This window comes from Bufo gargarizans, chromosome 6, assembly GCF_014858855.1.
Source record: "Bufo gargarizans isolate SCDJY-AF-19 chromosome 6, ASM1485885v1, whole genome shotgun sequence".
Classification (NCBI taxonomy): domain Eukaryota; kingdom Metazoa; phylum Chordata; class Amphibia; order Anura; family Bufonidae; genus Bufo; species Bufo gargarizans.
This window is the reverse complement of record NC_058085.1, coordinates 321,658,327-321,710,253: the sequence shown is the minus strand read 5'-3', so window position 1 is coordinate 321,710,253 and position 51,927 is coordinate 321,658,327. Positions and strand designations below refer to the sequence as shown.

The window sequence follows — 51,927 nt, the reverse complement described above, 5'->3', positions numbered from 1 at the left end:
TAGATTGCTATTCTCATAGACTCCAATGCACTAGCATTAGAGTCTATGAGAAAATTGCTTGTTTTCTATTGAGCCCTATTACAGGCAAGGGCTCCATAGGAAATACTATGCAGCAGCCTCCTGCCATTCACAAAGACAGGGGCTACTGCACACAAGCTCCTGCTCCTCCGCTCGCCGCTCAGGGGAGCCGGAGCACCACCGGAAGCATGCGCTTTCGGTTTTCAGCGCGCTCAGATGCCGTGGTCAGGATTGACCACGGCACCTGAGGGGTTAAATGTCCGCGATCGGCATTACTGCCGGTTGCGGACATGAGCCGCAGGTGTTTGCTATAAGAAGCAGGTGGCCACCTGCGGCTATGGCGCAGTTAAATACCGGGGTTAAATACAGTAAGTGTTTATGACCTTTTAGTAATTTACAGATAAGGGATATTTGATAGATGAGGGGCACAAAGTGAAAGTGAAAGTACCATTCACACAGCTAGAAAAACAGCCCTTTGTGACAAAACGGCTCAATATTTTTAATAAAGACCAATTGAAAAAAGGAGATTTTTGTATAACTTACCAGTTAAATCTCTTTCTCGCTCTTCCTTGGGGGACACAGACCTTGGGTATAGCTCAGCTCCCTAGGAGGCGTGACACTAAGTAAAACTGTTAAGCCCCTCCTCCATCAGCTATACCCTCAGCCTGGAGATAGAGGCTACCAGTTGCGTGTCCAAGTAGTGAAAGGATAACAACCAATAACGGAAACAACCAGCCAGCAACCCAACGGGGCGCCAGACCATAACCCTGTAACCAAACACAGAAGGGTGGGTGCTGTGTCCCCCAAGGAAGAGCGAGAAAGAGATTTAACTGGTAAGTTATACAAAAATCTCCTTTTCTCGCCCATTTTCCTTGGGGGACACAGACCTTGGGACGTTCAAGAGCAGTCCAAGAAGGGAGGGACCACAAACCCAAGGCGGAACACCACCAGAGCATCAGGAAACCGCTGCCTGCAAAACCAGGCGGCCCAAAGCAGCATCCGCATGCACCCTATAGAACTTTGTGAAAGTGTGCAGAGAGGACCAAGTGGCTGCTTTGCACAACTGTTCAGCCGAGGCCCGATGCCTCTGCGCCCAGGAAGCTCCGACTGCTCTGGTGGAATGAGCAGTGACGCCGAAAGGCGGAGGTCTGCCCTTGGCTCGATAAGCCTCAGACACCGCCAGTTTAATGAAACGGGCAATAGCCACCTTGGAGACCGCCAACCCTCTGCGCGAACCCTCCGGAACCACAAACAGGGAGTCCGTGCGCCGAAAGGACCCGGTGACCTCCAAGTAAATCCTCAACGCCCTGACCACATCCAGACGGTGCAGTTCCCGTTCTCTGGGGTGGGAAGGAGAGGGACAGAGCGACGGAAGGACGATGTCCTCATTGATGTGAAAGGCGGAGACCACCTTTGGCAGGAAAGTCGGGACAGGCCGAAGCACAACCTTATCCTGGTGGAAGATCAGGAAAGGTTCGGAGCAAGAAAGAGCCGCTAACTCCGACACCCGTCGGAGAGACGTGACGGCCACAAGAAAGATGACCTTGCAGGACAGAAGGCGAAGGGAGACCTCCCGTAAAGGCTCGAAGGGGGCTGATTGGAGCGCCGAGAGCACCACATTCAGGTCCCAGGAAGGAACTGGAGGGCGGTACGGCGGAACAGAGTGAGCCACCCCTTGTAAGAAGGTCTTAATTGGCCCTAGAGGGGCCAGGGGACGCTGGAGAAGAATAGACAGCGCCGAAATCTGACCCTTCAGAGAACTGAGGCACAGCCCCAGGTCCAGACCCGACTGGAGGAAGGACAGGATTGTGGGAAGAGAAAACCGGAGAGGTGGGATGCTCCGGGACTCACAGAACCCCAGATAGGACCTCCAAACCCGATAGTAGATCCTAGAGGATACGGGCTTACGAGCCCGGATCATGGTGCGGACTACGTCCGCGGAGAAACCCCGTCGCGTTAAGACGGCGGTCTCAATAGCCACGCCGTCAAACGTAGCGAGCCTAAATGCTCGTGGAAGATCGGTCCCTGAGAGAGAAGGTCTTCCCTGGAGGGCAGTGGCCACGGTGCGTCTGCCAACAGCAACATTAGGTCGGCGTACCAAGACCGGCGGGGCCAATCCGGGGCGATTAGAATCGCGGGGACGCCCTCTACCGCGATCCTCCGAAGAACCCGTGGCAGGAGGGGAAAAGGAGGAAAGACGTACAGAAGGGAGAATTCGCGCCACGGAAGGACAAGCGCGTCGGCGCCGTATGCCTTCGGGTCCCGTGCCCTGGCCAGGTATAGGGGGACCTTGTGGTTGAATTTGGAGGCCATGAGGTCCACGTCGGGGCGACCCCAGCGAAGACAAAGGGCTTCGAACACCTCTGGGTGCAGGGACCATTCTCCCGGGTCGATGGTGGACCGGCTGAGGAAATCCGCCGCCCAGTTGTCCACCCCCGGGATGTAAATCGCAGATAAGGCCGGCACGTGCGTCTCCGCCCAGAGGAGAATGAGGGTCACCTCTTGCATCGCTGCAGCGCTGCGAGTGCCTCCCTGATGGTTTATGTATGCCACAGCCGTGGCATTGTCCGATTGGATCCGAACAGGGTGGCCCCTCAGCAGATGGGTCCAGTGTCTGAGGGACAGAAGAATCGCCCTCAGTTCCAGAATATTGATTGGAAGTCTGGACTCCGATAGAGACCAAACGCCCTGGACGGACCGGGGAGGGAAAAACCCCCCCCACCCCCGTAAGCTGGCATCTGTGGTAATCACCAGCCAGTTCAGTGGAAGGAAGGACTTCCCCCTTAGAGGGATATGCAACCACCAGCCGAGGGAAGCCCGAGCCAGGGGAGGCAGAAGAAAGGTCCTGTCCAGACTCCTCGGTGATTTGTCCCAGGCCGACAGAATTGCCCTCTGAAAGGTGCGGGATCGGAATTGTGCGAACGGCACCGCTTCGAAACAGGCAACCATCTTTCCCAACAACCGCATGCTGGATCTGAGGGAAGGGCGGTGATGACGGAGGAGACTGCGAACCGACCCGCGAAGGGCCAGACGCTTGTCCGACGGAAGGCGGACCTCCGCCAACTCTGTATCCAGGAGCATCCCCAGGAAGATCAGCCGTCTGGAGGGGGTAAGGGAAGATTTGGGGTGGTTGATAATCCAACCGAACCGCGTCAGGGTCTCCAGAGTGAGTTCCACACTGCGGGATGTCTGAGAGAAGGAGGGTGCCTTGACCAGGATGTCGTCCAAGTATGGGAGAAGAAAAACACTTCTTGAACGTAGAAGGGCCAAGACAGGGGCCAGGACCTTGGTGAACACTCGAGGAGCCGTCGCCAGACCAAAGGGAAGGGCGACGAATTGGAAGTGATCGTCCCCCACCGCGAAGCGCAGGAAGCGGTGATGACATGGAGCAACCGGAACGTGGAGGTATGCATCCTGAATGTCGATTGAGGCCATGAAATCCCCTCTTTCCAGGGAGGCCACTGCGGACCTGAGAGACTCCATCCGGAATCTCTGCAGTCGGAGAAAACGGTTCAGGCGTTTTAGGTCCAAGATCGGACGCACTGAGCCTTCCTTCTTGGGAACCACAAAGAGGTTTGAGTAGAACCCCCTGAACCTTTCCGTCGGAGGCACGGGGGCGACGACACCCTTGTCCATTAGAGAGTGAATGGCCGCGAAGAAGGCGGCCACTCGTACGGGATCTCGCGGAGGACGGGATCGGAAGAAACGGTCTGGCGGAATGGACGCAAATTCGATTTTGTATCCGCAAGATACAATCTCGAGCGCCCATGCGTCTGAGATGTGGGCCCGCCATACGTTCCTGAATAGGAGAAGTGGGTGGGTGGGGGCGCACCTTCAGGCAGAGGGCTGCTGGCCTGTGGGAGCCCGTGCAGGCTGGGACTTGCGCCAGGTAGGTTGCGTCCGAAAAAACGGCTTCTTGCGTCTATCCTGGGCTGGGCCAGAGGAAGAAGAACTGGCCGCGGGTCTAGACCCGGTGGGCTTGCGAAAGGACCGAAAACGGGACGAACCAGCGCGACCACGGGGGGCGCCCATTGGCCTGGACTGGGGGAGGTGAGTACTCTTCCCACCCGTGGCCTCTGATATAAGCTCGTCCAGACGGGTTCCGAACAGGCGGGAACCCGTGAATGGTAGGCCGGCCAAAGAGCGTTTGGAAGCGGCGTCCGCCGCCCAAACCTTCAGCCAGAGTTCCCTCCTGACAGAAACTGCCAGGGCAGAGGAACGGGCAATGAGGGCACCCGCATCAAGGGAGGCCTCACAGACGAATTTTCCGGCCTGAACAATTAGTTGGGCTAAGGAACGGAGGTCCTGAACAGGGACGTCCGACCCCAACTCCCGTTCCAGTTGCAAACCCCATTCAGAGACCGCTTTGCCAACCCAGGCGGAGGCAAAGACCGGTCTAAGGGCCGAACCAGAGGCAGTAAATATGGCCTTGGAGAGGGATTCCGTACGACGGTCCTCAACAGACTGGAGGGAAGATCCGTCCTGTACAGGAATAGTAGTGCTTTTGGACAGGCGAGCCACGGGAGGATCAACCTTAGGCGGGGATGTCCACGTGGTCACAGAATCCGCTGGAAAGGGATAACAAATGTCCAGCTTTTTGGGTGTAATAAAGCGGACGTTAGGCCGAGTCCAAGCCTTGGATACCACAGAAGAAAAATCAGCGTGTATGGGAAAAACCTTGGAGGCCTGTTTGGGGCGGAGAAAGGACACGCCGGCCTGTTCAGAGCTGGGGGGGTCATCGTGTAGCTGAAAGGTATCACGGATGCTAGTGACAAGATGCCCCACCGCGGACGCCAATTTGGACGGAAACTCTGAGTCCATGTCCACGTCCGAATCCGCCAGTTCTCCCTCAGAAAGCGTATCCCTTTGAGAGGATAGACTTGACTGAGCTCGCACGCATGGCGGAGAGAGCGAAGCATCTGGAGAAGATGTGCGCTCAACCCTTGAACGTTTCTGAGTATGCCGGGCCCTGGAAGATTCGCTGGGAGGCAGGGAACCAGTGGGGGCGGCAGAAACGGTAGTCCCAGCGGGTGCGACAGGGATTGTGGCAGCCTGCGGGAGAGGCGGTCTATCCACGAGACGGCCCACTACGTGTGTAAGGCTTTCCACCGCCTGAGACAGAGACCTAGCCCAGTCAGGGGGTTCAGAGGCACCGGGGGGCGCAGCGGGAAGCGGGCCCTGCACCGGGGCCTGACATGCAAGGCAATGCGGCTCAGATTGCCCACGCGGAAAAAGTTCCTTACAGGCGGTACAGGCATGGTACCAGGGTTTGGGGGCACCTGTGGGATCTGACATGCTGAAGTGTGGTTGTACTCTAATATAGAGACCACAAAGGGTTATAGCAGCTATGACCAGGAGGGTTAGGAGAGGGTTAACTGTCCTACCAGTGCCTCAGAAGAACGTCAGGAGATGGCCCAGATCAGCAGCAGCAGAGAAGCAGTGAACAGCAGTGAGCAGCAGAGAGCGCCCACAGAAGCCGAGCGATGTACACAGGAGGTTAGAGTCCCCCACCGTGTCCCAGCTTCCTGTCAGGAGTGAGGAAGCGCGGGAAACCTCAGCAGAAAGCGCGGGGAACAAGCTCCGCCCCCTCCAGCGCTTGAAATGTCTCCTGTGAAGGAGAACGTAGCTCCGCCCCCAAAATGACGCGCGCGTAAGCCCCGCCCCCTGCCGGGACCGCTAAGCCCCGCCCCCCGTTCTCGGCGGGAAGGGGGAGAGAGAGAAGAGAAAAATGGAGTCAGCCCCGAATGAGGGGGAGGGGGGGGGGGGGAGAAAGATAGCAGCGTGGGGGGGAACGGCGTGGGGGTGCTGAGGATGCTGCTGTGCTGCATTGTCCTGCAGATGAGCGCTCAGAATGAGCGACCACGGGTGCCCCCCTTACCCAGAGGGGTAGATGCTGCAGATAGGGACGGGGTATGGGCTGGAATAGCCATCTCACCGTCCGACGTCTTCACCCTCAGTCCTTTCCAGCAGGGTCGCCCCTTCAGCCACTGGCACCGCAGTGGCAGGAAGCTGGAAGAGGGGCTTGGCGTGCGGGCGACCCCCTAGCTGGCGGGATGTAGGGGAGCCATTGCTGCCCAGATCCTCCTATTGCTTCTGTGGGGGAGGCAGCAGTGCAGATAAGTTGGCACTGGCGCAGCTCAACCCCGGGAGAGCAGAGAGGTCTAATGCGTCTCTGGTATCCCTAGGAAAAAATAAAATAACAAAATTAGAAGAAAAAGTAAAAATAACAAGGAGAAAACAGCCCTGCAGTAGCAGGGAGTGTCTTGCCTCCTTGGACACTAAGCTAAAACTGGTAGCCTCTATCTCCAGGCTGAGGGTATAGCTGATGGAGGAGGGGCTTAACAGTTTTACTTAGTGTCACGCCTCCTAGGGAGCTGAGCTATACCCAAGGTCTGTGTCCCCCAAGGAAAATGGGCGAGAAATTATTTTTAGCCCAAAATTAGTAAAATGAAATTTAAAAAAATTGGCCACGAAGGTGTACATAGCCTTTAAAGGAGCAGCTGCTAAAATCTTGTTGCCAGATACCACAGGATCCCTTAAGAGGTTTTGTGGAGTTCATGCTATGATGGGTCAGGGCTGTTTTTGAGGCAAGAAGAAGACCTACACAATATATGTATAGATACACATGTATGTGTGTACGCATCTGAACTTCCAGTAGTTGAATTTCTGATAATCCCGATGCTGGATTTATAAAATGTATCTGAATGCAAGAAAAATTCCAAAATAATAAAAAAACAACTTTGACTTTTTTTTGCATTTTGCTGTGTTGCAGCCTTTTGCTAAAATTTAAAAACAACACATTTCCTCCCCCATCAACGTGCACTCAATACCCCATAATGACAAAGTGAAAACAGAATTTTAGAAATTTTTGCTAAATTATTAGAAAGGAAAAAAATTAATTTCACATGGACATTTAGTATGACTCTTGAAATGTATCTGCCCCCCATTTCTCTTGTTCCCTTCTGAGATGTTTCTACACTTTGACCGGAGTCCACCTGCTGTGAATTCAGTTGGTTGGACATGATTTGGAAAGACACACTGTTGTCTATATAAGGTCTCGAAGCTGATAATGCATATCAGAGGAAAAACCAAGCCATGAGGAGGAAAGAACTGCCTGTAGAACTCAGAGGCAGGATTGTGGGGGGAACAGATCTAGAGAAGGGTAAAAAATATCTCTGCTGCACTGAAAATTCCCAAGAGCACAGTGGCTTCCATAACTCTTAAATGGAAGAAGAGCTGGCCGCCCCACCAAACTAAGTAATCAGGGGAAAAGGTCCTTGGTAAGAGAGATGACCAAGAACTCAATGGTCATGCTGGCTGAGCTCCAAAGATCCTGTGTGCAGATGGTAGAAACCATCACTGTAGCACTACCAATCTAGGCTTTATGGCAGAGTGGCCAGAAAGAAGCCTCTCCTCAGTAAAAGATCTGAAAATGGTTGTCCACTGATGGTCCCCAACTAACCTGACAGAGATTGAGAGGACCTGAAGAGAAGAATCGCACAAAGTTCCCCAATACAGGTGTGCAAACCATGTGGCATCATACCCAAGAAGACTAGAGCTGTAATCGCTGCCAAAGGTGCTTCAACTAAGTCCAGAGTAAATGGTCTGAATACTTAGGTCAATGAAAGATTTCATTTTTTCCTCTTTGATAAATTAGCAAAGATTTTGGACATTCTGATTTTGGACATTCAAATTTATACAGTGTTTTTTAGTGTTCTTGCGTCTGACAGCTTTACATTAGTAGGTATAGCTTACATTTTCCCATAGGCAATGCCTGGCCAGACCAGGGATGGATCAAAGTGGCTGGTACCAGTTTATGTTATAAACATGATTTCTTAAGGAACCTTTTAGAAAATGCTAAACTGTAACATCCAAAGACATACTAAAAGGGACCTTAGATTGTTAGCCCCATTGGGGACAGAGTGATGTCTGTAAAGTGCTGCGGAATATAGTAGTGCTATATAAGTGCATAAAATAAATAAAAAAACTTTTTATAGTCTTTTTGACTTGCCATGAATTTCATTTTTACTGTCTTTTTTATTTAAACATTCCCAGCTAACACAGGGCCATTCAGATCAATGACAATGTGCATAGAATTTTTGTATTATTTTTCAAAAAACCTATTTACCATCATGTAGAAATTTGCAGTTTATCATTTACTACAGCTGTTTCTTTAAGTATGGTTAGGCTACTTTCACACTGGCGTTTTGGCTTTCCGTTTGTGAGATCCGTTCAGGGCTCTCACAAGCGGTCCAAAACGGATCAGTTTTGCCCTAATGCATTCTGAATGGAAAAGGATCTGCTCAGAATGCCTCCGATCAGTCTCCATTCCGCTCTGGAAGCGGACATCAAAACGCTGCCTGCAGCGTTTTGCTGTCCGCTTGACGATACTGAGCCAAACGGATCAATGGGAGATGGATCCATTTTCGATTGTGTCAGTGTTTTCTCTGACACAATCGAAAACAGATCCGTCTCCCACTGATTTTCAATGGAGTTAATGACAGATCCGTCTTGGCTATGTTACAGATAATACAAACGGATCTATTCATGACGGATGCATGCGGTTGTATTATTGTAACGGATCCGTTTTTGCAGATCCGTGACAGATCCGCCCAAAACGTGAGTGTGAAAGTAGCCTAACCTGCACAAGATCTACATTGCAGCAGTGATGCAGAGTAATTAGTTTTTCGTCCCATTCACTTGAATGGGAGAGGAAGCTGTAATTACCCTGCATCACTGCTGCAATGTAGATGGATGTTCAGGTAAACAATAAGGCCTCTTAAACACGACCATTATTTTTTTTCCCGTTTACGGGCCGTTTTTTGCGTTCCATATACGGTCCGTATACGGAACCATTCATTTCAATGGTTCCACAAATGAAACGGAATGTACTACGTATGCATTCCGTTCCCGTATTTCCGTTCCGTTGAAAGATAGAACATGTCCTATTATTGCCTGCAAATCACATTCCGTGGCTCCATTCAAGTCAATGGATCCGCAAAAAAAACTGAACACATACAGAAATGCATCCGTATGTCTTCCGTATACGTTCTTGCGGAACCATGTATTGAAAATGTTATGCCCAGCCCAATTTTTTCTATGTAATTACTGTATACTGTATATGGCATACGGAAAAACGGAACAGAAACGGAAACACAACGGGAAAAAAATTGCAACAACGGATCCGTGAAAAACTGACTGCAAAACACTAAAAAAGCCATGCGGTCGTGTAAAAGAGGCCTAAAGAGAACACAGCACTCTCACCCCCTTCAATCCATTGATTAGGAAGGTGGATGTCAGACCCTCACCAATCTGATACTGGTGACCTATCCTAAGGATACAGTACGTTATCAACATCATGAAACTGGACAAAACCTCTAAAGGACTTCTTTCATGAATCCCTGCCCCACAGGCATCATTTGGGATAGAGTGCAACCTTCTAACCCACCCCAATCACGCTGGCCTGCAGAGGTCAGTGGTGAGGATGCAAGGAATATTTAACCATGAGAACAGTTGTAGCAGCATTTAGTGCATTCACAAAATTTTCTTCCCAAAAGAACACGGTAAGTATAAGCCCTGGAATTCTTCCAAATTAAAATGGTTCTTCTTTATATCCGTCTTTAGCAAAGCTGGGTGATAATATGGCCATTAGTACAGCTTCCACATGGGTTATCTTTCAGCTTTCTATGAGTCCTGACTCCTGAGTGATAAATCTGCCAAATGGTAAAGTTGAATTGTTGCTGCATTCTAATATAAAAACCAGGGGCGTACACCGATCTCATAGTGCCCCATAGCAAAAATTACAACGAGCTCCCCTATTTTCCCAATACGTGTGCATTAATCACTCCCATGGCAACGCAAAATGCAATACCCAGATTTCTGCCAAATGTACTTTTTTGTTGTTAAATCTGCTAATGATTTCACAGTGATAATTTTTCTAAATATTATCTAATGTTATTACCCAATTCCCACCCTTTTTTTTAGAAAACAAGTCCCCTCTTACCTGATGTTGTCTTTGGTCTCCCCTGGTTACGGCCACCTCTCCTGTCGAATCCCGCCGGGCCGCGCTTGCGCAGAAGACTGAAGATTCTCTCCCGGCCGGACCGCGCAAAGTCCTGAACGCGCATGCCGCCGCGCATGCACCATGATGACTTCTTCCTGGCCAGGCCGCGAACGCGCATGCCGGCTCTAGACTATACAGGCCAGGAATGTCACCATGGCGCATGCGCAGCGGCGTTCAGGACATTACAGTCTTCAGCGCAAGCGCGGCCCGGCCGGGAGAAGAATCCAGGAAGTGAACGTCGCGCTTAAGTAAGGTAAGTATGAAAAGGGAAGATGAGAATACCCCTTTAAGTGGAAGAAATTTTATTTACAAAAAATTTTAATAAAAAATCCTCCCTCCGGAAAAAATGGAACAGGTGCTTCATAAATATGATTCATTCTGACCATCATATTTTTCAATGTATTCATACCAGTCAACCGACAAAAATACCTAGATAAATCTGCTTCCCTTTTACGGTATTACAAAGCTGTCTACCTTCAGCCACCACTAGGGGGAGCTCAGTGCACAGGAATTTATACAACTACCATTTACTGGAAGCTGAAATAATCTCTTTACATTGTAAATAATCTCTTTACATGAAAATGCAGTGCTTTTAAATTGTGAAGAGGAAGTAGTTCAGCGCAGGGCCCTGCCTCCCCTCGGGCCCCATAGCAGTTGCGTGGTCAGCTGCTATTGAAGGTATGCTACGGACAATAACTTGGGAATGATCTTATTTTGTTTGATGCACCTAGAGACATGAGCTTCTACCCTCACATCCACATCATGGATTCTTTAGCAACTTAACATAATTACGGAGACAAAGTCCTTGTTCTGCCATCATGTTCCATGGTTTGTTCAGCATAACAGTGCGGTCTAAGAAGTACTTGTGCATGAAGGTTGTAATGAGTATTCAGACTGCGGCATGCACTAGATATACATTGGCTGGTTCAGGGGAATATCCAGGACTACATCTTCATCAGCTGGACAACTGAGGGAAGAGAGAGGAACTGTCAGTGTATGATTAATGCATATCCATTGCTCTAACATTATAATCATAAAGTGCTCATGTATATTGAAGGGGGATAGATTATCTTCAAACCCAAAAATATGGAAAACTGGTCTACTTGGTCTCAGTCTGCTTTGTTAGACCAAATGGAAAGGTAAGCTTTTGAGATCTGTTCACATGGGGCAGTGCCGCATGGTGGCTGTTGTTGCTGTGGTGCTGTACCTGTGGGTTGGTCTGGCCCGGTGCCAAGTAGGGTTGTCACGATACCAAAATTCTGCGCACATTCTGCATTTTATGGAACGTCCAACCCATAATAGAACAGTCCTATCCTATTTTTTTTTGGGGGGGGGGGGGGGGGGGGGGCGCAAGGTGACAAAAAAAAATGGCGAATCACAAATTATTTTTTTATATTTTAATAGTTCAGACTTTTTCGGACGTGGCGATACCTACGGTAATATATATATTTTTTTATTGTGTTTAGATTTTTATATGTAAAATTGGGAAAGAGGGTGATTTAAAGGGAACCTGTCACCTGGATTTTGTGTATAGAGCTGAGGACATGGGTTGCTAGATGGCCACTAGCACATCCGCAATACCCAGTCCCCATAGCTCTGTGTGCTTTTATTGTGTAAAAAAAAAAAAAGTTTTGATACATATGCAAATTAACCTGATAGATGTCCTGCCCCTGAGATGAGTCCAGCGTGAAGGAGCCCAGCACCGCCCCGCATCCTCAGAATCTCCTCCTTGCTCCCCGACGTCAGAAAGCTAGAGCGCCGTAATATTGCGATGCGCGAGCTTCGCATGCGCAGTGTCATCATAGTGTTCCTTCCCTGTGCTGGCATCAGCCTCAGGGAACGAACTGCGCATGCACTAGTTTGTGCATCGCGAGATTACGGCGCTCTAGCTTTCTGACGTCGGGGAGCAAGGAGGAGGCTCCTTCACGCTGGACTCATCTCAGGGACAGGACTCATCTCAGGTTCATTTGCATATGTATCAAATCGTTTTTTTACACAATAAAAGCACACAGAGCTATGGGGACTGGGTATTGCGGATGGGCTAGCAGCCATCTAGCAACCCATGTCCTCAGCTCTATACATCAAATCCTGGTGACAGGTTCCCTTTAAATTTTTTATATTTTGGTGTTTTTTTTTTACTTTTCATTTATTAACTATTAGCCCCCTTAGGGGCTAGGATCCTTGTCCTATTCACCCTAATAGGGTGAATATGACTTTACACAGTCCCTGCTGCCCTGTGCTTTGGCTTCAGTAGCATCCTGGCTGCCATGGTAACCGATCGGAGCCCCGCAATTTCACTGCTGGGGCTCCGATCAGAAGCTGCCACTGCCACGAATAAACATACTGAGGAGGGAACCCTGTGGCCACCAATGAATATAATACTGAGGACGAGGGGGGAGCACTGCACACCAATGACTATAATACTGGGGGGTGGATGGCGCACTGCGACACCAATGATTATAATACTGAGGGGGGGGGGGGCGCACTGAGCCACCAATGATTATAATCTTGAGGACGAGGGGGCGCACTGCGCCACCAATGACTATAATACTGGGGGGCAAATGGCGCACTGCGACACCAATTATTATAATACTGGGGTGGGGGGTGCACTCTGCCACCAATGAATGTAATTTACCCATAAATAAAAAAGTAGGTGGCAGGTGCTTGCCGTATCACATACGGACCTGAGGGATTAATTGCCGCGGTTCGTCGCATTGCTGTGCCCTGTCATTGAGGCCGGGTGCTGGGTATGTAAAATGGCCGGCACCCGTCGCCTACATTTGTATTTAGGGGTAAATTATATTCATGCATATATATATACGGTGCAACCGTAGTGCCAATGGGCTTAGCATGACAGCAGGGGTGCTGTTGGGCTGCTGGGTCTTGCCTCCTGCAAGTTTCCGTGTCATGGTGGCAGTAGTCACCATGTGGTGCTGTGCCAAATTAGAGCAGGAAACCATTCAACAGAGGTTATCTTGACTTGGTGAGTTGGCTTATGCATTTTGATCAAAACGTATACAAAGTGCCTTGTAATCACGTTATACATGCTTAGCAGCAATGGCATGTGTATGTGCAACAATTTCTTCTTTCCCACAGTCTGTTATAGAAAATAACTGTGCAGTAACTGTGTGTAGTCACGTTCTCTTGGAAGCTCAGCTAGTTGTGCATCACAGTTCTCCTGCGTTCAGTGCCAGGGACAGGAAAAAGGCTTCTCCCTCCTACAAGTCTTCCTTGCAGTACATCTCAGAGAATAAAGGCCTGAGCTACACAGCGACTTTTTGTAGCGCTACAAATTGTTTTTAACCACTTAGCTACAGCTGCAGTCCAAAGGATTACATTAGTTGGTATGTAATCTTATGGACTGCAGCTGTCACCCAATAGTTAAACTCGATCAGTAACGCTACAAAAAGTTGCTATCCTCTGGATAGATCATCAGCATTTGATCGGCGGGGGTTTGACACCCGGGACCCCCGCCTATAAGCTGTTTGAAAAGGTAGAGGCGCTCCAGCAGCGCCGCGGCCTTCTCACTGTTTACCGCAGGCCCACTGACGTCACGACTTGTATCAACTGGCCTGGGCGGGGCTAAGCTCCATTCAAGTGAACAGAGCTTAGCCCCGCCCAGGCCAGTGATACTAGTTGTGACGTCACTGGGCCTGCGGTAAACAGTGAGAAGGCCGCGGCACTCCTGGAGCACAGCTGCCTTCTCAAACAGCTGATCGTCGGGGGTCCCGGGTGTCGGACTCCGCTGATCAGATGCTGATGATCTATCCAGAGGATAGATCATTAGTTTAAACAAACTGCAGAACCCCTTTAAGGTGTCAAACATGATCGGGATGGCCAAAATCACCTGAAAGGTTTATTCTCACAGTCATGTCTCTGTATGACTGGGTTTACACAGAGGGGCAGAATTACCAATCCTACAGATGGCTTAACTTAGACAGGCTGTCTAGACTTGCACTAGATGCATCATAGTTACACGATGATAAATGTGGTGCAGGGATAGACATTTTTGTTGAGCTCTATACCAACTATTGAATGGCTTATTTTGAGTCAGAATTTCAGTACAATTTTGGTGCAAAACAACCCATATTAGGCCTCACCCTTTCCATTAAGCATCAACCACATTCTGAACAAGTTGGAAAAAATTACGCAAGCTCTAGTTGCGCCATATTGTGCTAACTTGGCCCACCTTTTAGACAGATTTAGTTAGAGTTTTTGGTTTTTGGATTCACTCTATTGATTCAACAGCAAAAAAAAAAAGCACAAAATTGTGCACCAAATATTGGATGTTTGAATCCAACCTTGTACATACAGGTGAAACTCGAACAATTAGAATATCGTGCAAAAGTCCATTTATTTCAGTAATACAACTTAAAAGGAATTGCATTAATGCAGCTTAAAATTAGAATATTGTGAAAAAGTTCAATATTCTAGGCTCAAACTGTCGCACTCTAGTCAGCTAATTAATCCATACCCCCTGAGCGAAGGGGACCTGAGATTGTGACTTTGGGGTTTCATAAACTGTAAACCGTAATCATCTATAGTATAACAAATAAAGGCCTGAAATATCTCGCTTTGCATGTAATGAGTCTATCTCATATATTAGTTTCACCTTTTCAGTTGCATTACTGAAATAAATGAACTTTGCACAATATTCTAATTTTTCGAGTTTCACCTGTACACAAACAGGACACTGACCTGGGCACGCTAAGCAGGAGCTCTCTGCAGAGTCTGTCTGTCTCCTCTTTCCATGACTTACGAAGACAATCTCCAGTTTCCAGCAGCTTCTTAATGTCATCCTGAAGTCCTGTAATCATCTGTGGGAAGAGACTGATGGAGGTCACCATTGTAAAGCTATAGAAATAGCAGCAGGTCTTATTTTCAGAACAAAAAAAAAAGACTCTGGCTCTTTTCTTAGTTTTGAACATTGAGATAATAAATAAGACTAAATAAATGGAGGCTGTGTATCATCAGGGGCATGTCGAGCATCAGGACACAACATTTTCCTATCCTGATGTTTGCACCATGAGTCATCTTGTAAATCATTTCTTGTCAAATGGATCTTCAAACTGCAGGATAATAATCAGACATTACCGATAACCATTAGCCATGACCGTCACCTGCTGATATGCTTTCATTTCACTCCTCATCTCCTGATTCTGAAGACACATCCTTTTCACAGACAAAGGCAGAGAATCCAGATGTTTCTGGGGACAAAAAAGAAAAAGGTTGGAGAATATTTCCCAGTGAAAAACTAAAAATATGCCGAACAAGCAGGAAATGCTAGGAGATTTAAGGTGTAACTGTTGTTTCACTTTTTTTTATTTTAATGTGTAGGGACAGTCATGTTAAGTGTTTCTGAAATACTATTTATTAGAGAAATATGTACAGTTTAACACTAGCATTCGATCGGATCCGTTCTGAACGGATCCAATCATAATAATGCAGACGGAGGCTCCGTTCAGAACGGATCCGTCTGCATTATATTAGCAAAAAAAAGCTAAGTGTGAAAATAGCCTCGGACGGATCCGTCCAGACTTTCAATGTAAAGTCAATGGGGGACGGATCCGCTTGAAGATTGAGCCATATTGTGGCATCTTCAAACGGATCCGTCCCCATTGACTTACATTGTAAGTCTGGACGGATCCGCACGCCTTCGCACGGCCAGGCGGACACCCAAACGCTGCAAGCAGCGTTCAGCTGTCCGCCTGTCCGTGCGGAGGCGAGCGGAGCGGAGGCAACTGATGCAGTCTGAGCGGATCCGCATCCATTCAGACTGAATCAGGGCTGGACGGAAGCGTTCGGGTCCGCTTGTGAGCCCCTTCAAGCGGAGCTCACGAGCGGACAGCCGAACGCTAGTGTGAAAGTAGCCTTATTAGAAAACTGCCACGTGTAAAGTGTGCAACTGTCTGTGGATTGCTAAGCAGAATGCATCTATTGAAAACTGAAAATGCTGCTCAACTGTATGGGCAGTCAGGCTTCTCAGCCTGCCTCTGCTGTCTCTGCCCGAACCCCTGGCTTCCTGCCCCAGCCCTGCCTCAGTCTCTACATGTATATAAGATATTTTATGAAAAAACTGTTACCTAGTTCCCTGCCTATCAGTCTTGCTGTTAGTGCTGATCACCTATATCTGCCGGATGCATCCCTTCTTCGGGCTCATTCACACTCATTGTTCGGCCGTGCCCGTATTGCGGCGGGTCTGCAATATGCGGGCACCGGCCGTGTGCACCCCGCATCACAGATGCGGACCAATGGGTCCACAATACGAAAGGTTGGTGCGGAACGGAGGCACGGAATCCCACGGAAGCACTATGGAGTGCTTCCGTGGGGTTTCTCTCCGTGCCTCCGCACTGCAAAAAAATAGAACATGTTCTATTTTTTGGCGGTGCGGACGGATCACGGACCCATTCAAGCTGACTGGGTCTGGATCCGTCGCGGGCCGCCGCACGGATGTTGCCCATGCATTGGGACCGCAAACTGCGACCTCCAGTGCACTGAACGGCCGAACAACTGCTATGTGAATGAGCCCTGACTTTGTGAGTGCTGAGTTTTATAAAAGAACCCATCCCACTGCCAGGAAATAAACACAGGGGATTATATAGCAAGACAAGGCTTGGGGGGCAGGGGAGGATCACTTAATTTCTTATCCCTGCTTGTTGAAAAGGAATTTCCCCTATTCTGGTTGTGCGCAAGAGTTAATTACTTGTCATACACTGTATGATTGGCTGGAGAGCTGCACATGAGCAGTAAAACCAGCACGTTCCTTATCCACCACTTTATAAAGACACGACCCCCTCCTACAGGGTAGCCAAGGAGCTGTATTTACATCTGTACATACAGTTCCATTTAAAGGTATATTTTTAGAATCGTAACGATAATAATGTAATAGATCACCATGAAATGCCCATAACAAGTCTGTCAGATGTATGGAAATAGTACATGTTACGGCGTAATAATGTATATTGTGACACAGTGAGAGGTTTTGTCTGGGAAAACAGGTATTTTCCTCCCAGCATGTGCTGCTGGGCTGATTTACAGCCAGGTGAGGTCAAATACAGGACCGTATTTTAAGTGCCGGTCAGGGTTTTGGCAGCACCTGGCTGTCCTTAAATAGGCAGCTGGGCTCAGAAGCCAGGTCTCTGTGTTGGGATCTGGGAGCCTTGTGTCTGGATGAAGGCTTGCTACCTGTTTGGCGTGAAAACAGGTTGGTGCTGCTATTAGCAAGAACTCTTTGAGGCAGAATTGCCGCATGGTGTGAATCAACACCAACACCGCAAGGTGACTTTTTGTTTGAATATGGCTGCTTGTTTTGTCACTTTCGTAAAGTGTGAATAAAACACTGAACTGTTTGATCCAAAGAACTTGTTGTTGCCTCCATACTGCGTCCGCTAATCCTGTCTACCAGAGCGAAACCCCACAATATGTTAATTGTTGCATTTTGCCTCCTATTTATCTGTATAGTCGGGAAATGTCATCCTTGTTTACAGAGTAGTGCTGCAAACCAGGTCAATACATACTGTATAGGATGGGTGGTATCTTCACATCGTAGAGTGGCAGTAAACCTTACCGACCAATTGGGTGAAATGATTTGGCTCCTTTTTTGGAGTGTTTTTGGAAGATTTACACAAAAGAAGAATGCAGCTTAAAGAACAGACTCAGCACGAACTGAACATGGTGCATGCCAGACATAGCTTTGGGAACAGGGGAGATCCCCTGATATCAGCAGGGACAAGAGACCTTTTCCTGCCAGGTCAGGGATTCCTGTGCTTTTACTACTCTGCCTAGAAATCTATTACAGAACCCCAGATCTATAGACAAACCACAGATGTCCTACAATACATTGTACACGGTTTATACGTACATCACTAGTGTTTATCTATACCCCCAACTACTCAAGAGAATGGAAAGAAAACCTCCCAGGCTGTAAGTGAAACTGTACTAACAGAGGCAGTGTCAATGTGCCAGGACATATACCATTCAAAACGCATGGCCACATTAATTAAAGGGTTGTCCCATGAAAAATATTCTACGGTTTTGAAACCACCACCTGCATCTGAATACTTTTGTAATTGCATCTAATTAAAAATGTATTACAGCTACTGAGTTAGGGTCCATTCACATGTCCGCAATTCTGTTCCGCATTTTGCGGAACAGAATTGCGGACCCATTCATTTCTGTGGGGCCGCACGATGTGCTGCCCGGATCCAAAAATGTGGACCCGCACGTCCGGGTCTGCATTTCCGTTCCCGAAAACAAATTGAACATGTCCTATTCTTGTCCGCAATTGTGCCGACGATGTGCGGTCCGCAAAATACGGAAAGCACATTGCTGGTGTCCGTGTTTTGCGGATCCGCAAAACACACACAGATGTGTGAATGGACCCTAATTCAGTGAAATCTATCTGTATAGCACCACCTGCTGTTTGATATTTTTCTAATTTCTCTGCCTTGATGACTGAGCTGGAAGCGCATGCTCAGTTTTATCCTTCAACTGCCACTAGCTGCAGCACACAGGATACGCCATCTGTGAAAGGACCGTTCCCCCACCCCCCCCCCCCCCCACCCCGAGAGCTGCCAGCTTGAAATAAATCTAGCAGAACAATCGGAGCAATGTATCAGTTTGCCCGTCTGGGGCCTTTTTTCCCAAGATTGGGGTCATCTCCCATCCCACCTGCTGTTAATATATTGTGAGACTGCAATGCTGTACTAAAAGGGAACTGTCACTGTAAAAATGCAAATATAGCTACAGGCAGCATGTTATGGAGCTGGAGGAGCTGAGCAGATTGATATATAGTTTTACGGGAAAATATTCAGCATAACTAGTTTTTATTAATTTAAATTCCTGCTCATTCAGGGCTTTGAAGTCAAAGAGACGGTCCTATCAGTGATTGACAGGCTTCTCCCTAAGACCGTGTATACTGAGATAGCTGCCGATCACCTCCTGGACTTCAAAGCCCAGAATGAGGAGGAATTTAAATGTATTGAATATTTTCATATAAAACTATTTATTAATCCTTCTGCTTTATAACATGCTGCCTGCAGCTCAAACTCCAAGTTCAATGTGATAGAATCCCTTTAGTTTGGGTTGGACTCGAGGACCCCAGCAATCTAGCATAAATCACCTCCTGCATTTCTATGGACTGTATTGCTATCACTACTGTTGCACCAAAACAAGTAGTCCCTATGTATTAAATACATTTTCTGTGTATTAAATGGCTCAACAAAATGTGAAATTGATTGAGCTCTCAGAGAAATAAACCTTGGTTTCACTCACCTCCACTACACCCTGGAGCACACCGTCCTTCACTTTCTGATGACTTTCCAACAAATTTTCAATCTCTGTTTGCGCCAACGCTTCCACATCAGCAGCCTGGTCCTGATGAAGGAGATGTCAAGGACAAATGCTGTTAAGCAGCAGGAGTACGTTTTTCTGTTCTGCATCACACATTAGTCTTCACCTACACGTCAGTCATCAGCAGGTGGGCAGGGAAAGCAGGAATTTTTTGAATAACCAGGACTCTTCTCAGGTGGCCGGGACTCTTTTTCCAGGCCCAGTCTGCAAGGATTGTGATGTTGGTTCTCAACAACCACTTATTTTTAACTTATAAATGACAGACCGCTGAAATCAACTCACCTGTCTCTGCTTTATTCTGCTGTTAGTACGGGCTGCATAAGGTTGATGTCCGGTTCCGTTTAAAGTTGGCACAACCCCTTTGTGCTCAAGTACCAGGGAGTCCGTTTTTTTAAAAGGAGTTGGCCAGTTTACTTAGTGGGATCATTCATACGAATGATCCCATGGATGACAGATCGATGGCTGGCTTAAAAAGGACCTTTCACCAGGATACATGTATTGAAATAGTTATATTACCTTACAGTGCGGCCCCCAGTGATGTCATTCCTTTTTTTTTTTTTTTTTTTTTTTTTAAATGGACCCCCCTCTTTTGTACCCTGTGGTCCCCATTTGTTTTGGTGCCTCATATGCTAACGAGTTGATTTGGTTCAATCAACGCGAGAACTTGAGCTCCTTCTCACTGGCTAAGAGTGGGGCGCTCTGATTGGATGCGCTCGCAGCCAGGGAGAAGATAACCGCGCCCAGGACAAATTCAAGTCCCCGCCTAGTTGAACCAAATCGCCTCATTAGCATATGAGGCACCAAAACAAACTGGGAACACAGTGGACGAAAGAGGGGAGTCCTTTAAAGAAATTTAAAAAAGCGGAATGACATCACTGGGGGCCGCACTGTAAGGTAATATAACTATTTCAATACATGTATCCTGGTGAAAGGCCCTCTTTAAGCCTATATTCCATGCAGTGCAGTTTAGTATAATCTATTGTTTCCTGCCATTAGCCAAGCATAAAGTTTGAGTAAACTAGGGCTGCTCTCTGTTTTTCCGTTCATGACAGCTAAGGCAGTTGGGGTACGGCCACGTGTAGTCAAAATGCCCATTATCTGTGTGCAGTGGTCTGTTCCACAAGACTGCAGAATAGACCACTGCACACATAGTAAGGGGGTTCTGACTACACTAAGAAACAGGTGGTGTTACTGCACCATAAACCCTTCTAACCTGATGCAGCTCACTGAACACACGCAGCTGCCTCTCGAGCTCTGCAGCCTGAAGCATTTTTACTGAATGCCCCCGATCACGGTACTCTCGCAGTTGTTGCAGGTCTTTTTGGGTCGCCTGTATCTTTTCCTCACAATTCTGCAGCTGAAGACGCAGTCCTAAGAGGGACAAAAAAACTGAAATTAGTTCTTTAAAGGTATCCGCATTGTATCTGGTCACAATTCCGAACAGATCCACACTGATTAGATGGCTTAAAGGGGTTCTCCGGGAATTAAGAAAATGAAAATACTTAAATATTACTTTATTATAAATATTTTCCCAAATACATTTCATTAGTTATAATGGCTCGTTTTGCCTGGGGAGCAATCATTAGGATAATCAAAATGGCCGCTGTCCTATTAGTACACGCAGAACCTGTCCTAGTCACACAGAAGGACAAGTTACTTCACAACACTGAGCTAAAGAGATGCCTCGTCTTCCTCTCTACTCTGCTTGTCAGAGATTATGATCCTGAATGCAGTTTAATAGGATCTTCAGCTGAATCTTTGTATGGCTGGAGGTCAAGAGGAGACATGAAGTACAGAGCGGAGGGTGGGGCTGTGGCTGATTAGCAGCAGCACTTGTATGTAGTCATCATTATCAAAGCCCCACATTACCACAGTCTGTCCTGCCCATCATCTCTGTACTTAATGTCGCCTCATGAACTCCATTCCTACAGATTCAGCTAAAGATCTTATCATCTGTATTCAGGATCATAATCCCTGACAAGTACAGCAGAGAGGAGGATGAGGCAAGCTCTTTACCTGCTGTGTGATTAGGACAGGTTTTGAGTGTACTAATAGGACGGTGGCCATTTTATTTCTCCTAATGATTGCTCCCTAGAAAAAACGAGCCACTATAACTAATGAAAGTTATTTGGGAATATATTTATAAAAAAGTAATATTTAAGTATTTTCATTTTCTTAATTCCTGGAGATCCCCTTTAAATGGATTGTTGGTTTTGGAAAACTTTCTGGCAAATGGAATTAAGAGAGGAAATCCATTAAACTTGCAAGAAAATTCAATCTTCCACACAAAAACTGCAGCCGTTCTGCCTGTATTCCGCAGCAGCAAAATCCTTACCAAATGCTGCAGATATCGCTGTGGAATCCTTGTGGAAATGCTGCAGGTTGGCCACGGGTTTAACCTTCAGTATTGCAATATAAACTGACATGCAGATTTAAAGTCTGCACCACATATCAACTTATGTGTGGATTTTCGAGTTAAAAAGTGAGATTTGTAAAAATCTCATCCACAGCTGCTACTGCGAACATTGCAGATTTCTGGCATGCAAATCCGCTACGGAACATGTACAGCGTATATGCCACATGTGGCATTACCCTAACTGTCTCAGCTGTCATGAACCGAAAATCATTGAGAATCCCCAGCTTACTCAAACTTTCTGCATGGCTGATGGCAGGCAACAATAGATTGTACTAAACTGCACTGCAAATGGAATATAGGCAGGGGTGCACCGCCAATGAGGCGCGGTGAGGCGATTGCCTCAGGCAGCACCAGGTAGGGGCAAGAAGGGGGCAGCGAGGGCAATGAGCAATGAGTGCTTTCATTGTGGAAATGCTTATCTTTATATATTCAACTGTATCGCTGTACTCAGGACAGCAATACAGCTGAATGCCGCAACGGGGCATGGGAGCGATGTCTCCCTGGCCCACCGTTTCCTCTAATAGGATGGGGGGAAGGGGGCGCCATTTCAGGTTTTCGCCTCAGGTAGCAGAAAGGCTAGGTGCACCCTGAATATAGGCTTAAGCTGGCCATTCATATGACTGATCCCACCAACTAAACTGGCCAACTAGGGAGTCATTCCTTTACAAAAACGGACTCCCTGGGACTCGAGCACAATGGCAAGTGATCGGCTGAATTCACCATGCAGGCTGAGATTCCAGCATGGCAGATTACATTTTCTGCAGACAACAGTCTGCCGTCGGCCAACGCAAATGATCGTTTGCGCTAGTTTTTCAAACGACCAGCAAACGCAAAGGCCAAAATCAGCCATTCCGTCCGACTTTAATCTCATGTGTATGGCCACCTTTAGTATCCCTTATAAAAAGGTTTTCCCAGTACTGAAACCTATCACCTATCCACAGGTTAGGTGTTGAGTGACTCACTGCTGGGGACCCATTACCGGGACATGAAATGATCATGAAAACAGGGGTCTTGTGTCCCCGTCTGAATAGATTAGTGGTCGAGAATGCAGAGTTACTCCATTTCAACTTCAAGGGACTACTAAAGATGGCGAAGAGCTGTGCTCGACTTCTCTTTAGCATTCCCATAGACTTTCAATGGAGGTAGCGGCTCGTATGCTCGTTTACTGCTCTATCAAACATGGTCCTGTGTACGGGTGATACATTTCAATTTCGGGACAATTCCTTTAAGGGGAACAGAAGATTCTTCATAATCTGTTTCTATTTTATTTGCTGAACAGGATTATGGAGCAGCCATCTCGCCTGAGCTGTTCTTGGAAGCATTTAGAGATATGCTTTTCTGCAGCCCCGTGGGTCATAGACACAATGGGCAGGAGGGGACCCCATTGACTTCTATGGAAGAGTTTTCTAGCCATGCTCTGTGACCTGTGCAGAGGTCAGGAGGGAGTAGATAAGCTGTGATATCACTTATTGTGAATGGTGGATCCTGTGCTATCTATCTATCTATTGAAGTGATATATGTCATTGTAATCCTGTCTGTGGTCATATGACGATCGCTACGTAAAAGTGATCTGTACAGGACAGGAAGTCTCAGCATATTATTTGACCTAGAGGCCAAAGTGTGAAAGCTGAACGATTTTAGGTAACTTTTTTTTAAATACAGATAGTAACATGGAAAAAAAATCTCCAAAAATTCTTTAAAAAAAAGTATAAAAACATAAAATTGCAATTTAAGCAATAGATCATTTTCTGATGACACATTCCCTTTAAGAACATTTGGATTTGTAATTGAATGCTGTAGAAAAGTCATTACTGGTGAATGTGATACGTTATCCTTCCATCCACAAGCACTTCTTTGTGGGGTCGAAAACCTACGTTTTACAAGAGCTAATGTTACTTTGCTTAGAGTAAGTTTAAGTTTTGGCGTTAAGTTTACAAATGGCTGCCAAGTGCTAATTCCATGAAAGGTCTTGTACTGTAATAAATTCCTGGTAGGTGGCGAGCACTCCTGTAAGGGACCTGCTTCAGTCACATGACCTGGGTGGGAGGGGCTTGTTTATTGGGGATTTCACATTTCACGCATGGCTTTGTGTGATCTCGCAGGACAAGTGTTGAGATGTTTTCATACTTTTTACTATATTCGCGTTTTCGTTTTTCACTCCCTGCCTTCCCTAAGCCATAACTTTTTTATTTTTCCATTCACATAGCCATATGAGGGCTTGTTTTTTGCGGGACAGGTTGTACTTTGTAATGCCACCACTTGATATGGTATACAATGTAGTGGGTAGCAGAAAAAAATTCCAAATGGGGTGGAATAAAAAAAAAAAAAAAAAGCTATTCCGCAATAGTTTTACAGGTTTTGTTTTTATGGCATTCACTATGCGGTAAAACTGACTTGTGCTCTTCTCTAGGTCAGAACCCTTACTGTGATACCATTATTTACAATTTTTCTTGCGTTTTAATACTGAAATAAAAATTTGGGGGAAAATTATTTCTTTCTTGCCATCGTTGTATTCTGACCTCATACCTTTTTTATAGTTATGTCTACGGAGATGTGTGAGGGCTCATTTTTTTGTAGGATGATCTGTAGCTTTTGATAATACCGTTTTGTGGTATGACTTTTTGATGCCTTTTTATAAAAAAAATTGGGAGGCAAAGTTATGCCATTCACCGTATGAAATACTTTTTTATATTTTAATAGTATTAATAGGCCATGATGTTGATTTTTTTTATTGTTTAAGTATTTTTATTTTGTGGAAAGGGGAGTGATTTAAATTTGTATTTTTGTTATATTTTTTAAAAACTTTTGTTTTTTACATTTTATTAGGTCCCCAAGTGGACCACAACATGCAATCATCAGATTGCAATTTGTATAGGGTAATGGAATTTTCTCCATTATCTTATACAGAAATAGGTATATTACAGCTCAGTGCTGCCACCCGCTGGCCTGAATTGTGATATACAAGTAATGTGTAACGAGCCTGGAAGCCTAATACAGACTCATGATCATTTCTCTGAATGAACACCTTCCCCGATCTCTGCTGGAGGGAGGCATTCCAGCCAGTAAAGAGTGCACTTCCGGGTTTCTGTCTTCTCAGATGCTGTGGTCACAATTGACCACGGCATCTGGAGGTTAAATGTCTGCGATCAGTATTACTGTCAGTCGCGGACATTAGTTGCAGGTGTCTGCTGTATGAAACAGCAGGCACTTGCTAGCTATGGCACTCGCTCTACTCCAGCTGCCATCTTTAAAGACCCGACATCCCCCATATATGTATGGAGGATGTTCTGAATGGTCTATTATAGTCAATGGGGATACAGAGGTGAACAGCAGTACCGGATACAGTGAAATCTGGCCGGCTGTTCTTCGCTGGAACAGCCTGCTGGATTTCATAATGCAGATGTGAATGTAGTCTTAGCTCTGCCAGGTCGAACTACTAATCTCCACCCATGTCACAGTGCTATGGAGACCCCTTATGTGCCCCCAATACAATATGGCCCCTTTAGTGTTTCCAAAATGAATGCTCACACAGTCCACGTAACCACAATGGAGAAGAACTCTCAGTGTTGATGTGCTTTGGTCTGTCGGGAGGCTAGATGGAGCAGCCATGATGATGTCACTGCATCACGCCTGCTAGTGCCAAACCACCAGCCACAGGGTGAATGGTGGAGGAGGGAGCCCCCTGCTTCACCACTGTATTTATCTGTATATGTGTCCTGAGGAGGGGACAGCAGGGGACCCTCCTGATCTCTGCGGCCTCAGACATTTACATGGTCTGAGTGGTGGACAAATCCACCTCTGATTGTCTAACGGCTCCATACGTCCCTATTGTGATTAACTGTATATGTGTCCTGAGGGGGGAGCAGGAGACCCTCCTGATCTCTGGGGCCGCAGGCATTTGTGTGGTCTGAGTAGTGCCCAAATCTAACCATGACTGTAAGACACCTAAAAGGCTCTCTTCCTGAACATCCTTACAAGTCCTTACAGGTGAAAGGGTTTTGCATAATTTTCTGATAATTCAGCACTTAACAGGTTCCATTGATGCCACATTAAAGTCATTTTAAAATACATTTTTTTGAGAAGTTTTAGTAGCCCTTCACCAGTCAGATGTTCCTCTCTTCTTTCGCTGGTCAACTCCAGATCCTGTTGAGCGTCTCGAATTCGATGATCTGTCCAAATCTGCACAGCACGGACATTGCTCTAAGGGAAGATTAGACAACAAGATATTATGTTAGGCCCTATGTCCTTGTTTCTGCTAGTATCTGCTGAGTAGCTATATATGGTGTAAAGGCAGGTGTCAACCCTGGGCCTGGTGCCAGGAAAATAGTTCTATAAATGGTCAATGCATTTTGTATACGAGTGTAAGAAATTACACATAAATGGGTGTAAGGAACCTCGCCTACATATTGTATTGGGGCCCAGGAGCAGAAATCTACGCCCCTGCTCAGCAAGCACTACTCAGAGAAGGGGAAGCTGGACAACAACTTAATGGCATTCATAATGGTTTTCAGCCAGCTTTTCCAAGACCCTTTACTGGGATGTTTTTCGGTTATATCAAATAAAGACCCAATGTTTTTTAAATGGGTTTTCCAGGATATATATTGATTACCTCAGGATAGGTCATCAATATCTGATCAGAGGGGTGCAACTGCCAGCATCCCTGCCGATCAGCTGTTGGAAGGGAGAGCTCCAATCAGCCTTTGCAGGGGGGAGATTAAGAGAGGACTGTGGCCTCTTCCTATGATGTCGCATCCATCGGTCACATTGCCTTTTTGTAGCTCAGTCCCATTCAAGTGAATGGGACTGAGCTGCAATACCAAGCACAGCTGCTATGGAATGGATGGCGCCGTGCTTGGTATACAATGAAGAGACTGCAGCGCTCGTCCAAACACTGTAGACCCTTCAAACAGAATACCAAGGAGGGGTGCTCGAAGTTGGACCACCACAGATCAGATATGGATAAGCTATCCTAAGTATAGGTCATCAGCATTTAAAGGGAACCTGTCACCGGGATTTTGGGTATAGAGCTGAGGACATGGGTTGCTAGATGGCCGCTAGCACATCTGCAATACCCAGTCCCCATAGCTCTGTGTGCTTTTATTGTGTAAAAAAAATGATTTGATACATATGCAAATTAACCTGAGATGAGTCCTGTTCCTGACTCATCTAACGTACAGGACTCATCTCAGGTTACTTTGCATATGTATCAAATCGGTTTAAAAAAATAAATAACAGCACACAGAGCTATGGGGACTGGATATTGCAGATGTGCTAGCGCCCATCTAGCAACCCATGTCCTCAGCTCTATACCCAAAATCCCGGTGACAGGTTCCCTTGAAGCTCTGCCCTGACACTCACCCCTGCCCTTTCATACTGCTGGAGTTGCTGGGTGGCACTCTTCATGGCCTTGTCTTCCATGTCCATTATTTGTCTCAGCATGTAGGCATTCTCCTCCTCTAGGCGTCTGCATTGGGAGTGAAGGCTGGACACAGGCGGCCTGGTATATGTCTGAAAGAGTCAGAGATATTGATAGACACATGTAGAATCTAATAAGAAATCTATAGACTGCCATGACCCTGGGGCACTGTGTAAATGAGGCCATGAATCACTGAAGAGGCAAATATCTGCCACTTTATTATTTTAGATTCTTCAGAAAGATCTCTTCCTTAAGGTATAAGAATTATGACATAAGATTAATAACACAACGTGTTAGGGCTCTTTCACATCTGCGTTCTTTTCTTCCGGCATAGAGTTCCGTCGTCGGGGCTCTATGCCGGAAGAATCCTGATCAGGATTATCCCCATGCATTCTGAATGGAGAGAAATCCGTCCAGGATGCATCAGGATGTCTTCAGTTCCGGACCGGAACGTTTTTTGGCCGGAGAAAATACTGCAGCATGCTGCGCTTTTTGCTCCGGCCAAAAATCCTAAACACTTGCCGCAAGGCCGGATCCGGAATTAATGCCTATTGAAAGGCATTAATCCGGATCCGGCCTTAAGCTAAACGTCGTTTCGGCGCATTACCGGATCTGACGTTTAGCTTTTTCTGAATGGTTACCATGGCTGCCGGGACGCTAAAGTCCTGTTTGCCATGGTAAAGTGTAGTGGGGAGCGGGGGAGCAGTATACTTACTGTCCGTGCGGCTCCCGGGGCGCTTCAGAGTGACGTCAGGGCGCCCCACGCGCATGGATGACGTGATCGCATGGATCACATCACTCATGCGTATGGGGCGCTCTGACGTCATTCTGGAGCGCCCCGGGAGCCGCACGGGCGGTAAGTATACTGCTCCCCCGCTCCCCACTACTACTATGGCAACCAGGAGTTTAATAGCGTCCTGGCTGCCATAGTAACACTGAAAGCATTTTTGAAGACTGATCTGTCTTCAAATGCTTTCAGTTCACTTGCGTTTTTCCGGATCCGGCGTGTAATTCCGGCAAATGGAGTACACGACGGATCCAGACAACGCAAGTGTGAAAGAGCCCTTAATAATAATTAGTAAATCCTACAACTAGAAGTGAGAAGAGACAAATACTGGAGCAGCACAGCAGCAAAAATACCCCACTAGGTACAGGAGGTAGCACTTTTGGGGATCCAAATACAAAGTCACCAAACCTGCAACAGATCAGAGAAAATAAGCATTCCAAACAATGTAAAACATATAGTGCTAGGAGTGCTGCTTCTCCACCTAGTGGTTTAAATAAGTACTGCGTGCACAAAGACAAGCTGATATATAGGGGGAGGTGGGGTTGGGGCAGAGATGCCATTAATGCAGGGGTGGGATTAAATTTTTTAACAACCGTTTCCCTACTAAGCGACGGACACACGGTGTACGACACATGTTTACATATGCATACACCATATATATGCAGCACACATAAATACACCATATACATGGTACACATACATAAATACACCATATATACACTACACACACATACCACCCAACTAAGCTAAACTATCAGCAGTGCACGAAGCAATGGAAGTGAACATCTCCAGCTGCCCTGTTGCCACCAGAGCACCGGATCGGGACTCAGCCGGTAACACTGTTCTCTGATCCAGTTGTAATTTTAACAGCCGGATCTGGAGATCTGGAGGGAACGGCTGAATCCCATGCCTGCATTCATGCATTTTAAAGATGTAACAATAGTCTAGAGGGTGATAGTCTGATCTCTGCCCAGACTTCACCTCCATGGAGGAGAAAGGTAGACTCTCCATACTGCTGGGGGAGGAGGAGAACACAGCGGCCATAGCAGCACAACATATTACTGCCTGCCATAGACTGAGAGTAGCCTGATATGTCACAGACTCTTATACCCCACCATGGATGTGTCCCAATCCTATTCCCCCAAACCTACCCTACACCCCCACCTTGGATGTGTCCCCATCCCCCAAACCTACCTAATTATTTCCCAATTATAGAAAGATAGAGAATTAGGAGATGATAGATAGATAGATATACACATACCATGAACATAGGGACACTTTTTTTCAGTTTTTCTTTCTTCATATCACAACTCTTACTTAGCTGATCCGACATCTTTTTTTGGCTGTTTCCTTTGGTAGGGCTCTTACCATCTGTATGGAGTAAACATATTACTTCCAGACTTAAGGCTGTATTACACAGCCCAATGTGACTCTTCCCTCCCGGCAATCGCCTGCCCGCTAGTGGAGGAGACCTCTGCTATTACGTGCAGCAATCTCCTCTGCAGCATGGGGAAGAGCGATCGCTATGCCGTCGTTCGTCCCCATGCTGCATAGTGGTTTGCCGGTGGCAGATCATGATTGGACACCACGATCTGCTGCCTGCAAACGATCATTTTTTAACATGGCAAAAGATTTGGATTGGGCAATCGGTGGCAGTATTATACTGCAAGATGATCGTTACTGAGCTCGTTAGCGATCATCTGCCGATTATACAGCCATTAATCTAGGACTACACAATAACTTTCATCATGCAACACCAAGATCACAAGGTCTCGCTCTGACACTAAAATATGATGTATATGTGCTCCCGTCACCAGACGACATGAAGCAACACAACATTTGTGAAAAATCCAAGCTCGCTGGATTTTAGATAGCAGACTGCAAGCAAGTGAGCTGACATGTCAGTGTGTAACCGATAATAAGCGACTGACTTTAGTGTTTGTCAATGATAATGAGAGGCAGCGTCCCTCGTAACCTCACCCCTATTACTAGGAAGCACTAAAGGCATTTACATCCATAGGTGTGACTAATATCAGCTGCTGCTGTGACATCGCTAACTGCCTGGGTTTAGCCGCGGTGCCCCTTTAAGTTGCAAATACAATATCTTAATAGGTCAGTCCAATCTCTAATATTACCTGTCCTGAGAACAGTGGCCTCTGTCATCCTTCTGTGTGTTTGGTGACACGTAAGGGTCTTTGTACAGGCGATACAGTGATGTCCACTCGCCATCTGCCTCTGAGACATGCTGTGATCCTGAAGGAAAAGAACCATAACAACATAAGACAGGTCATTCACTACGAGGCCGTTTTCACAGTCAGTGTTTGATCAGCGACTATCATCAGTGCATGTGAGCCAAACACAGGTTTAGGTGAAAACAGTACAGAACAGGTATACATCTTTCCATTATACCTTATCTCTGTGAAGGCTCCATTCATGGTTTTGGATCACAATCACTGATGATAATCACTGACCAAATGCTGCCTGATATGGAAGGATGTTACCCACATGATCACCTCCAATCAACCTGATAGTAAATAGAAATGTCATGGAGACTGCTGGCAAGCAACTGAGGACTGTGGGAGTTCATAGGGCTGCATGTCTAAACAGTGTATTCACGGTGCATTTGACATGAGAATAGCTAGAAATAACAGATTTGCAGACATTACATAATTCAATTTGTTGTTCTCTGCCCATAGGGCATAGTTATATAATGTGTTACTGCAGTGAAGTTCGCCATCTTGTGGACACTTTGCAGTACTACATCACAGACTATCTCCAGGGGACTCCAGGTCAGTTAGAGTAGACAATGATACAGTCCAGGGATGCACAACCTTCGTTCTAGGGACCACGTGAGACCCTCAATACCCATGCTGGTCTATGTATGACTACTCCAATCTAGTTTCTATGTTAGAGAGAAAATCTACATTATTGATCACGGCTATTCAGTCTTTTGCGGGCACCAGCAACTACAGTGTGCGGCACTCCACATCCTTACTATTAGAGAGAAAAGGAGTGGCACACACTCAGGAGCACGGATGGTTCACCATGTATCAGGGGTATGGGGTCCCATGACCCCGTTTGGTAATCCAGAAAGGAGTGTATAGGTGCCACTTCTCCACTGTAGTTTCTGGGAGTTTTAAAATGCTAAGCTGTTACCAAACCGCCCATAACCTACACTGGCACGCATGGCCTCCTGATGTCAGGAGTACTCATTCGGGAGGAAAAGGAGACTGCCATTCTCCTGACAAGTGGGAGGCCTGGACGTGGAACCAACACCTATCAGACATTTGTAGCATTTACTTTTGATGTCATAAATGCCCTTTAATTTATCCTGTGGCGCTTAGGAAAGGTTCTGGGGGCAGTTATGTCAGTCAGACTAGGGTTGGAAACGTCAGTCATACTGTCTCTAAGGGCAGTTATGTCAGTCAGACTGTCTCTAGAGATGGATATGTCAGTCACAGTGTCTCTAGGGGAAGTTATGTCACACAGACTAGAGTTGGAGACGTCAGTCATACTGTCTCTAAGGGCTGTTATGTCAGACAGACTGTCTCTAGAGATGGATATGTCAGTCACACAGTCTCTAAGGGCAGTTATGTCAGACAGACTGTCTCTAGAGATGGATATGTCAATCACACTGTCTCTAAGGGCAGTTATGTCACACAGACTAGAGTTGGGGATGTCAGTCATACTGTCTCTAAGGGCTGTTATGTCAGTCAGACTGTCTCTAGAGATGGATATGTCAGTCACAGTGTCTCTAGGGGCAGTTATGTCAGACAGACTAGGGTTGGAGATGTCAGTCATACTGTCTCTAAGGGCAGTTATGTCAGACAGACTAGGGTTGGAGACGTCAGTCATACTGTCTCTAAGGGATGTTATGTCAGTCAGACTGTCTCTAGAGATAGATATGCCAGTCATAGTGTCTCTAGGGGCAGTTATGTCGGACAGACTAGGGTTGGAGATGTCAGTCATACTGTCTCTAAGGGCTGTTATGTCAGACTGTCTCTAGAGATGGATATGTCAGTCATGTCACACAGACTAGAGTTGGAGATGTCAGTTATATTGTCTCTAAGGGATGTTATGTCAGTCAGACTGTCTCTAGAGATGGATATGTCAGTCACAGTTTCTCTAGGGGCAGTTATGTCAGACAGACTAGGGTTGGAGATGTCAGTCATACTGTCTCTAAGGGCTGTTATGTCAGTCAGACTGTCTCGAGAGATGGATATGTCAGTCACACTGTCTCTAAGGGCAGTTATGTCACACAGACTAGAGTTGGAGATGTCAGTTATATTGTCTCTAAGGGATGTTATGTCAGTCAGACTGTCTCTAGAGATGGATATGTCAGTCACAGTTTCTCTAGGGGCAGTTATGTCAGACAGACTAGGTATGGAGACGTCAGTCATACTGTCTCTAAGGGCAGTTATGTCAGACAGACTGTCTCTAGAGATGGATATGTCAGTCACAGTGTCTCTAGGGGCAGTTATGTCAGTCAGTCTTTTGGGGGTAGTTATGGAAGTTATACTGTTATTAGCAGCAGTTGTGTAAGTCAAACTGTCTCTGGGGGTAATTATGTGACTCAGGTGGTCTCTAGGAATAGTTCTATTAGTTAAACTGCCTATACATTATCTATATCAAGATGTCTTTAGGGGTAGTTTTGTCAGACTGTATCTATGGACAATTATGTCAGAATAGCCTGACATAATTACATCAGTCAGATTGTCTCTAAAGGGTAGTTTTATTGGTTAGACGGTCCTGGGGTAATTTTCCCAGTGAGATGTATATAAGGGCAGTAATGTCAGTCAGACTGTCTGTGTGCATGTAGTTTTATTAGACTGTATCTAGGAGAGGTTATGTCTCTGGGGGTAGTAATGTCAGTGTCACTATACCTGGAGACAGTAAAGCCATCATACTGTCTCTGTGGATAGTTTTATTAGACTGTCTCTCAGGTAAATTACATTAATCAAACTGTCTCTTGGGTGAAATTATGCGAGTCAGACTGTCTTTAGGGGCAGTTACATCAGACTGTCTCTAGGGGACGTTATGTGAGACAGAGTGTCTCTGGGGGTAGCTATACCAGTCACTGCAGTAGTAGTTATTATGACAAGCAGACATAATAGTTATGGGGTAGTCAGTTATGTCTGTCAAGGAGGGGATAGTCTTAGGGCTGTATTACACCAACAGATTATCTCACCAATATCTGTCCAATCAGACCAATAGTTGGTATACCAAAAGATCTGTGTGTGTAAACGGCCACCTGACCAATGATTGGTGAGATATCTGTCAGATAATCTGCTGGTGTAATACAGTCTTTAATGGCCAGTCTCTTACAGGTAGTTTTTGCACTCAGATTGTCTCTGAGGGGAGTCAGACTGTCTCAGCAGGCAGCCTTATTATTGTGTCAGTCACACTGCCTCTATGGGTATTGGTATCAGACTGTCTCTGGGGGTAAAGTCAGACTGTCTCTGGGGATATGTCTGTCAGACTCTTTCTAAGGGCAGTTAGACTGTCTCAGTTGGTATGTCAGTCAGAATGTCTCAGGGTGAAGTGTGTGAGTCAGGCTGTCTCTGTAGACTGTCTACAGACAGTACCCTCCGGCTCGCGTCTGGTCCCCGCCGCTCTCTTTGTGTCTGCTTTTTCAGTAGTTTTCGTCTTCATTCTCCGCTCTCTCCTTAGCAGCGTTAATCCGTTACCCTGGCAACACGCTGACGTCATCAGTGGCCGCCATGTTACCACACCCACTCAAGCAGGTGTTCCAATAAGGCGACCTAGCCTCCTGCTGCTCTACCAGAAAATTTAATTGTAATGTAATCAGGAGACTGGCCGCCAGGGGGAGCGGCGCCAGCAGCGTCTCCATTTCCGGAGGTGGGACTAGTCACTCGTACGTACGTACAGGAGGAGCCTCCGGCACCGCCTGCTCTGAGTGAGCTAATGATGGGGGTCGTAACACTGAGAAGCTTAGATACACGGCTCAGCTGACAGTGCCGCACATGGTAGGCTTAGATGCACGCCTCAGCAGACGGTATCACAGGTGACAGGCTTGGATACACTATTCTGCGAAGAGTCACACGTACAATAGGTCTAGATACACAACTCAGCAGACCGAATCACAGAGAGGCTTAGATACACTGCTCAGCAGGCAGTATCATAGAGAGGCTTAGATACACGGCTCAGCAGGCAGTATCACAGAGAACCTTAGATACACTTCTCAGCAGGCAGTATCACAGAGAGGCTTAGATACACTGCTCAGCAGGCAGTATCACAGAGAGGCTTAGATACACTGCTCAGCAGGCAGTATCACAGAGAGGCTTAGATACACTGCTCAGCAGGCAATATCACAGAGAGGCTTAGATACACTGCTCAGCAGGCAGTATCACAGAGAGGCTTAGATACACTGCTCAGCAGGCAATATCACAGAGAGGCTTAGATACACTGCTCAGCAGGCAATATCACAGAGAGGCTTAGATACACTGCTCAGCAGGCAATATCACAGAGGCGTAGATACACTGCTCAGCAGGCAGTATCACAGAGAGGCTTAGATACACTGCTCAGCAGGCAATATCACAGAGAGGCTTAGATACACTGCTCAGCAGGCAGTATCACAGAGAACCTTAGATACACTTCTCAGCAGGCAGTATCACAGAGAGGCTTAGATACACTGCTCAGCAGGCAGTATCACAGAGAGGCTTAGATACACTGCTCAGCAGGCAGTATCACAGAGAGGCTTAGATACACTGCTCAGCAGGCAATATCACAGAGAGGCTTAGATACACTGCTCAGCAGGCAGTATCACAGAGAGGCTTAGATACACTGCTCAGCAGGCAATATCACAGAGAGGCTTAGATACACTGCTCAGCAGGCAATATCACAGAGAGGCTTAGATACACTGCTCAGCAGGCAATATCACAGAGGCGTAGATACACTGCTCAGCAGGCAGTATCACAGAGAGGCTTAGATACACTGCTCAGCAGGCAGTATCACACATAAGAGGCTACCGGAGCATGCTGTAGTTCTATCTCTCAGGCATTGATTTACATTGAAATGTATTAGTGCTGGATCCGGCATTAAAAATACCGCAATGCTGGATCCGTCCTTCTGGTCTGCGCATGAGCACACCTTTAAAAATGTGGGGGGGAAAAATAGAAACGGATCAGTTTGTCCGTATGACAGTTCTTGCAATGCGTTTGTGAGACGGATCCACATCCGGATCCGTCTACAAATGCTGTCCGGTAAAAGTAGCCTTAGATACACTGCTCAGTAGACAATATCACACATAAGAGGCTTAGATACACTGCTCAGCAAGTAGTATCACACATAAGAGGCTTAGATACACTGCTCAGCAGACAATATACACGAGAGGCTTAGATACACTGCTCAGCAGACAATATACACGAGAGGCTTAGATACACTGCTCAGTAGACAATATCACACATAAAAGGCTTAGATACACTGCTCAGCAGGTAGCATCACACATAATAGGCTTAGATACACTGCTCAGCAGGTAGTATCACACATAAGAGGCTTAGATACACTGCTCAGCAGGTAGTATCACACATAAGAGGCTTAGATACACTGCTCAGCAAACACTATCACATAAGATGCTTAGATACACTGCTCAGCAGGTAGTATCACACATAATAGGCTTAGGCACACTGCTCAGCAGACAGTATCACACATAAGAGGCTTAGATACACTGCTCAGCAGGTAGTATCACACATAAGAGACTTAGATACACTGCTCAGCAGACAATATACATGAGAGGCTTAGATACACTGCTCAGCAGACAATATACATGAGAGGCTTAGATACACTGCTCAGTAGACAATATCACACATAAACGGCTTAGATACACTGCTCAGCAGGTAGTATCACACATTAAAGGCTTAGATACATTGCTCAGTAGACAATATCACACATAAAAGGCTTAGATACACTGCTCAGCAGGTAGTATCACACATTAAAGGCTTAGATACACTGCTCAGCAGACAATATCACACATAAAAGGCTTAGATACATGGCTCAGCAGGTAGTATCACACATTAGAGGCTTAGATACATTGCTCAGAAGACAATATCACACATAAAAGGCTTAGATACACGGCTCAGCAGGTAGTATCACACATTAGAGGCTTAGATACATTGCTCAGAAGACAATATCACACATACAAGGCTTAGTTACACTGCTCAGCAGACAATACCACACAAGAGGCTTAGATACACAGCTCAGACAATATTGCATATGAGAGGCTTAAATACACTATTCTGCAAACAGTCACACGCACAAGAGGCCTAGATACACAACAGACAGAATCACAGAGGCCTAAATACAGAGCTCAGCAGACAGTATCACACATGAGAGGCTTGGATACACTGCTAAACACTGCAGGCAGTATCATATGTGATAAGCTTAGATACACTATTCTGCAAACAGTATCACACACACACGAGAGGACTAGACACAACTAAGAGAATTACAGAGGTTTAGATACACTGCTCAGCAGACAATATCACATGAGAGGCTTAGATACACAGCTCAGCAGAGGATATCACACAAGAGGCTTAGATACACCGCTCAGCAAACATTATTACACTTAAGTGCCTTATATCTACTACTCGGCAGACAGTATCACTCATAGAAGGCTTAGCTACATTGCACCTAATAGGCTTAGATACACAACAGTGTATTATGCATAAGAGGCTCTGCAGACGCTATCACACGCGAGGGGCTTAGATACCCCAGCAGACAGTATCACACATGATAGGCTTGGATACAGCATCTCATGGTGGGGGTTTGCTGTACTCTTTTCGGATTGGTCAGCTAGATATATGTATGACTCTCAGTATTCTTTCAGATCAGCTCCTTTTATTTCTGGAATATCACATGACATATAATATACAGCAGTAAAGGGTTGTCCTGTAGTCCCCGTCTGTCTCCTGTAGGCTGGCATCGGGTGGATATGGCTGTAGTAGTCCGCTCCCCCACTCATACGGCCGGCTCCTGGCTGAATCGGATGCTTCTCACCAGGTCGGTAATGAGTGTCTGCAGGAGCTGCGACCGCTGCTTCCCCACCTCCAGGACGCTGCTGTGGTTCACCGACTCGTGCATCTCATACGCCTGCGCCACCCGGTTAGTGATCAGCGAGAGGCCAAACACTCGCAGGCCGCAGTGCTTGGCGACCACCACTTCTGGAGCCGTACTCATACCTGCGTGAAGAGGAGGTAGAACCACATATGAGTGCCCCCGAGCGAGCTCAGATGAATAGACTGGCAGCTTTCTACTCCACTTGGGGTGAAATGTATGTAGTAATTTGCACCACTGTTGTCCCCTTCTCAAAAGTGGCGACAAAAGGATGGGGGGCTTAGCAGGAGTGGCTGGGGCCAAAATGTTTTTCAGAACATGCGCAAAAACACGCACAAAAAGCGGCGTAAAATTACACCTGGCATATATATCATTTACTGGCTTAAAGGGTTTTTCCCACTAATAATAATCTACATTTTTCAAACCAGCACCTGGATCTGAATACTTTTGTAATAAAAAATTTAGTATAGCACCTGAGTTATACCCTGAAATCTATCAGTATAGCGCCACCTGCTGTTTGTTCATTTTCTTCTCTGTCCACCTTGCTGAGGTGGTCACACATGCTCAGTTCTACTCTTCAACTGCCACTAGCTTTATCCACTGTTAGGCCTCTTGCACACAATCGTTTTTTTGCATTCCGTATACGGTACTATTCATTTCAATTGTTCCGCAAAAAAAAAGAAATGTACTCCATATGCATTCCGTTTCCATTTTTTCGTTCCGTTAAAAGATAGAACATGCCCTATTATTGCCCGCAAATCACGGTCCGTGGCTCCATACAAGTCAATGGGTACGCAAAAAAAACTGAACACATACGGAAATGCATCCGTATCCGTTCCGTTTTTGCGGAACCATCTATTGAAAATGTTATGCCCAGCCCAATTTTTTGTATGTACTTACTGTATACTGTATATGCCATACAGAAAAACGGAACAGAAACTGAAACACTATGGAAACAAAAAATGGAACAACGGATCTGTGAAAAACAGACTGCAAAAGACTGAAAAAGCCATACGGTCGTGTGAAAGAGGCCTTAGAAGCTGGGACAGTTAGGCCTCATGCACATGACCGTATGTATTTTGCGGTCCGTAAAAAAAAAAATCTGCAAAAAATACGGATGACGTCTGTGCATTCCGGATTTTGCGGTACGGAACAGCTGGCCCCCAATAGAACAGTACTATACTTGTCCGTAATGCGTACAATAATAGGACATGATCTATTTTTTTGCGGAACGGAAATGCGGAAACGGAATGCACACGGAGTAACTTCTGTTTTTTTTTTGCAGACTCACTGAAATGAATGGTTCCGCTTACGGTCCGCAAAAAATCCAAAATGGATACGGAAAGAAAAAACGTTTGTGTGCATGAGGCCTTATAAGGAGAGAGCTGAGCAGTGATGGGGAGAGAGCTGCAGCAGAAAGGATACACCCCTAAGAAGGGACATGCCTCCCCTGAGCAGTGATGGGGAGAGAGCTGCAGCAGAAAGGATACACCCCTAAGAAGGGACATGCCTCCCCTGAGAAGTGATAGGGAGAGAGCTGCAGCAGAAAGGATACACCCCTAAGAAGGGACATGCCTCCCCTGAGCAGTGATGGGGAGAGAGCTGCAGCAGAAAGGATACACCCCTAAGAAGGGACATGCCTCCCCTGAGAAGTGATAGGGAGAGAGCTGCAGCAGAAAGGATACACCCCTAAGAAGGGACATGCCTCCCCTGAGCAGTGATGGGGAGAGAGCTGCAGCAGAAAGGATACACCCCTAAGAAGGGACATGCCTCCCCTGAGAAGTGATAGGGAGAGAGCTGCAGCAGAAAGGATACACCCCTAAGAAGGGACATGCCTCCCCTGAGAAGTGATAGGGAGAGAGCTGCAGCAGAAAGGATACACCCCTAAGAAGGGACATGCCTCCCCTGAGCAGTGATGGGGAGAGAGCTGCAGCAGAAAGGATACACCCCTAAGAAGGGACATGCCTCCCCTGAGAAGTTATAGGGAGAGAGCTGCAGCAGAAAGGATACACCCCTAAGAAGGGACATGCCTCCCCTGAGCAGTGATAGGGAGAGAGCTGCAGCAGAAAGGACATGCCCCCTGAGCTGCCAGGCTGAAATAAATCTAGCAGTTGGAGCAATGAATGGGGAGAATTGGTTCTAGCTTTGTTAGAAAGAGACAGTCATGCACTATATTATGTCAGATTTTTTACATTAATCATGCGATAGCCTTTTAAAGACAGCCTAGGATGCGCTAATAAATTTGGCGCATTGTACTTACTACAGTTTAGGTAGATAGGGGGCAGTATTCTGTTTGGAAATACCTCCAACACTCACCTACAGCATCCGCCCCCAGCCTCTGCAGAAACCTGGCTTCTGCAACGGACTCAAAGTTCGGCCCGCCCACCATGCAGTAAACTCCTTCATGGGTGAGATCCGCATGCCCGAGCTTACGGGCGATTTCCAGAGCGGTGACTCGCAGGTCGCGGTCATATGTGTCCCAGAGGGAGGGAAACCGTGGTCCAAACCTACAAGATAATTCAAAAATGATTACTCCCTGTAAGTGATTGCACAAGTCATGGAACCCCTTTTGGGCTACACAAGCGTCAGCTGCTGCAGAACCTCTTTACTATATCATGGTATAAGTATAAGGTTACATATATGAAGTACCATATATCTGTAGAGCTTAGGCTACTTTCACACTAGCGGCAGGACGGATCCGACAGGCTGTTCACCCTGTTGGATCCGTCCTGCCGCTAGTGTGAAAGTACCCTTATCTACACATTTTCACTCTCCAGTGTGTGGGCATGCTGGAACTTGTAGTTTGTTCCTAGTTTTGATCACCTCTCATCATTGGGTCCTCTCAGAGGGTTCAGAGCAGCCATTCCCGGCATGTTGATGTGATCTCGTATTATCATCAGGTCTCCTGGTCTGTATTTTTCGCAGAGCGACCCCGCCGCGTTTGTCACCATCAGGACCTTTACTCCCAGGAGCTTAAACACTCTGATTGGGAAAGTGACCTACAGAGACATTGCCGGAATGTCACGACTGCCAGGGTAAAGGTAAGAAATGCAGAGTATATACAGTATGTACACAGTACTGTGCAGATTCTGAGAACCAATGCATGAGCCCTTGAAGCAGCAGTACTGCGCAGTATGGACAAAGTCTGACAATAAAGATTCACAAACTCCCCACCGCAAGCTATACAGAAGCTCCAGTACGACTTCATAACCTTATTATATCGGCCTTTTACAACAGTCTTTTTATAGACCCGCAACAATCTCATTCTGATTGGCGACAAGTAATGTCAGAGGTTGAACTGGAGCAATGGAACAATGATAAAAGTTCTCTTCCAAGACTGGTAGAGAAATCAATGAGTTCTGTTATTGCTTCTGATCCGTCAGAAGAACAGAAAAATAAAAAGCAAAAACAAAATGGACCGATTATGACGTCTTTTTTGGGCATCAGTTATGATCAGTTATTTTTGACGGGAGAAAAAGTCCTGCATGCAAAATAACTGATCTCTGACGGAAGTGATGAAAACTGATGCTCCAAATAATGGATCAATTTTTTTCTTTATTTTTCTGTTCCTCTGATGGATCAGTGATGTGAACCCAGCCTAATGCTGTAAAGAAAACAGGAGTTTACAAGTGGATTAGGCCTCATGCACACTGCCGTTGTTTTGGTCCGCATTCAATGGGGCCGCAAAAGATGGTGGATCGGATGCGGACCTATTCACTTCAACGGGGCCGCAAAAGATGCGGACAGCACTCCGTGTGCTGTCCGCATCCGTTGCTCCGTTCCGTGGCCCCGCCAAAAAATAATAACCTGGCCTATTCTTGTCCGCAATATAACCTGGCCTTTGCGGACAAGAATAGGCAGTTATATTAAAGGCTGTCCGTGCTGTTCCGCAAATTGCGGAACGCACACTGACGCCATCCGTGTTTTGCAGATTTGCGGACCACAAAACACACAACGGTCGTGTGCATGTAGCCTTAAAGAGTAACTAAACCTTTAGGCTAGTTTCACACTAGCGGCAGCCTTCTCCGGCAGGCTGTTCCAGCGGGTGAACAGTCTGCTGGATCCGTGCTGCCGCTTGTGCACGCGTGCTGCCGGAGGTCCGCTCCGGCACCATTGACTATAATGGGGGCGGGCCGGAGTTCCAGCGGCAGCACGGCAAACATGCCGAGAGGCAGCCGGTACATAAAACTATGTCGACATGTTTACCCGCTGGAACAGCCTGCCGGAGAAGGCTACTGCTAGTGTGAAACTAGCCTTATCTAAATGTTTAATGTGTTCTCCCTAATAAAACTGTCTCTAATATACTTTATTAATGAATTTTCTGTTTTTACTACAATTTTTGCTACCTAAAGCGCACCATTCCCTGTAAGCTTAAAACTCTGTTCTCTGTGCACCGCTGACAGCTCAGCGGTGTACGGAGTACATTTTATGAATGGGCAGCAGCGCTGTGAGTACGGGCAGGAGCGCACATTGCTGCTCCTGCCCGTGCTCCCTAGACTATTACTCTTGGCATAGCACATGGGTACTCTGTCAGGATTGGCTGAGCGGAGCGGGCTCCTGCTCTGCTCAGCTAAGAGTGCTGACATGCCGTTCTCTTAGCGGAGCAGGCAGAAGCAGAGATCAGAACGGTCAACAACAAGCTGAACGACCCTGAAACCAAGTGGCAAAGTGCACAATGGAAGACTGCCAGTTCTCCCAGACTACAAAAGCTCCGCCAGTTCAAATCAAAAGTCAAAACCATGGGCTATATTTATCATAGCCCGGCATACGCCAGGCTAAATTAGGCGCAGCATTCGGCAGTCCGTGTGTGCCTGAACTGAAATGGCATAGATTTCAGTGTTCTACGCCAGAAAAGCGGTGTATAAATGTGGCGAGGCTGCCCTTGCCACACCCCCTTTTAGAGAAAGCGGTGAAGCTAGTGGAGAAACGGCACTTGTCCGTAAGTGTTGTTCAAAAAGTCGCAAACAGACAGTTTCATACCGCAAAAGTGGCATATTCAAATGATAAATGTGGCCCAAGTTTGGTAACTTTCTTTGGGGGATTGTTCACTGTGATTTGGTATTTGTACCAGCTGAACAAACAGTCACCCAAGTGCAGTCTTCGGAAGTGCTGATAAGGCTGCATGAAAGACGGAAAGTACCCACGTTTTTTACGAACAGCTTGTGGCTCTTGCACCATGACAGCGCACCTGCTCGCACGCACTGTCTTTTAGAGAGTTCTTAGCTAGTAAACAAATAACCGCGTCGGAACACCCTCGCTATTCACCGGCTCCCGCCCCCAGTGACTTTCTGTCTCCAACGATAAAGAAAATATTAAAGGAAGGAGTTTTGATGACAGTAATGATTTTGAAGGTAATGTGACGGTAGTGCTAAAGGCCATTCCACAAGACCCGTTCCAAAAATGCTTTGAAGCGTGGATGAGGTGCTGGCACCAGTTCATAGCTTCCCATGGGGACTACTTTGAAGGCAACTACAGTGAGATTCAACAGTGAGGTACCGTATGTAGCACTTTTACCACAGTGAGTTTGTGAACTTTATTGTCAGACGTCTTATATATAAGGCTACTTTCACACTCGCGTTTTGGGCAGATGCGTCATGGATCTCGCGTTTAGGGCGGATGCGTCATGGATCTGCAAAAATGGATCCGTTACAATTATACAACTGCATGCATCCGTCATGAACGGATCTGTTTGTATTATCTGTAACATGGCACAAGACGGATCCGCCATGAACTCCATTGAAAGTCAATGGGAAACAGATCCATTTTCTATTGTGTCAGAGAAAACGTTTGGCTCAGTTTCGTCAAGCGGACAGAAAAACGTTGCAGGTGTCCACCTCCAGAGCGGAATGGAGACTGATCGGAGGCAAACTGATGCATTCTGAGCGGATCCCTTTCCATTCAGAATGCATTAGGGCAAAACTGATCACTTTTGGACCGCTTGTGAGAGCCTATGACTGATCTCAGAAACGGAAAGCCAAAACGCGAGTGTGAAAGTAGCCTAAGCAGAATACTACTAGTACAGAATAATACCAGATACTTAGAATTACACCCAGAATACAGAAGAAAAAAGTACTGTGCAGCATCATAAATACAGAGTAAGGTCAGATCATAAGAATTCCACCCAGTGTACAGGACAGGAGAAGTGGTACTGTGCAGTGTCCATGTATACAGAATAGGAGCAGATAGTGAGAATTACACCCAGTATACAGGACAGGAGAAGTGGTACTGTGCTGTGTCTGTATATACTGAATAAGAGCAGATACTGAGAATTACCCCCAGTATACAGGACATGAGAAGTGGTACTGTGTAGTGTCCATGTGTACAGAATAAGAGCAGATACTGAGAATTACCCCCAGTATACAGGACAGGAGAAGTGGTACTGTACAATGTCCATACATACAGAATAAGAGCAGATACTGAGAATTACACCCAGTATACAGGACAGGAGAAGAGGTACTGTGCAGTGTCCATATATACAGGATAAGAGCAGATACTGAGAATTACACCCAGTATACAGGACATGAGAAGTGGTACTGTGCAGTGTCCATATATACAGGATAAGAGCAGATACTGAGAATTACACCCAGTATACAGGACATGAGAAGTGGTACTGTGCAGTGTCCATGTATACAGAATAGGAGCATATACTGAAAATTACAAACAGTATACAGGACAGGAGAAGTGGTACTGTGCCGTGTCTGTATATACAGAATAAGAGCAGATACTGAGAATTACATCCAGTATACAGGACAAGAGAAGTGGTACTGTGCAGTGTCCATGTATACAGAATAGGAGCAGATAGTGAGAATTACACCCAGTATACAGGACAGGAGAAGTGGTACTGGGCAGTGTCTGTATATACAGAATAAGAGCAGATACTGAGAATTACACCCAGTATACAGGACAGGAGAAGTGGTACTGTGCTGTGTCTGTATATACTGAATAAGAGCAGATACTGAGAATTACCCCCAGTATACAGGACAAGAGAAGTGGTACTGTGCAGTGTCCGTATATACAGAATAAGAGCAGATACTGAGAATTACCCCCAGTATACAGGACAGGAGAAGTGGTACTGTGCAGTGTCCATATATACAGAATAAGAGCAGATACTGAGAATTACACCCAGTATACAGGACAGGAGAAGTGGTACTGTGCAGTGTCCATATATACAGAATAAGAGCAGATACTGAGAATTACACCCAGTATACAGGACAAGAGAAGTGGTACTGTGCAGTGTCCATATATACAGAATAAGAGCAGATACTGAGAATTACACCCAGTATGCAGGACAGGAGAAGTGGTACTGTGCAGTGTCCATATATACAGAATAAGAGCAGATACTGAGAATTACACCCAGTATACAGGACAGGCGAATTGGTACTGTACAATGTCCGTACATACAGAATAAGAGCAGATACTGAGAATTACACCCAGCATACAGGACAGGAGAAGTGGTACTGTGCAGAGTCCATATATACAGAATAAGAGCAGATACTGAGAATTACACCCAGTATGCAGGACAGGAGAAGTGGTACTGGGCAGTGTCCATATATACAGAATAAGAGCAGATACTGAGAATTACACCCAGTATACAGGACAGGAGAAGTGGTACAGTGCAGTGTGCATATATACAGAATAAGAGCAGATACTGAGAATTACATCCTATCCAGGACAGGAGAAGTGGTACTGTGCAGTGTCCATACATACAGAATAAGAGCAGATACTGAGAATTACATCCTATCCAGGAGAGTAAAGTCTCAGAAAACCCTTTTAAGTTTCTTCTCCTTCTGTGCTTTAAAACCAGGAAGGCGGTGCTGACAGTGATTGACAGCTCTCTATACACAGTCGTTGAGGGAAGACTGTCAATCATTGATAGGACCGCCTCCTTGACGTCAAAGCTCAGAATAAGCAGGAATATAAATGACAAGTTTTACTGAATCTTTTCCCATAAAACTATAGATCAATCTGCTCAGCTCCTCCTGCTCTAGAACATGCTGCCTGCACCTTAGACACCATGTTCATCCATTACAATAGACTGTCAGACGAACAGGACTGACACCATGCTGGCAGACCGAAACAGAATAGTGCTCCTGCGGCAGTCATACCATGCTACAGGGCACTTTATGAAGGAATGCGGTTATATACAGCGTCTGGTGGATAAGAGGAAAACAATGTAACACACAGTTGATCATGAGGTGGTCACATCCATTCATCTGACATCTTACTTTGCTCAGAGAATATCCTTCATACACATGGAACCGGCCTTTCATACAGACACATGACTTGTCCAGCAACGTACCAAACACCAACTGGCCCGAGTGTCCCACCACTGAAATAACAGAAAAATCAAGGCAAAATGCAACAATTCTGTCAAGTGACATCTGTTTAGGGCTGCAGTAAACGAGATTATTTTAGAAATCGAGTATTCTATCGATTATTTTTTACGATTAATCGTGTAATCTGATAAGAAAAATTTTATTAATAGACTGTTTACCTTTATAAAAACTCATCAGACCCCCTGCCATCACTCCCCAACACCCTTTGTTCCCCCCAGTTCGATCAGCCCAAGTGCATCAGTTTCCCCCAGTGCCATCAGCTCCACTATCTCCCAGTGCCATTAGCTCCACTATCTCCCTGTGCCATCAGCTTTCCCCCACCCGTGCCACCAGCTTGTCCCCCCAGTGCCTTCAGCTCTCCCCCACCCCAGTGCCACCAGCTTTTCCCAGCTTGCCCCCCAGTGCCACTATGTCCCCCTCCTAACCATGACCCCAGCCACAGTACTTACCTTTCCTGTAGGGGCGCCGCTCCACAGCTCCTCCATAGTCTTCTCTGCGCGCTGCACTGTCGTCCTGACGTCACACAGCGTCGGGTCATAGTGCGTGCTTACGTGCACTATTACCTGATGATGTGTCAGGAAGAAAGTGTGGTGCGGGTGACCACGGACTCCCGCTCCGTGGTCACATGAAACAAACGAATCCTCGATGCAAAAAATTTGCATCGAGGATTTTTTTGTGGCAAATTACTCGATTCAATCGAGTAATCGTTTCAGCCCTACATCTGTTCCTGAGAAATCTAGGCGACAACTAACATGACTGCAATTACAGCTCTCACAGGGGTTGTCACTAAGCCTTGTTAGATTGCTGAACACTCGCCCCTTCTGACACCACGGGCTCATGCACATGAACATATTTTCTGTTCGTGTCTGTTCCGTTTTCTTGCCTCATGTATGTGAAAACAACAACGGTCGTGTGCATCAGCCCTAAGGCCTCTCTAACAAATCAGTGAATCATGGTCGTGTGTTGTCCATGGTCTCCACGGACAGCACAGAACCCTGTTGGCTTTAATGTGTGTTCACACATCAGTGGTTTTCCACAGACTTTGCCCTAGAAATAAATTTCCAGCCCAACAGCGTATGTGGGATATGGATGACGCATGGAGGGCAAAAAATGGACACACAGATCAAGCATAGGTTCTTCACAGACATCTTCATGGAAGAACAACTGACCATATTGTCACCGACGTCATCACGAACGCGTGAAAGATGCCTAACTAGGAACATTTGCCATCCAGCTTTCTTAGGCTGGCCATATTAGTCTTCTGTTGACCGATCCAGCCTAGAGTGGTGGGTTCAGCCAAGACTATAATGTGTATAGGGAGCTCCCGACTCTCACTGTTGACAGATGATGTCGGAGGAGACCATCATGAGGCAAAGTGAAGTGTTTTCGCCTGATCCTTTAATTCTCCCGGGAGATAAGTTGCCACCAAAAGTGTCTGGCAGTGGCTTTCTCTGCTCTCCCCATAGCATTTACATACATGTTTGGCCGAGCCGAAACCTGTATGTGTATGGACATATGGGCAGTTTAGGGTCCTGAATTTCAAATGTACTCAGTTATGCTGTAATACGAGAGCAGGTGGTGTCACGGTTTAACAGGGTTGGCTATTCGGGAACCTATGAAAGCTGTAATTGTGGCCATATAGATTCCCCATGGCAGGTAGTCTTGCCTGTACAGGCAGCAGTTTGTACACAGTGGGCAAGCTCTCATAAGCGTTACTGCGGCTTGCCATGGGCAGTTTTTATCCATGATTACAATGTGCTTCACAATTGCAAATCGCGTGGGTGATAAAACCGTGTGCACCACAAAACGCTATGGCCCAGATTTACTAATGTGTCAGAGCCTAGGGTCTTCCTAAAGAGGGTGCAAATTGGCACAATTTCAATGAAATTTTGGCACAACTTGGGTTTCTGCACTTTTTTCTGACTTTCCGTACACTTTTTTCCTGACTTCTGGGGCTTAAAGGAAAGGAGCTGGGAAGGGGGATGGTCTACAATGTCATTTTGCACCACAATTCTGGCGTAAAATTCTGTTTCAATGTAAGTCAACCAATAGTTTATTTAGAGCAGGGATGCTGAACCTGCGGCCCTCCAGCTGTTGCAAAACTACAACCTCCAGCATCCCCTAGTAGCTGTAGGCTGTCCAGGCATGCTGGGAGTTGTAGTTTTGCAACGGCTGGGGGCCTCAGGTTAGGCATCCCTGATTTAGATGTAAGGCCCTGGATCGTTGGGCCAATTATGGGGGATGAGCATCTGTAGAAACGCCCTTTTTGGATAATTGGCCTATGTAAAGGTGTCAGCAGTCACTTGATGAACGCGCAAAGTCTTTCACCTGAAATCATTTTTTCTGAGCCTCAGACCATCCTGTATAGAAACAAATCTGCTGCCCAGAAACATTGATTTTCTAGGGTGCCCATGCAGTGGAGATGATTACTGCATGTAAATCTCATCTCTGCTGACAATCGGGCAATTATCAGGAATGTTTGATTCATTTCTGATAATTGCCTGAAACATCAGTCTAAAAAGGACCATTAGAAAAGGACAATTATAGAAAAGTGTCTATCCCTGCACCAGATTTATCATCCAGCCTGACCTTCTGTGATCAATCTGGTGAAGGTCTACATAGCCTGGCTAAAGAGCCCTTTACACAGGCCGAGAATCACATAGATCATCGCTAACGAGCGTTCATAGTAACGAACGAGTTAGCGATGAGCTGGCAGTGTTAATGTACCGCCGATTACCTGTTTATCAGGTAATTGGATTGTTTGTGCGAACACAAAAATCCTCTTTTCCCGGTGGCAGATCGTGCTGTGTAAACACAATCTGCTGCCGGGAAACAACGAGTCGTTATGAGGAAGAGCGATAGCATTAGCGTTCGCTCCTCCCCATCTTTAGAGGAGATTGGTACATGTAAATGCAGCGGTTTCCTCCACCATAGATGAGCAGATTGCCCGGGAAGGAAGTGTTCCTTCCCTATCGTCCCGTGTAAAGGGACCTTAAGTTTACGCCATCTGTAGGATTAGTAAATTTGGGCCTACGTGTGTGGATACCCTAGTGGTAACTAAAAGAAAGTACTTGCAGGACTTTTTCACTGCTGCTTACCTGTACTTGCTGGAAAATGTGGGATCTGGCTATAGTCAAAGGTCTTTGGGTTGCTTAATGTCTCTGCGAGGAGACCCAAACCAGACCCGCAGATGATGGCAATGTCTGGTGGAGACTGGATCCGATCCAGGAGCCACTGAACTGTCTCCTCGCAGTCTTCATATCTGTTGGGTAAGTATAAGACATGGTGACGGAACAGTTGGATGAGGCATAGGAGAAAAGTAAAACAGTGCAAAGAAAATATTGAGGTGTTGACCATAGCAACCAATCAGATCACTTCACCTGCAATAAATAAATGAAAGGTGCAATCTGATTGGTTAACAAGGCTGATTTTGGCACACGAGGCCGAGTGAGATTGGAGCAGTTGCCCTTATCAATTACTCAGATTCAGATCTAAATGAATCAATTAACATAGAAGTGAATAGGGCTTCAGTGAAAAAAAATGCATTGCATTTGGAAGCAAGGCTGCCGCACACTACATCCGTCTCCCCCGATCCTCGCTAGGGGACCCCGGTGAACGACCAGCAGCGTGCGCCCCTAGTTTTTATCCCCACAGATTCTGTGGTCAATGACCACAGCATCTGAGGGGTTAAATGTATGCGTTCGCTGTTATCGTCGATCGCATACATTAGCCCTGGGTGCCTGCTGTTTAAAACAGCAGACATCCAGAGGCAATGTCGCCCACTGCACTTGCAATCGGGCACCATATTTAAATTCCCGACCGCCAACATATACAGTCGTAAGGTGGCCGGAAACAGGTTAAAGAGTCTTCTATCAAAGCTGTAACTGAGCGTTGCTAAGGAGAGCCTGTCTTCAGTTCTATTGATCGCTAAAGATGCATGTGTGTCCCAATTGGATAGGCAGAGTGATGGGCAGTGATCGTTATTGCACTTGTACATAGTCAGGGACTGAGGTGGTGACAAGAGGCGGCTGGGGGCCTCTGCACGTTACACACAGGACTCTCATTAGTAACGCTGTTAGAGCTTTGCTAAAACTCTTTAGACCCTGTTTTCTAGTAGAAAGAAACACGTTTCTCTAATTAAGTATATTACAAAAATGCCCCTGTCCCTACACAATATTAAAAATAAACTGAAACGACACACACATAAAAAACTTCACTAGGGAGTCCAATCCCCATTTTCCACCTGATCACCATTTACCATGGTAATCATAGGAAATAATTACGGCTGAATGTAATATTTTTTTCTATACAGATGCGCAAATCAAGGGGGTATCTCGGAACCGAACCCGAGTTCAGGAAATGTTTTTGTTTTTTACAGTATAAATCAATTTCTGAAGTTATTATGCAAAGTAATAACTTTGGCTCATCGGAGCCAATACATTCTAATACTGTACGGAGGGCTCGCTCCGTACAGTATTGAAACAAAGTTTTATGCGAATCGACTTCGGATGCTCATCCCTAGTGATGTATCACTGGACATAATCCAGCAGATATAACGTCCCTCCCACTTGATCAGATCACAGTGAATGAGCTTTATACATCATATATTGTCTATAATGTATGTATAAAAGAGAGGAAAAGTATTTGACCCCTTAAATGGCTGAATGCATTGTCCCCAGGGCAGATCTCTCACCTCAGGTCCTCCTTGCTGTGCATAACTGCACAGTGTTTCTTCTCGCTTGACGTCTGAAGTGTCTGCAGCGATCCTGACTCTGAACCAGAAATATAAGGATGTCTAAAATAGCCTGAGGCTGGAGTTAATCATTTGCACGGGACAAACGTAGGGTTGGAGTGTGGGAGAGAAGGGGGTGTGTGGATCACCCTCCGATCGGTCACAGGATGTGAGCTTCCACTGGCTAATCCACTACTTTGACCTGTTTTAACCAGGACGTTACAGCACCCAGCACCTTTGGCATTACGGTTACCATTGTATTGTATATGTGCAGACTTTAGGGGAGATTTATCAAACTGGTGTAAACGAAAACTGGCTTAGTTGCCCATAGCAACCAATCAGATTCCATATTCTATTTTTCAAAAGAGTTGAAAAATGAAAGGTGGAATCTGATTGGTTGCTATGGGCAACTAAGCCAGTTTTCCTTTACACCAGTTTTGATAAATCTCCCCTATTGGATTTGAACCTGTCTGATTGTTTTTGTAGTGTAGCACTAAGGTGTGGTGGACCCACTGTGCCACTGAAGCGATATGACTTATGGCTACATTGAAGGGCGTTACCCGAGTGGCTCCCTTGGTTTTGACGTCTATACAGGTATGTGGTGTTTGATGCAGGGGAACAACCCGCTACTGCCTCTTGGAGTAGTGTCTGCTCAGTGACAGCTGACTCAGGCAAGGGGTCAGGAAGAATTCTAGTGAATGGACAAGCTGAGATCAGCGCAGGTGGAGTATGTACAATCCAGAAAATAGGCCAAGGGTCAGGACGCTAACAGGTGGAGATCAGGGGTGGGTCAGAACGGTTACAATAGGGTAAATGAGCAGAGGTCAGGCACAGGAGATCAGACAACACTAAACTCACCTTTGCGGGGACAAGGCAAACTAGAATCCTTTTTGCTCAAACACTTGCTAGAGGAAAGCTTCTTATATCACCCAGGAATAGCAGCCATTGTCTGGGGACAGTTTAGGTTGTATGCACGCTGTCACTTTAAGGCTAGGTTCACATCATGTTGCCTCTGTTTGACGTATATGTTAAAAAAGGATACAAAAAAATCAGCACATCACGATCTTGGTTTTTAACAGTGGAACTCTATGGTAAACGGATTCTACTGCATGGCATCAGTCTGTTGCTCTATATTACACTTTTTTGAGGCAAGGTAACAAAAAATGTAAATTCTAAAATTGTTTCTACATCCGTTATTTAGTTTTGTAGAACACCTAAAGGGTTAACAAAGTTTGTAAAGTAACTTTTGAATAACTTGAGGGGTGTGGTTTCTTAGATTGGGTCATTTTTTTGGAGTTTCTAGTCTAGGCTACATAAGGGGGGCTTCTAATGGGACATGGTGTAAATAAACCAGTCCATCAAAATCTGCCTTCCAGAAACCATATGGCGTTCCCTTCGTTCTATGCCCTGCCGTGTGGCTATATAGCCATTTACGACCACATATAGGCCCCTTTCACACGGGCGAGTTTTCCGTGCGGGTGCGATCCGTGAGGCGAACGTATGGCACCCGCACTAAATCCTGACCCATTCATTTCTATGGGGCTGTGCACATGAGCGTTGTTTTTAACGCATCACTTGTACGTTCAGTTGAAATCGCAGCATGCAGGCTATGAGGACTTGGTTGGCCATAAGGAGATGGTGTGGAGTTAAGGCATCACTTATTTGTACCCCATTGTGGCACAACTCTAAGCTCCTTAATTTAAATGACTTAAACTGCTGCCAGTATTGGAGGAACA

General features: G+C 46.3%; 2 protein-coding genes across 4 annotated transcripts; both read right to left on the bottom strand.

The window, feature by feature from the left end:
- Nucleotides 1-10,400: 10,400 nt before the first annotated feature.
- Nucleotides 10,401-34,081, bottom strand: C6H20orf96 (chromosome 6 C20orf96 homolog). Of its 3 annotated transcripts, none has more exons than XM_044298288.1 (10): nucleotides 30,557-34,081; nucleotides 30,187-30,304; nucleotides 29,313-29,422; nucleotides 27,207-27,356; nucleotides 25,949-26,048; nucleotides 20,646-20,803; nucleotides 19,355-19,456; nucleotides 15,202-15,288; nucleotides 14,780-14,898; nucleotides 10,401-11,048 (listed from the first exon to the last, which is right to left on the bottom strand). In XM_044298288.1, the coding sequence occupies exons 1-10, from the start codon at nucleotides 30,596-30,598 to the stop codon at nucleotides 10,988-10,990; spliced, it is 1,047 nt and encodes a 348-aa protein (XP_044154223.1). In that variant the 5' UTR covers nucleotides 30,599-34,081; the 3' UTR covers nucleotides 10,401-10,987. The 3 variants fall into 3 exon arrangements, with proteins under 3 accessions (XP_044154223.1, XP_044154224.1, XP_044154225.1); XM_044298289.1 differs by having other exon boundaries at nucleotides 33,637-34,081; XM_044298290.1 differs by lacking the exon at nucleotides 30,557-34,081 and adding an exon at nucleotides 30,461-30,553.
- A 2,813-nt stretch (nucleotides 34,082-36,894) lies between these two features.
- On the bottom strand, nucleotides 36,895-50,269 carry LOC122942346 (purine nucleoside phosphorylase-like). Its single transcript, XM_044299905.1, has 6 exons — nucleotides 50,153-50,269; nucleotides 48,558-48,721; nucleotides 45,349-45,452; nucleotides 39,947-40,122; nucleotides 39,440-39,630; nucleotides 36,895-37,248 (listed from the first exon to the last, which is right to left on the bottom strand). Exons 1-6 carry the CDS (start codon nucleotides 50,173-50,175, stop codon nucleotides 37,028-37,030), a joined length of 879 nt encoding a protein of 292 aa, XP_044155840.1. The 5' UTR covers nucleotides 50,176-50,269; the 3' UTR covers nucleotides 36,895-37,027.
- Nucleotides 50,270-51,927: the final 1,658 nt, after the last annotated feature.

What these genes read in the sequence shown, in the direction of transcription:
- C6H20orf96 (XM_044298288.1), bottom strand. Translation starts at nt 30,598, where the DNA reads ATGACATTTCTATTTACTATCAGGTTGATTGGAGGTGATCAT. An exon ending in GGTTGATTGGAGGTGATCAT is followed by an intron (nt 30,305 to 30,556) that starts GTGGGTAACATC and finishes CTTTTCCTTCAG; the next exon opens with GATCACAGCATGTCTCAGAG. An exon ending in AGCAGTATGAAAGGGCAGGG is followed by an intron (nt 26,049 to 27,206) that starts GTGAGTGTCAGG and finishes ATCTTCCCTTAG; the next exon opens with AGCAATGTCCGTGCTGTGCA.
- LOC122942346 (XM_044299905.1), bottom strand. Translation starts at nt 50,175, where the DNA reads ATGCACAGCAAGGAGGACCTGAG. An exon ending in ACATTTTCCAGCAAGTACAG is followed by an intron (nt 45,453 to 48,557) that starts GTAAGCAGCAGT and finishes CTGTTATTTCAG; the next exon opens with TGGTGGGACACTCGGGCCAG. An exon ending in GCTGGGGGCGGATGCTGTAG is followed by an intron (nt 37,249 to 39,439) that starts GTGAGTGTTGGA and finishes CTCTTCACGCAG; the next exon opens with GTATGAGTACGGCTCCAGAA.